Source organism: Cervus elaphus, chromosome 7 (assembly GCF_910594005.1).
Source record: "Cervus elaphus chromosome 7, mCerEla1.1, whole genome shotgun sequence".
Taxonomy (NCBI): domain Eukaryota; kingdom Metazoa; phylum Chordata; class Mammalia; order Artiodactyla; family Cervidae; genus Cervus; species Cervus elaphus.
Window position 1 is genome coordinate 30,077,410 of NC_057821.1, and position 72,089 is coordinate 30,149,498.

At 37.4% G+C, this 72,089-nt stretch overlaps 5 protein-coding genes across 5 annotated transcripts; 3 read left to right on the plus strand and 2 right to left on the minus strand.

Moving 5' to 3' along the window:
- Positions 1-230: 230 nt before the first annotated feature.
- LOC122697408 (olfactory receptor 2B11-like) lies at positions 231-1,175 on the plus strand. The gene has a single exon (XM_043908230.1). It carries the CDS (start codon positions 231-233, stop codon positions 1,173-1,175), a length of 945 nt encoding a protein of 314 aa, XP_043764165.1.
- Positions 1,176-13,604: 12,429 nt separating this feature from the next.
- On the plus strand, positions 13,605-14,543 carry LOC122697426 (olfactory receptor 2B11-like). The gene has a single exon (XM_043908250.1). It carries the CDS (start codon positions 13,605-13,607, stop codon positions 14,541-14,543), a length of 939 nt encoding a protein of 312 aa, XP_043764185.1.
- A 16,397-nt stretch (positions 14,544-30,940) lies between these two features.
- LOC122697428 (olfactory receptor 2J3-like) lies at positions 30,941-31,876 on the minus strand. Its single transcript, XM_043908251.1, has one exon. The coding sequence runs from the start codon at positions 31,874-31,876 to the stop codon at positions 30,941-30,943; it is 936 nt and encodes a 311-aa protein (XP_043764186.1).
- Positions 31,877-46,273: 14,397 nt separating this feature from the next.
- Positions 46,274-47,242, plus strand: LOC122697467 (olfactory receptor 10C1-like). Its single transcript, XM_043908296.1, has one exon. It carries the CDS (start codon positions 46,286-46,288, stop codon positions 47,240-47,242), a length of 957 nt encoding a protein of 318 aa, XP_043764231.1. The 5' UTR covers positions 46,274-46,285.
- A 16,061-nt stretch (positions 47,243-63,303) lies between these two features.
- LOC122697430 (olfactory receptor 2J3-like) lies at positions 63,304-64,233 on the minus strand. Its single transcript, XM_043908253.1, has one exon. The coding sequence runs from the start codon at positions 64,231-64,233 to the stop codon at positions 63,304-63,306; it is 930 nt and encodes a 309-aa protein (XP_043764188.1).
- Positions 64,234-72,089: the final 7,856 nt, after the last annotated feature.

Genomic DNA, 72,089 nt, shown 5'->3' on the forward strand with positions numbered 1-72,089 from the left:
CAAGATTTGTTAGTCTTCCTTTTAGGTGTACTACAAAAACATTATTTGGGGCATTTTGTCTCATAATTTTTCATCTTGCAAATATCAAATCACATCACTGGACTTTCATCACAGAGAAAAATCCCTTCATAACCCATGTTATTTAACTGAATAAATTGACCATCAAGAATATTTAATACTGAAATGCAAATCTTCCCTTTGACTTAAATTCACAAACAAGAGCAACAATCATGAATGCAGGCAATACAAGTACCCCAAAGTTTTTCATTCTCTTGGGCTTCTCTGACCATCCCTGGTTGGAAATGCCACTCTTCACAATAGTGCTTGCTGCTTACATCTGCACACTAGTGGGAAACATCTCGATTATTGTGGTATCCAGGGTAGATCCTCAACTTGACAGCCCCATGTACTTCTTCCTTTCCAACCTCTCCTTCCTGGACCTTTGTTTTACTACAACCACCACCCCTCAACTGCTGCTGAACCTCTGGGGCCCTGATAAGTCTATCACTTATGGAGGCTGTGTGACCCAGTTTTACACGTTTCACTTCCTGGGAGCCACTGAATGCATCCTCTTAGCTGTGATGTCCTTGGATCGTTATGTGGCTATCTGCAAGCCCTTGAGGTACCCAGTTATCATGCAACAGCAACTCTGTATCTTCCTAGTGGTCATGGCATGGCTAAGTGGTTTGGCTAACTCCTTGCTTCAGTCATCCCTCACCATCCAGCTGCCACTTTGTGGCAACAACAAGGTAGATGACTTCCTGTGTGAGGTCCCAGTGATGATCAAGATGTCATGTGCTGACACCACATTCAATGTAGCTATGCTCTCTGTTGTGGGCACTTTCTATTCCCTGGTTCCTTTGTCATTTATTCTTGTCTCCTACGGGTTCATTGTAGCTACAGTGCTCAGAATTCGGTCCTCAGAGGGAAAGAAGAAGGCCTTTAACACATGTAGTTCTCATGTTATTGTTGTATCTCTCTTCTATGGACCAGTAATTAGCATGTATGTGCAACCTTCTTCTACTAGCTCCCAGGATAAGAACAAACTAATGTCCCTTTTCTACAGTTTGGTAACTCCTATGCTTAATCCTTTTATTTATACTTTAAGGAACAAAGACATGAAAAGGGCAATGACGAGGCTTCTTGTCTCATTGTACCACCAAAGAAGAGAATAAACATAGCTAGTTCTGTGTATGAAGCACAAAACTCCATATAGGGCTTGGAAGAGTCCCTGTTCTAAAAGCACTTTTGATTTTACCTCCTCTCAAAATTCTCCCTAAAATGTAGCTTTTTAATATGTAGCTATCATAATAAATAAAATAAACATATGGTACAACATTTTAGATGAAATTTATAAAAATATTAAAATTTATATGTATATAAATTGTGTCTTAGAAAGTATTGAAAGACATGTTCTAAAAATATCTCTATGTGACAAATCTTCCCATGTGTAGGCACATTTGACGCACCTGGTTGTACTTGCTAGAGGGCTGTTTTTCAGCTTTGGCACACATTACAATCCTTAAACTTTTAAGGACTGACTCCTCTACAGACCTCCCATATTAGAATTTTAAGAAATGATGTCCCGAAAATTATCTTTTGAAACTGCCTCAGTTAACTTTGAAGTACATGCAGAATTTGTGAGGACCATCATCGGAAAAACAAATTGAGATATCCATTAGAGACAAAGATCAAAAAGGATCTCAAGTATGGGAAAAGGTATAAGCTGACCCTCCCCCTCCAAAATAGGTGACAATTTGCCAAAAGACTGAAGAATTTCAAATGCTCCAAGCTTTAAAAGAAAGTAGTAAATGCATAAGCAGAAAAATTAAAAACACAACCCCTAGCAAACACTAAGGCAAATGCAACAATACCAAATTGAATACCTAGACAATATGGTTTCCTTAAAATTAAATATTCCGTGAAATTCAGCTAAGTACTTCAATCAGTAGTGAAATGCTCATTTATGTGCAATAAAATTTTTCAAAATTGGTTTCCTAAAACTAAATTATACAACAAAGAATTGACAATTGAATTGTTACTGTTGATAACTAAATTATCAGTATGGGTAAGTAAATATTTAAAACTATCTCAAACAAACCAAAAACAAAAAGAAGAAACTATAAGAAATTACCCAAGAAAACATATGATTTAGAGAATAGACACATGAAACCAAATATAAACAACAGGAATGGTAGTTGGATGAAAACGATAGAGGAAAAATAACTAAGTAAATATTCAGAAAATTCCCTGGGAGTGAGAGGTTCCAGCCATATATTAGGCACTCCAGCCCTGGGATCTGACACCAGGAAAATAACCCCCCTTAGCTGGTTTGAAAACCAATGGGGCTCAGATCAGAGCTATAAGAAACCAAGACTCCACTCTTAAAGAGAGCACCCACAGTCACGCTTACTCCTGATCACAGTGCAGAAGCTACAGACTGAAAACTGCATGGGCTCTGGCCAGCTTGCCAGGACTGCACCAGCAAGACCCCAGCCCACACCAGCCTCCAGCTCCAGCCCCTCTCGCCCCGGCGTTGCTCTCCTCTGTAGCAGAGGCTGTTGCCAATGAGAACACCCACACTTAGGGGGAAAGGAGCTGGCTTGGACCCCAGTCATGCCCTGACCAGGTCCAAGGCAGCCATCGCCAGGGTATGTGTCCATACTCACACATGGGAGGAGCAAAACTAGTTCTAGGGAGGAGAACACTGCCGCTGGTGGGCATGAGGCCACCTTATTGGCATGGCACCAACCACTCTCGACCCAACCCAGCCTCCAACCAAGGCATGCATACTGGGGAAAAGTGAAACCAGCTCAAAAGTGCAACCTCATGCCCTCAGGCTCAGGCAAGGACTCAACCAAGGTAGAGACAACCATCATACCCAGGAGAAACCCAATTCTGTCCGAGCTCCTTGTCTAGCCCCTTGGCCCCGAACCCACCTCCAAAAGGATGGTGAGCACAAGAGAGGTGCTTACTCCTGCCTGACTCTGACTCAAGCCCCTCCTACACCAGCCATACCTCACACCAAGGTGGTGGCTGCCTGCACACATGGAGAGAAGGTGCAGCCCCTGCTCACTTCAGATCCAGTTCTCCTGAAGCCCCTGGGCACACACAGAATGCCTAAGGATGCCTCAAGACCAGGATAGGTAACTATTTCACCTAATTTGATAACAACAGAGAAAGTTAAACAAAATGAAGAAGACAAAGTAATATGTTTCAAACAAAGAACATACCTGAAAAAAAAAAAAAAAAAAAACCTAATGAAACAAGATAATTCACCTGATAAAGAGTTCAAAGTAGGAGATCAATCAAGTTTGAGATGGCTGCCCCAGATGGGAACTCAGAGGAAAAAAAGGAGAAAATGTGGGCAGAGATATGCCCTAGGGAGTAAGTGGTTGGAGCTGCAGATTGAGTGACCCAGTCCTGGGGTACTACACAGGGCAGATGAGTCCTCTTGACTGACCAGAGAATCACTGGGACTAACAGGAGGGCTGTGGGAAGCTTGACTCTGCTGGTGACAAGTACACATCGCTAGCTTACCCTCAAGGCAGGGCAAAGATGGTAGAGTGAAGACCACTCCAGTGGCTGCAGGGTTTCTGGAGAAAGCCTCTGCACATGCCCTGACCCAAGCCAAGAAAACACTTCAGTCTCACTTAATTCACATTGTAGTGCAGCCCTGGATCTGGGTGTGTTGTGACCAAGAAGAATGCTCAAAAACGGGACACAGAGATGACTCCGTCCCAGGCTGGCATTGTGTTGGGTGGTGGCCATTGCTGGAGCTTACTCAAGCCTCACACCGGAAACAACCCGTAACTCTGACAGTGGCCAGTTTGCCACAGTTCACACACTGGTACATGCCAAGTGTCCATGTGGGCCCTGCCTTCCCTGTGGTGTGGTTCCATAAAAGGGTAAGGTGGCAGAGGTTGGGGGGAATAATCGGCTATGAGAGACAAAGGGGACTTGGATCCAAGACTGCATCTGAGCAGAGTGAGGGAAATATTTGCTGGCCCCTGCCCAGGCAGTGCATCAGGGACAGTCCGGATCTGTCTACTGCCAACACAAGCTAAGAGCCTGCTTGGGCCCTCCCTTGTTTCAGCACTTCCCCACCACGGGGCAAAGGTCCTGGTGCGTGAGAGGAAAAAGCACACTCTTAAAGGGAAAAGAGCCAGCTCCAGCCCAGGCCTCAGGGTTTCTGCTCCAGCAACCTGGGGTCAAAACCCACTCCCAGTTAGGAGGTGACAGTCATGAGCAGAGGGGAAATCCCACTTCATACCCAGCTCCAGCTTCAGTTCCTCCATCTTCTACTAAGGTGATGGCCATTAGTACATCCTGAGGAAAGAAGTGACATGTATCCATGTCAAATCCAGTTCTCCCACCAAAGAACTCAGACACATGCAATCCATACAGGGACATTCCCACAGAGTGACACTCACGTAAGACCACAAAAGGTAACTGTTTTATCTAAATTTATAGAGGTTGAGAAAGTGAAACCAGATGAAAAGGCAGAGGAACTGGTTTCAATTAAAACAGCAAGAAAAAACCCCTGAAAAAGTAATGAAACAGAAATAAACACTTTACCAGATAAAGAATTCAAAGCACTAGTAATAAGAATGTTAACTGAATTAAGGAAAAGAATAGATGAACACAGTGAGAATTTTAGCATGGAACTAGAAACATAAAATATACTCAATCAGAAATGAAGAATTCAAAAGTTGAAATAAAAAAAAACCAGTCAAAGGAATGAATAGGTGGCTAATTGATACAGAAGAACTCATAAGTGATCTGGAAGATAGGGATAATGGAAATCACTCAATCAGAACAGCAAAAAGAAAAGCAAATTTTAAAAACTGAGAACAGTTTAAAAGCTCTCTGAGACAACATTAAATGCACCAATATTCACGTTATAGGGTTCACAGAAGGAAAAGGGGGGATCTAAAATGTATTTGATGAGATTATGGATGAAAACTGCCAAAATATGAAGAAGGAAACAAATATTCAGGTACAAAAAGGACAGAGGATTCAAAAAAGTTGAACTCAAACAGACCCATACCAAGACATATTGTAATTAAAATGGCAAAGTTTAAAGAAAAAGAGAGAATTGTATCACAAATACAGTCAGAGGGGGGAAAAAAAAGAGTAATATACAAGAGAATCCTTATGGATTCTCAGTTGGTTTTTCTGCAGAAACTTTGCAGGTCATAAGGGAGTGGTATGACATATTCAAAGTTCTGAAAGGGAAAAATCTACAACTAGGATATTCTACTGAGCAAGATTATTATTTAGAGTTGAAGGAGAGATAAAGAACTTCTCAGACAAGTAAAGAGTTTATCACAACTAAATCTACCCTAAAAAAAATGCTAAAGGGTCATCTCTAAGTGGAAAACAAATAGGAATCTATAGGAAAGAGAAAATCCCAATAGGAAAGGCAATTATATAGTAAAAGCAGAAGATTAACTACTTACACATAGAGATTAAAAGACAAAAAATTATAAAATAACTGTAACTACAATAAACAATATGTGATTAACATGAAGGTATGAAGCATAATATCCAAAACACAAAATAAGGAGAAAAGGAGTAAAAACTGTAAATCTTTCAGAATGTGTTTGAACTTAAATGACTACCAGGTTAAAACAAGTAGATATATAGATATAGATACACAAGCCATAGTAATGACAAATCAAAAACCTACAAAAGATACACAAAAACAAGGGGGAAAAGAACAGAAGAATATTAGCTAAAAAATCAATAGAAAATAATAAAAGAAGAACAGAACAGAGAATAACTACCAAAACAACCAGATAATAAGAAAAATAGCAATAAGTACATGTCAATCAATAATTATTTTAAATGTCAATGGACTAAATGCTCCAGTGATAAAACATATATATGATGGATGATTGGATAAAAAAACAAGACCCAGCTATATGCTGCCTACAAGAGACTAACTTCAGAGCTAAAGACACACACAGATTGAAAGTGAGGGAATGGAAAAAGATATTTCATGCAAATAGAAACAAGAAAGAAGGGGTAGCAATACTCATATCAGACAAAATGGACATTATAACTAAGGCTCTTCCTATTTTCTAGTTTGGTACAATTTTCACTGTGTTCATCAATTTTCCCCCAGTGCAGTTAGCATTCTATTGCAAATGCTTTGAAACTTTATCAGGTAAATTATCTGGTTCATTAGGATTTTTCAGTTGCTTCATGTTCTCTCATTTGAAACATATTCTTCTGTTTTCTCATTTTAACTTTCTCTGTCTCTTCAAAATTAAATGAATTCATTACCTATCCAGGTCTTTGAGCCACGTGCTTGTATGGGAGCATCCCTATGCAGTTTTTCTGTGCCCAGTGTCTTTGCTGGGAGAGCTGGGTCTGAAATTAGTCTGAAGGAAGCTCCATCTTCCCCCAGGGACTTGCAAGCTGGTAATGGCTGCCTCTACCCTGCTCACAGGCAGGGCCAGTGAATTGAGATGTCTCAGCTCCCATCCGGTGTGTTCACTCTCATTGCCAATAGACATCTCCTCCTCAGTGGGGAATAGCACTGGCGTAAGAAGGCCTGGTGCAGGAACCCAGTGTAGGCTTTTGCACATGCTGGGGTGGTTCTGGCAAATCAGCCAGAGCCCAGAAAGCTTTCAACACGCAGTCTCTGCTCTAGATTGGGAGTAAGCATGATTGATTCTGCACTCTTCAAGAGCAGAGTCTCTGTTTCTTACTCCAGTAAGCTCCACTGGTTTTCAAACCAGCTGAGGGGTCTTCTCTTCCTGGTGTCAGACCCCAGGGTTGAGGTGCCTAATATGGGCCTTAGCACCTTGCTCCCCAGAGAGGGTACCCAAGCCTGTGATATCCCCCTCTTCTTTCGTGTCTCCTCCTAGGGATGTGAGTCCCAACCAAACTGCTTTTCTCTTCCTACCCAATTGCATATGAATCTTTCATTATAGCCTTGGTTATAGTAGAGCTGTTCTGCTGTCCCCAGGTCAATTTGAGCAAGAGTCCCTGCATATGTCATTATAGTTTTGATGTGTTTCTGAGAAAGGTGAGCCCCGTGCCCTCCCACTCCACCATCTTGATCTCCTGAAGGTATTTTTTAAGTATCACTTGATTCCTCCTCACATGAAAGACCACTTAATGATTTTCTTTTTCTTCTCTCTTCAACTGATTTTTATGCTCCTTTATTTTATGGCCAGAAATAGTTAAATTTTATGTAAGATAGTCTACAAATGAACAAAGTAAGATATTCAAAGAACTCAGATATAAATTCTCTAGAATCACTTATTCAAGCTAGTTTTGTACTAATAGTATATTATTTAAATTTATTATCCAACAACAAACTATCAGAAAAAGAAATCAAGAAAACAATTCCACTTACAATTGCATCAAAAGAATAAAATGCCTAGAAATAAATTTAACTAAGAAGGTAAAAGACTTATACTGAAAACTATAAAATACTAATGAAAAAACTGAAAAAGACACAAACAGATGTAAAGATATTCTGTGCTTATGGATTGGGAGAATATTGTTAAAATGTCCACATTACACAAGGCAATCTGCAAATTCAATGCAATCCCTACAAAAAGCAATGGCAGAGCTAAAAAGAAATAATCCTTGATATTGCCACTGGTGATTTTTTGGGGGGTTCTGAATTCAAACGTAATGACAAGAGAAGCAAAAATAAACAAATGAGAGTACATCAAATTAAAAATCTTCTGCACAGCAAAGAAAACCATGAACAACATAAAAAGGCAACTTACAGAAAGGGAGAATATATTTTCTAATTATATATTTAATAAGGGATTAATATCCAAAATAAACAAAGAAATCATACAATTAGATTGCAAAATGGGCAGAAGTTCTAAATAGACCTTTTTCTAAAGAAGACATAGATGGTATACAGGCACATGAAAAAACGTTCAACATCACTAACAATTAAGGAAATGCCTATCAAAATTACAATGAGATATCACCTCACACTTATCAGAATGGCTATTATCAAATGGATTAAAAATAACAAGTATTGGTAAGGAGGTGGAAAAAAGAGAACCCTAGTACACTATTCATGGGAATAAAAACTGGTGTAGCCATTATTGAAAATAGTGTGAAGTTTCCTCAAAAAATTAAAGATATAACTATCTTATGATCCAGCAATTCCACTTCTTAGTATTTATCTGGAGAAAATGAAAACACTATTCAAAAAGATATGCACCTGTACATTAACTGCAGCATTATTTACAATAGCCAGGATATGGAAATTGCCTAAGTTAACCACTGATGGATGAATGGATGAAGAGGATGTGTCACATATATACAATGGAGTAGCAAAAAATGAAATCTTGCCACTTGAGAAAACATGGATGGAACTTGAGAACATTATGGTAAATGAAATAAGTTAGGCAAAGACATATGCCATATGATTTTATTTACATGTGGAATCAAGAAACAAATGAAAAAACAAAACAAAACAAAAAATGTAATGTGCCGCTATTATACCATGGTGACTATAGTTAATAATATTGCATTACAAATCTGTAAGTAAGTTGCTACAAAAGTAAATCTTAAAAATTCTGGGGTAAATATGTAACACTGTATAGTGACAAAGGGGCTTCCCAGCTGTCACTAGTGGTAAAGAACCCACCTGCCAATGCAAGAGATGTAAGAGATGCAGGTTCGATCCCTGGGTCAGGACGATCCCCTGGAAGAGGGCATGGCAATCCACTCCAGTATTTTTGCCTGAAGAAACCCACGGACAGAGGGGCCTGGCAAGCTACAGTCCATAGGATTGCAAAGAGTCAGACACGACTGAAGTGACAGCATGCACTCATAGTGACAAATGGTAATTAGACTTACTGTGATCATTTTGCCACATATACAAACATCAAATCAGTATGTTGTACAATTGAAAATACTATAATGTTGCTGTCAATTGTGCTTCAATTAAAAATCATGACAATAAAATTTTAAAAATAAAATAACATAAAAATAGTTTCCAGTGTGTCAAGAAATGAGTTTATTTTAAAACAAATCTATCGGGATGGGGAATACAAGTATCGGGACGGGGAATACATGTAAATCCGTGGCTGATTCATGTCAATGTATGACAAAAACCACTACAATATTGTAAAGTAATTAGCCTCCAACTAATAAAAAATAAATGGGGGAAAAAAAAGACAAATCTAGTAGTAGAGGACTCTTGCTACCAACCCCAATTCAGTAGATAACTAATTATACATAAGACGCATTTCCATGGAGAACTCAGTCCCCAAGGAACTTTGTCTGCTAACTCATCTGGGATAAGCATAAATGAGTTGTTTGTAAAGAATGCCCAAGAGTCTTAGGAATATAATACAAAAAGCATACCTGCAAAGCATTCTTGATATTAACTACTACTGTCTTCCTATTCTGGACTTTTTTCCTTTTTGGCAGCATTGTGTCACGTGAAAAACTCATACTTCTGAAGGTAATGCTTAGACATTCTATAGTTTAGACACACTTATGCTTAGACACACTATAGTTTCTCTGTCCTTTTCTGAAAGTTTGAAAATTCATGTGTGCCTCCATAATTCCTTTTTATTAAATTATATTTATCAAAATAAGGTGAGTAAAAAGACACTTGTTTTAAAGACTACCCATTCTTAGAGAAGGTTGGAATGTGTTTACTTCAAAGTAACTAATATATGTAGGAAAAGCAGAGAGCATTTCATTTCCAGGAGCCTTCTCTAAAACTTCCGAAGTATCTAGTTTGATACCTTTAGAAAGCAACTAGATTTATCTTTGTAATCAATCTCAGTCTTTGACTTAAACCAACCTTGCTGCTGCTGCTAAGTCGCTTCAGTCGTGTCCAACTCTGTGCGACCCCATAGACGGCAGCCCACCAGGCTCACCGTGCCTGGGATTCTCCAGACAAGAACACTGGAGTGGGTTGCCATGTCCTTTTCCAATGCATGAAAGTGAAAAGTGAAAGTGAAGTTGCTCAGTCGTGTCCGACTCTTCATGACCCCAAGGACTGCAGCCTACCAGGCTCCTCCATCCATGGGATTTTCCAGGCAAGAGTACTGGAGTGGGGTGCCATTGCCTTCTCCATAAACCAAACTTAAAATCATGTAAATTTTAATAAATACCAATCTGACAGATATTAAACACTTGAGTGAAGTGTGTAGCTTTCATTCCATCATGTGCATACTTTTTAATATGTAGTCAGAACTTGATAGATTGACATGTCCACATGTTTCATCCAGATGCTTTGATATCAGATAAAAACTTTTCTTCTACAATCTTTCCCTATATATAAACTTTAAAATCACTACAAATACAAAGAAAATAATGTGGGATACAAATGATGTACAAGTAAGACACACCAGAATGAAAATGTTAGTGGAAATATAAAGGAGAAGTCAAAAGGAATAAGTTGGTACTCTGGTAAGGTGACTTTTAACACTGGTTTAAATAGTGGAAGCTAAATAAATCCCTATTTATCTCCAAGGGAAAATAGTGATGAAAAATCACTGAAAGTATATCAAAAAGTAGGATAAAAATCCTTGGAATACAAGAACTAAAAATAATGAAATATCATGAGAATGATATGGAAAAGATTAGTTACCTAAGAAAGAATTATACAGTGTAAATATACATGAAAAGAGAATCACATTATTTAGGACAACTTTTGTAGTATCTCCTGGAAAATATATGGAGAAATGAAGGAGGCTCTGGGGTGATCACCATTAACAAACAAAACTTCACTTGCTAAGGTGAATAATATATATAAAATTCCAAATAATACAAATTTAATACAATTGCTGAGATTATACTTGGCTGAACACTGTCATTAGAGTTAGAAAAAATTATGGAAGAATTCATGGAGGATCAAGACTAAAATTACTCTTTAAAAAAATTGAAAAATGAACCATGGTTAAAAAATACAAGAAGGTAAGTATAACAATGTTAACCAAATAGACAATAGATGTCATATGGTGGAATTATTTAATAATGTGGGCAGATTGCCTCTTTTAATATTTATTTTAACAGCTAAATTAATTCATACCATGCTTTTATTCCATATACATCTACCAAAAGAACTTTCACCATAAAGAGAACTTAGGTCAAGATATATTCCTACGTTTGAAATGCTCTTTTAACACCTTAAATAGTGTCAGGGTTGAATAAGTTGTAGGAAACATACTCACTTAGAAAATATCTCTACATGTGCTTTCCTTGGAAACTTGAAACTCTAAATTTACAGTCTCATTATCTCACTATCTTATTTAAGGAATTAATTGCCTTTTGGTATTTAGAACCTCAATAAGAATGACTGGTTAACAACATCTTAAAATATGAGTACTAAAACTTACTTTGTCATAGGGTTTGGGGCTAGGTACTAAAGATTTAATGGGTGTAAAATGTTTACTGTAGTGTTTGGTGCATAGAGCTCTTTCAGGATGAGTTGGAATTATTATTTTATTACTGTATTATACATATCGAATCTAGAGTTAGTGTGTAAACAAAGGGCCATATTCACATCTTAGCCCTGAGTAGCTTTGTGTGACAGACAGCTCACAAGATGGCTTTGAGGATTCGATGAAATAAAGCGTGTGAAAACTATGCTTTGCAAGTATAATTCTGTTTCCATTGAATCAATTATTAATTGGCAGAGTAACTCGGAATTTTGTCACTGGTATACACTACTTTAATTTCCTATCTGATTATTTTTTGTCTTACAGAAGATAATAGATTTCATGAAACACAGTTTAACACTAAACAGGGAAAAAAGGATAAACAAAAATTCACTTTACTTTTTAAATTTTCTCAAAAACTGCTTTGCTCAGCTAGTTGATTTTGTTGTCACATGTGCTGCATAGCTTAAAAAAAAAAAAGAGAGAGAGAGAGAAGAAGTTCCCTGATTGTCTAGTGGTTATAGCACTTAGGATAAGGCATTTTTATTGCTGTGGTCCAGGTTCAATTCCTGGTGGGGGAACTGAGATAAGATCTCCCAAGTTGCACAGCACAGCCAAAATCTTTAAGAAATGGAGGGCATTATGTCGTGAGTATATGAAGTACTTTATGCCTATGAATAATGTCACATGCCTATGAATAATGTCTCCAATCCTGAATTGGAATTTCCTCCTGACATCAGTTTCCTGGCCTTAAAGGTTGTTTGTAGTTATATGCAATTATGTGAATCATTGATAACCATCCAAACTCTTATATAAAAACAGGATAAGTTCACTCACTGAAGGAAAATTCGTAGAAGATAGATAATTAAAATTTAACATGAAAAATCAAATGCCCAGTTTGAACTAAGTAGCTATGCAAGGAAATTTACATTCAAAAACAAATTTTTGAGTATGGAAAAACATACTACATAGCAAAATTCTCTCATTATATACTTCAGGAAATTGACGTGCTTAAATTTCTTGCTCAATTCTAAACTACTAAGATGGATTTGAATAAAATAAGCCTTCTTAGTTCCCATGAAGTGAAGTGAAAGTCACTCAGTCATATCCAACTCTTTGCAACCCCACGGACTGTACAGTCCATGGAATTCTCCAGGCCAGGATACTGGAGTGGGTAGACTTTCCCTTCTCCAGGGGATCTTACCAGCCCAGGGATCGAACCCAGGTCTCTCACATTGCAGGTGGATTCTTTTCCAGCTGAGCCACAAAGGAAGCAAGTCCTAGTTCCCATAGGAAAGATAAAATTATTCAACTATAATAGTATATCTGAATCTGAATAAGCTTTTTTTTTCTAGCTTTTTATTTTATATTAGAGTATAGATGATTTACAAGGTTGTGTTAGTTTCTACTCTACAGCAAGGTGATTCTGTTATACATATTCACATATCTATTCTTTTTCAAATGCTTTTTTTATTTAGGTTGTTACATAATATTGAGCAGAGTTCCCTGTGCTATAACAGTAGGTCCTTGTTGATTATCCATTTTAAATATAGCTGTATGTACATGTCAATCCCAAATTCCCTAACTATCCCTTCAACCAACTCTTCCCTCCCTGATAACCATAAATTCTGAACAAGGCTGTCCTGATAAGGCTTCCTAGGTTGTCTCCAGTCTGGTCGTCTCCTATAACTACGTCAATGCTTTTAATCTTCTCAATATTTCAGTAATGTCCTGCAGCAGTGTTTCTGATAATGACCCATCTGACTCCTGGACTCCATGCCACATCTACTCTATCAGACACCTGGAGATAGGAATCATGTTAACAGTCTCTTCAGCTAAAATTTTCACAAGCAAAGTATGAAAACCATTACTTTGGAGTATCAGAACAACAGTCACTTATTTAATCCTCACCATAGCCCAAAGACATAGTTACTCTCATATTTATTAAACAGAGTAGGAAATTGACCTTCAGCAAGGTTATTTGTTTAAGGTAGTTGCCTTTATTTTGTAGTTATGAAAATAAAGTCACCTGGTGACTTTAATTAAGTCACCTGGTGTCACATTAATTTAATTATCTCCCTTCCCAAGTTACTGTATCCAATCTCCTATGACTTGATACCTAATTACACACACTGCATAACTGTGTTTTGTCATTTCTCAAAATATTTCTACCTTCCCTGCCACTTCCCTGCTATAGGTGAAACAAAAATGAAGATAATGGAACTAATTAACAAAAGCCATCCTGAAGAGTTTATTCTACTAGGCTTTGCTGACCGTCCTTGGCTCGAGCTTCCTGTATTCATTATTCTGCTTATAACATACCCCATGGCCATGATGGGAAACATAGCCATATTTCTGGTGTCCAAGTTAGACCCCCATCTGCACAGCCCCATGTATTTCTTCCTCACCAACCTCTCCTTTTTGGACATGTGCTACACCACAAGCATTGTCCCTCAGATGCTCTTTAACCTGGGAACGTCTAAGAAGACTATCAGCTATATGGGGTGTGCAGTTCAGCTTTATTTCTTCCACATAATGGGGGGCACAGAATGTCTGCTTTTGGCTGTTATGTCTTTTGATCGCTACTTGGCCATCTGCAAGCCTCTACACTACACCCTCATCATGAATCAGCACGTCTGTATCTTATTAGTGGCCACCGTGTGGCTGAGTGGAATGACCTATGCTGTCTCAGAGGCCACTGTCACATTACAGTTACCACTGTGTGGTCACAATACCCTGGACCACTTGGTATGTGAGATTCCTGTTCTGATAAAGACTGCCTGCGGAGAAAAGGGTACTAATGAGCTCACACTCTCTGTGGTATGCATTTTTTTCTTAGCTGTGCCACTGTGCTTAATTCTTATTTCCTATGCTTGCATTGGACATGCTGTATTTAAGATTAAATCTTTGGAGGGAAGGAAAAAAGCCTTTGGGACATGTTCCTCCCATCTCATAGTAGTTTTCTTATTTTATGGCCCAGCCATTAGCATGTACCTTCAGCCCCCCTCCTCCATCTCAAGGGACCAGCCCAAGTTCATGGCTCTCTTCTATGGAGTGGTGACTCCTACACTCAACCCTTTCATCTACACTCTGAGGAATAAGGATGTAAAGGGGGCACTGGGCAACCTCATGAGGAGTGTATTCACTTGCAAGTGAGTTAGCAGACATCAAATGAAATTATTTAACCATTGAGGTAGGTTATATAAAGGTTTCTTTAATAACTCACTGTAGCCTCATATGTTCACAGATCATGTTAGATGTTCTTTTTGCAAAATATGTCAAGTTCCTCATATTCCTGCTGCTGCTGCTATGTCGCTTCAGTCGTTTCCGACTCTGTGCTACCCCATAGACAGCAGCCCAACAGGCTCCTCTGTCCCTGGGATTCTCCAGGCAAGAACACTGGAATGGGTTGCTATTTCCTTCTCCAATGCAGGAAAGTGAAAAGTGAAAGTGAAGTCACTCAGTCGTGTCCGACTCAGCGATTCCATGGACAGCAGCCTACCAGGCTCCTCCATCTGTGGGATTTTCCAGGCAAGAGTACTGGAGTGGGGTGCCATTGCCTTCTCCCTTCATATTCCTAGACAATGGTAATTCTTGGCTAATACTCACCAGTAAGGGCATTCTGTGGAAATGTATTAGAAAATCATTCTATTTTGGTTGATACATACTGAAATAGTAGTTGTAAACATTAAACAAATGTACTATGAATTACAATAAAAACTATTTATTTCAAGTTAATCATAAAATACCATGACAAGCATTCATCAGTGGACTTCCTATGACCATGGCACCTAAGAAATATTTCATCACTCTCTGCAAGACTGGGCACATCTAAGTGGTCAGCCTGCTGCCACTGTTCATTCAGTGTGAGGCTCTCTACACCTTAGGCCAACTATGAGTATCATAAGTTTATCAACTTCCATTTATCTAGAAAGAAAGTGAAGTCGCTCAGTCGTGTCCGACTGTTTGCAACCCCATGGACCAGACTCCTCTGTTCGTGGGATTTTCCAGGCAAGAGTACTGGAGTGGGTTGCCATTTCCTTCTCCAGGGGTTCTTCCCAACCCAGGGATCGAACCCGGGTCTCCCACACTGCAGGCAGACATTTTACCATCTGAGCCACCATGGAATCTGCTACTAATTCTTTAACAACACATTGTTACTCTAACAAACACGTTGCAAAGTTTTGTATTTTTAGCCAAATATCATTAAATGCTAAAATAAATAAAATATATGGACAAAATGTGTGGATTTCTTAATTTTCTTCATACATATCAAAAACATGAGCCTTCTGAATCAGTGAGAGAACAAGAAAGTGATATTAATAATGAACTATAACATGGAAACATTTTCATGCATAATGGGAATAGCCAGGAATGTTTTTTGAAACTGTGCAAGAATCAGGATGAAAAAGAAAAAATTTGTATTTCTAGACTAGAAAGCAACTTGATTAACAATGTGAGTATAGTTTTGATGCTTAGAATCTGTATCAGTAAAAGTTGAAACTATTAAAATTAGTTCTAGGATTCACATCCAATTTCAAACTCTGTCATAAAACCTCACATTTTTTATATTATTTTATTTATTTACTTTGAGTTTTTTATATAAATTTATTTATTTTAATTGGAGGCTAATTACTTTACAATATTGTAGTGGTTCTGCCATACATTGACATGGATCTGCCATGGGTGTACATGTGTTCCCCATCCTGAACCCCCTTCCCACCTTCCTCCCCATCCCATCCCTCTGGGTCATCCCAGTGCACCAGCCCTGAGCTCCCTGTCTCATGCATCGAACCTGGACTGGAGATTCATCTCACATATGAATATATACATGTTTCAATGCCATTCTCCAAAATCATCCCACCCTCGCCCTCTCCCACAGAGTCCGAAAGACTGTTCAATACATGTGCATCTCTTTTGCTGTCTCACATACAGGGTTATCATTACCATCTTTCTAGATTCTATATATATGTGTTAGTATACTGTATTGGTTTTTTTCTTTCTGGTTTACTTCACTCTATATAATAGGCTCCAGTTTCATCCACCTCATTAGAACTGATTCAACTGTATTCTTTTTAATGGCTGAGTAATATTCCAATGTGTATATGTACCATGGCTTTCTTATCCATTCATCTGCCCATGGACATCTAGGTTGCTTCCATGTCCTGGCTATTATAAACAGTGCTGCGAGGAATATTGGGGTACACATGTCTCTTTCAATTCTGGTTTCCTTGGTGTGTATGTCCCAGCAGTGGGATTGCTGAGTCATATGGCAGTTCTATCTCCAGTTTTTTAAGGAATCTCCACACTGTTCTCCATAGTGGCTGTACTAGTTTGCATTCTCACCAACAGTGTAAGAGAGTTCCCTTTTCTCCACACCCTCTCCAGCATTTATTGTTTGTAGACTTTTGGATAGCAGACATTCTGACTGGCATGAAACGGTACCTCATTGTGGTTTTCATTTGCATTTCTCTGAAAATGAGTGATGTTGAGCATCTTTTCATGTGTTTGTTAGCCATTTGTATGTCTTCTTTGGAGAAATGTCTGTTTGGTTCTTTGGCCCATTTTTTGATTGGGTCATTTATTGAGCTGCAGGAGTTGCTTGTGTATTTTTGAGATTAATTCTTTGTCAGTTGCTTCATTTGTTATTATTTTCTGCCATTCTGAAGGCTGTCTTTTCACCTTACTTATAGTTTCCTTTGTTGTGCAGAAGCTTTTAAGTTTAATTAGGTCCCATTTGTTTATTTTTGCTTTTACTTCCAATACTCTGGGAGGTGGGTCATAGAGGATCCTGCTGTGATTTATGTCAGAGCGTGTTTCTCCTATGTTTTCCTCTAGGTATTTTATAGTTTCTGGTCTTATGTTTAGATCCTTAATCCATTTTGAGTTTATTTCTGTGTATGGTGTTAGAAAGTGTTCTAGTTTCATTCTTTTACAAGTGGTTGACCAGTTTTCCCAGCACCACTTGTTAAAGAGATTGCCTTTTCTCCACTGTATATTCTTGCTTCCTTTGTCAAAGATAAGGTGTCCATAGGTGCGTGGACTTATCTCTGGGCTTTCTATTTTGTTCCATTGATCTATATTTCTGTCTTTGTGCCAGTACCATACTGTCTTAATGACTGTAGCTTTGTAGTGAAAGGTTGTTGCTGAATGATAAGATGCAGGGTTCTTCACCTCCGGAGGAGACGAATTCAATCTAGGGCCAGAGATGAGGCTGGATCACTCAGAGCTTTTGTGTAATAAAATTTTATTAAAGTATAAAGGAGATAGAGAAAGCTTCTGACATAGGCATCAGAAGAGGGGCAAAAGAGTACCCCCCTCCTTGTCTTTAGCTATATGTTATATAGTCACTCACAGTCTGTTAATGAAAAGAAAGGAATGTCATAAAATTTATAATGGCACCAGATAATTCATCCCTGGCCATAAAATGATTGACTTGAATCTTGTAGAAGGGCAGAATACCAGCAAATAGTTTCGTTTACATAGATTAGGGGAACAATATCTGAGTAAGTAAGTTAGGCCATTTGGCAGAACCAACTTGAAGATAGAGTCTGGGGTACATTAACATAGCTTAAGACAACATTTCCATAAGAAAAAGAAATGTATTGGTTAACTCAAGGTTTGAGAGTAGTTAGCTTCAGGTGAAACCAGGTGTCATGGCAACACAGCATTTTAAGAGAAACCTTCTTTTAAATTTGTATAGAGAAGGAAAAACATATTGCTGGTGTGTTTCTTCCTGCCATTTAAGAGAGATAAAAATGTCTGGCACTTGCAGCCTCTTTCCTCCATTTGGAGACCCCTGGCCTTCCTGCCTGTTACCCTATCAGTAGTAGAGCCTGAAGTCAGACAGGTTGATTCCCCCAGTTCCATTCTTCTTCCTCAAGATTGCTTTGGCTATTCAAGTTTTTGTATTTCCATACAAATTGTGAAATTATTTGTTCTAGTTCTGTGAAAAACCTCACATTTTTAAAGCAACTTAAAGGATTTTACATTTATTTGGTGTTTAACTAATATGGTGAGAAATCAACATAAGGTTGTATAGTGAAAAATTAACAGGTAAGAATAACAAGAGAGAATTGGACTTTTCTGGCATGTCTTCTGGTCTAGCAGATCAAGATTTAAGTAAATTATTGGATGATAAATCATATGCTTTCGTGAACAAGGTTTTACTTGAGCCCTCCAAGCATCTCTGGCAGGTATGGGGTTTTGATTCTAAATGCAATTTCACCCCTCCTACCATCATCTTGGGGCTTCTCCTTTGCCCCTGGACATGGGGTATCTTTTTTTGGTGGGATCCAACACTCTTCTGTCAATGGTTGTTCAGCAATGAGTTGCAATTTTGCAGTTCTTGCAGAAGATGAGCACTTGTCCTTCTACTCCACCATCTCGGTAATTCAGTATTCTTGCCTTGAGAACCCCATGAACAGTATGAAAGGCAAAACGATATGATATTGAAAGATAAATTCCACAGGTCGGTAGGTGCCCAATATGCTACTGCAGAAGAGTGGAGAAATAGCTCCAGAAAGAATGAAGAGATGGAGGCAAAGCAAACAACAACAAAAAACTCCCAATTGTGAATGTGATGGGTGATGGAAGTAAAGTCTGATGCTGTAATGAATAACACTGCATAGGAACCTGGAATGTTAGGTCTATGAATCAAGGTAAATTGAAAGTGGTTAACAGGAGATGGCAAGAGTGAAAATTGACATTTTAGGAATCAATGAACTAGAACCGGAATGGGTGAATTTAATCCAGATGACCACTATATCTACTACTGTGGGCAAGAATCTCTTAGAAGAAATGAAGTGGCCATTATAGACCACAGAAGAATCAAAAGTGCAGTACTTGGGTGCAATCTCAAAAAATGACAGAATAATCTCTGTTCATTTCCAAGGCAAACTATTCAATGTCACAGTAATCCAAGTCTGTGCCCAACCACCAATCTAAAGAAGCTGACATTGAACAGATCCATGAAGACCTACAAGACCTTCGAGAACTAACAGCAAAAAAAAAAAAAAAAAAAAAAAAAAAGTACTTTCATCATACGGGACTAAAATGCAAAAATAGGAAGTCAAGAGATACCCAGAGTAACAGTAACAGAGTAGTGGCCTTGGAGTATAAAATGAAGCAGGACAAAGGCTAAGAGAGTTTTGCCAAGAGAATACACTGGTCATAGCAGACACCCTCTTCCAACAACACAAGAGACTACTCTACATATAGACATCACAAGATGGCCAATATTGAAGTCAGATTGATTATATTCATTGCAGCCAAAGATGGAGAAATTCTATACCGTCAGCAAAAACAAGACCAGGAGCTGACTGTGGCTCAGACCGTGAACTCTTTATTGGAAAATTCAGACTTAAATTGAAGAAAGTAGGGAAAACCACTAGACCATTCAAGTATGACCTAAATTAAATCCATTACAATAATGCAGTAAAAGGAACAAATAGATTCAAGGGATTAGATCTGATAGAGTGCCTGAAGAACTATGGATGGAGGTTTATGACATTGTATAGGAGGAGTGATCAAAATCATCCCCAAGAAAGAGAAATGCAAAATGGTTGTCTGAGGAGGCCTTAAAAACAGCTGAGAAAAGAAGAGAAGTTAAAGAAAAAGGAGAAAATGAAAGATAGACCCATCTGAATACAGAGTTTCAAAGAATAGCAAGGAGAGATAAGAAAGCCTTCCTCAGTGATCAGTACAAAGAAATAGAGGAAAACAATAGAATGGGAAAGACTAGCAATCTCTTCAAGAAAATTTGAGATACCAAGGGAAGATTTCATGCAAAGCTGGGCACAATAAAGGAGAGAAACAGTATGGACTTAATAGAAGCAGAAGATATTAAGATGAGGTAGCAAGAATACACAGAAGAACTATACCAAAAAGATCTTTATGACCCAGATAACCACAATGGTGTGATCACTCACCGAGAGCCAGACATCCTGGAATACAAAGTCAAGTGGGTCTTAGGAAGTGCCCTACCAACAAAGATAGTAGAGGTGATAGAATTCCAGCTGAGTGATTTCAAATCATAAAAGATGATGCTGTGGAAGTGCTTCACTCAACATGCCAACAAATTTGGAAAACTCAGCAGTGGCCACAGAACTGGAAAAGGTAGTTTTCATTCCAATCCCAAAGAAAGGCAATGTCAAAAAATGTTCAAACTACTGCACAATTGCACTCATCTCATATGCTAGCAAAGTAATGCTCAAAATTCTCCAAGCCAGGCATCAACAGTAGGTGAACCAAGAACTTTCAAATGTTCAAGCTGGATTTAGAAAAGGCAAAGGAAACTACCGCACAATTGCACTCATCTCGCATGCTAGCAAAGTAATGCTCAAAATTCTCCAAGCCAGGCTTCAACAGTAGGTGAACCAAGAACTTCCAGATGTTCAAGCTAGATTTAGAATAGGCAGAGGAACCAGAGATCAAATTGCCAACATTCATTGGATCATAGAAAAAGCAAGAGAATTCCAGAAAAACATCTACTTCTGTTTTATTGACTACACCAAAGCCTTTCACTGTGTGGATCACAACAAACTGTGGAAAATTCTAAAAGACATGGGAATACCATGTGGTCACCTTACCTGCCTCCTGAGAAATCTGTATGCAGATCAAGAAGCAAGTTAGAACCAGACATGGAACAATAGACTGGTTACAAATTGGGAAAGGAGTACATCAAGGCTGCATATTGTCACCCTGCTTATTTAACTTATATGCAGAGTACATTATGAGAAATGCCAGGCTGGATAAAGCACTAACTGGGATCAAGAATGCCAGGAGAGATATCAATAACCTCAGATATGCAGATGACAACAGCCTTATGGCAGAAAGTAAAGAGAAATTAAGGAGCCTTTTGATGAAAGTGAAAGAGGAGAGTGAAAAATCTGGCCTAGAACTCAACATTTCAACATTCAAAAAACTAAAATTATGGCATTTGGTCTCACCACTTCATGGAAAATAGATAGGGAAACAATGGAAACAGTGAGAGGCTATCCTTGGGGGGCTCCAAAATCACTGCAGATGATGACTGCAGCCATGAAATTAAAAGAAGCTTGCTCCTTGGAAGAAAAGCTATGACAAATCTAGACAGCATATTAAAAAGCAGATACATTACTTTGCCAACAAAGGTCTGTCTAGTCAAAGCTATGGTTTTTCCAGTAGTCAGGTATAGATGTGAGAGTTGGACCATAAAAAAGGCTGAGCACTGAAGAACTGATGCTTTTTTACTGTGGTGTTGGAGAAGACTCTTGAGAGTACCTTGAACTGCAAGATCAAACCAGTCAATTCTAAAGGAAATCAGTCCTGAGTATTCATTGGAAGGACTGATGTTGAAGCTGAAGCTCCAATACTTTGGTCATGTGACATGAAGAACTGACTCCTCGGAAAAGACACTGATGCTGAGGACGATTGAAGGCAGGAGGAGAAGGGGACGACAGAGGATGAGATGGTTGGATGGCATCACCAACTCAATGGACATGAGTTTGAGCAAGCTTGGGAGCTGGTGATGGACAGGGAAGCCTGGCACGCTATAGTCCATGGGGTCAAAAAGAGTCAGACATGACTGAGCAACTGAACTGAACTGAACTTCCTGGACAAGAATCAGCTGTAACCCAGATCCATTTTTTTAAATAGAAATGACCATTCGTGCTTTGTCCAGTTCTTGAGAAAAATTGACTTTGGTATATTTAGAAAAATTTGATATATTTGGAAAAATTACTAGAACAACTTTAATATTTGATTGGGGGATGATTTGCCATAAAATAATTTTAAATTTGACACACACAAGGATATACACACACAAAGCAAGGAAAATAAACCTGTGATGTTACATAATATCTCTGATCATTTTTATTAGTTAAGACAACCTTAGTTTGGAGGGAAAGACCCAACAAGATTTGTTACAAACTTAGCTAAAGAGACTGTTTAGAGCTGTTCAGATTACTTCTTTATCTTTTAGGCCTATAAAGACAACTCATTGCATAATTGTGTCTTCCACACAGAAAACAATAGTGACAAAAGACACCCTCAAGGATAGGCTTCTGCCCTCTTAAATTTTAAAGTACACAAACTCATGACCAGGGCTTTTCTCAAAAATCAAACAAACAAAAAAGGCAAGAAGCACAGGAAGTCTTTTGGAGGTGACATATTATGTTGTTTGTGATGACAGTATCATATACATAGCCATATGTTCAAATTTATCAAAATGCATACATTAATTTATTCAACTTTGTATATTCATATTTTTAAAGGAATATGAATCTGAACAGAGGGAGAAAACTCATTAAATTCCCAAATAAAAGCAAGAATTAAAGTTTTTCATATTCCACATGTAAGTGAGATCATATGGTACTTGTCTTTCACTTTCTAATTCATTTCACGTAACATAATATGCTCTAGACCTATTCATGTTGAAGTAAATGGCAACATTTCATTACTTTTTATTGCTGAGTAGTATTCCACTGTATATATGTGGCACATCTTTACTCCTCTATTGATAGACACTTATATTGCTTCCATATCTTGGCTATTAGTAACACCACAATGAACGTTGGTGTACATATATCTTTTCAAATTAGTGTTTTTGTTTTCCTTAGGTAAATATCCAGAAGAGAAATTACTGAATTATATGACATTTTTGTTTTTCATTTTTTGAAGAACCTCCACATCCTGTTTTCCATAGTGGCTGTACCAATTTACAATCCCTCCAACAGTAGGCTAATCTTCCCTTTTCTGCACAAGAATAATGGAACTTTAAAAATCACCATTCCGTGAAGGAAAATAGCAATAACTGTTCCTTGGAAGAATTAATAAAGGATACTTGATAATAAGGCTAATGAGTGATAGCTGCAGGCTCTCAGATGGTGCTGTAAATCTAGATTTCCCACCCACCTGAGTGCCAGCCACCTCAAGTAGTCAGAAATAGCTCAGTGGTCCCAGAAGCCTCCCTTGGCTGGAGGAAGCTCATTGGCTCCAAGATCAGAAATGGCTCCTGTGAACCCAGGCTCCCAGCCAAACAGAGCACCAACCAACACCCATGGCATCTAGTTCCTGACCAGCTCCCACGGCCATGGCATCTCCTAAGCATCAGGCTCCCGATGAGCCAGGACAACCCAGACTTCTGGCATATTCCTGCACTGGCCAACTCCCACAGTCCAGGATGTCTTAACTGCTCTTAGACATCCAATCAATGACACCAAACCAGTGTCTAGAGGGCACTTGTTCACTCCTGATGCTGGAGGGCCCCAGTGCCAGATTGACTGCTCTCCCAGGCTTTTGATGCACCCCAGCACCAGGTCACCAAAATACTCCTATAGCAGTTTATCATGGATGCCACAAGAATGCCCATATAGATGCTCTGCACAAGTAGACTAGTGAAGGGCTTTGCCTGACAAAGCCAGTCTATAAGGACTAGAAGAGGTACCTACATTCTTAAATGAACAGATACCAAGCCAAGACCACAAATATCATGAATAATCAGGGAAGCATGAAACCACCAAAGGATAGTAATAAAACCCAATGCTTAATCTAAAGAAATGTGGATCTATGAACTGTCTAACAAAGAATTCAAATAATCCCTTTTTAAAAAGCATGGCTCAGGAAACTCAAACAGGGGCTCTGTAACAACCTAGAGTGGTGGGATGGAGAGGGAGATGGGAGGGAGTTTCAAAAAGGAGGGGATATATGTATACCTATGGTTGATTCATGTTGACATTTGACAGAAAACAGCAAAATTCTGTAAGGTAATTATCCTTCAATAAAAAATAAACTAATTAAAAAAATTTTGGTGAGGTACAAGAAAACAGAGGGACACAGCTAAATAAAATTAGGAAAATATTATAAGAACAAATTTAAGTGCAGCAAAGAAATTAAAATATAAAAAAGAAATCCTGTAACAATGACTACCTTGAAGAATTCAGTAAGCAACTTCAAAAACAGACTGAACCAAATAGATGGGAGAATTAGTGACTTATAAGACATCTTATTTGAAATTATACAAGGGCAAAAAGAAAAATAATTAAGAAGAGAGAAAAAGCAGGGACTTCCCTCGTGGTCTAGTGGTTGAGAATCCGCCTGCCAATGCAGGAGTCACGGGTTGGAACCCTGGTCCAGGAAGCTCCCACATGCCATGAATAAACTAAGCTGGTGCACCAGGACTACTAAGCCCCCCGCGCAGCAAATCTGAAGCCCACACGCCTGGAGCCTGTGCTCCACAACAAGAGAAGGCACTACAATCAGACACCCGTGCACCACAAGGAAAAGTCGCCCTCACTCACCACAACTAGAGAAAGCCCACACACAGCAAGGAAAATACAGCACTTTCAAAAATAATAATAATAGTACATCTTTAAAAAGAGAGAGAAAGCATATGTGAATTATGGAATACCATTAAGAGAAATGATGCATTATTGGAGTCCCAGGAAGAGGTAGGAAGGAGGTGGGAGGGAGAAAGCAGCAGAAAGCTTACTTAACAGTGGTAGATTTCCAACCAACATCAGAACACTTAAATATACTAAGCAAACATAAGGGAATCAAAAAAGATGAAATAGACAATGATATGCTAAGGGTAGGAAACTTTAATACCCCACTTTCGAGAATGGATCTATCATCCAAAAAGAAAATCTGTTAAGGACATAGGACTTAAATTTTACCTTAGACTAAATGGACCTACCAAAGATATAGAACATTCCATCCAACAGCAGCAGTGAACACATTCTTTTCAAGAGGACACAGACTATTCGCCAGCATACAACATATGTTAAGTCATGAAACAAGCCTCAGCAAATGAAAGAAGACTGAATTCATACTGAGAGGGTAACAGGCAGGAAGGCCAGGGGTCTCCAAATGGAGGAAAGAGGCTGTAAGTGCCAGACATTTTTATCTCTCTTAAATGGCAAGAAGAAACAAACCAGCGATCTGTTTTTCATTCTCTATACAAATTTAAAAGGAGGTTTCTCTTAACATTCTGTGTTGCCATGACACCTGGTCTCACCTAAAGCTAACCACTCTCAAACTTTGAGTTAACCAATACATGCCTTTTTCGTATGGAAATGTGGTCTTAAGCTATGTTAATGAACCCCAGACTCAATCTTCAAGTTGGTTCTGCTAAACGGCCTAACTTACTTCCTCAGGTATTGTTCTCCTAATCTATGTAAACGGAACTATTTGTTGGTATTCTGCCCTTCTAAAAGATTCAAGTCAATCGTTTTATGGCCTGGGATGAATTATCTGATGCCATTCTAAATTTTATGACATTCCTTTCATTTCATTAACAGACTGTGAGTGACTATATAACATACAGCTAAAGACTAGGAGGCGGGTACTCTTTTGCCCCCTTCTGATGCCTATGTCAGAAGCTTTCTCTATACTTTAATAAAACTTTATAACACAAAAGCTCTGAGCGATCCAGCCTCGTCTCTGGCCCCGGATTGAATTCGTCTCCTCCGGAGGCCAAGAATCCCGCGTCTTATCGTTCAGCAACAACCTTTCAATACCAAGTACCTTTTTTGATCGGAAAGGCATAAAAGCAGATATCAATAACAGGATGACAATTGGAAATTTCACAAGCAAGTGGAAACTAAACAAAAGACTTCTGAACAACCACTGATCAAAAAAAAAAAAAAATCAAATGGAAAATCAAAAAATATCTTAAGAGAAATGAAGATGGAAATACAAAATATCAAAACTTGTAGGATGCAGTTTGCATCCTAATACTAACAGGTAAAATTACAAGGATAAAAAGAAAGTAAAATTTATGAACAAGCAACCTACCTTTACCTCAAGTAACTAGAAAAAGAAACATACTAAGCCCCAAATAGAAAGATGAAAGATGCATGAGACAGGGTGCTCAGGGCTGGTGCCCTGGGATGAACCAGAGGGATGGGATGGGGAGGGAGGTGGGAGGGGGATTCAGGATGGGGAACACATGTACACCCATAGCTGATTCATGTCAATGTATGGCAAAACCACTACAATATTGTAAAGTAATTAGCCTCCAATTAAAATAAATAAACTTTTTTTAAAAAGAAAGATGAAAGAAAATAACAAAGATCAGAGCAGAAATAAATAATAGTGACACCAGAAAAGCAATAGAAGAGACCAACAAAACTCAGAGTTGGTTTTTTTGAAAAGATAAAACTGACAAACCTTTAGCAAGATTAGCACAGAAAAACAGAGAGAGCAGCTTTACTCACAAAACTAAGTCATGGAAACAACCTAAGAATCCATCAAAAGATGAAAGGATAAACAATATTTTACATACCGTGAAATATCCTTCAACCTTGAGAAAGAAGGAAATCTTGCCTTTTGCAAAAATATAGATGGACCTTGAGAGCATTATGCTAAGTAAAATAAGTCAGAAGGAACTGTATGCTCTCAATTTTATGTAAAATTTTTTTAAAAGGTAAACTCAGAGAAATAGTAAAACAATGCTTGCTAGAGGCTGGGATTGGGAGAAACAAAAAATGTTGGTCAACGAATACAACCTATCAACATTAAAATAACACTTTCTGGGTATTTAATTTACACATGGTAACTGTAATTAACAATATCACATTATATGTTTGAAATTTGCCAAAAGAGTAGATCTTAAATGGCCTTACTACAAAAAATATATGGTGAGAGAATAGATAAGTTAAACTGACTATTTTCTGGTAAATATCTGCAATATATACATGTATAAATTATCACAATATGTACTTGAACCTATACATGTTGTATGTCAATGATACCTCAATAAAGCAGGAGGAAAAATTAAAATATAAATTAAAAAATCGTGGGCCCTGTGGGATCTTACTGTAAAAATGGAATATCCTAATTCTGCATAAATACTAGGCAAATATACATTGAAAGATATTGTATAAAATAAGTGACCTATATTCTTTAGAAATATTTAATTAATTAAAGGCAAAGAAAAACTGAAAGATGGTTCTGGATTAAGGGATACTAAGGATATAACACCTAAATTTAATTTGTTATACTGGATTATATCTTTAGGAAAGACTCTCAGGTACAGTTAGAGATGGGCATACATTATAATATTTCAGAAAAATATTTAACTGCATATTAATATATTATTATAGACAGAACAAAAAAGCACCAATGGCAAATATTGTGAAATCTAGTGAAAGCTTATGGCAAATTCATATTATTTTTCTTTTCTGTAAGTTATATTGTCTTGTTCAGTCACTCAGTTGTGTTCAACTCTTTGTGACCCCATGGACTGCAGCAAGCCAGGCTTCCCTGTCCTTCACCATCTCGCAGAATTTGCTCAAACTCATGTCCATTGAGTCAATGATTCATCCAACCATCTCATCCTCTGTCACACCCTTCTCCTCCTGCCCTCAATCTTTCCCAGCATCAGGGTCCTTTCCAATGAATTGACTCTTCGCATCAGGTGACCAATGTTTTGGAGCTTCAGCTTCAGCATCAGTCCTTCCAATGAATATTCAGGGTTGATTTCCTTTAAGATTGGGTAGTTTGACCTCCTTGCTGTCCCAGGAACTCCCAAGAGTCTTCTGCAGCACCACAATTTGAAAGAATCAATTCTTCAGCATTCAGCCTTCTTTACAGATGTGAGAGTTGGACCATAAAGTTTTATTGTTGATGAGTTATAATTGGAATATGGTGAATTTGTACTTGAAACTCTATTATGCTTAAAATCAATTGATGTTGTCATAGCATATGATAATCAGTGACCTTTCAGCATCACGTTCGTAAAAAGAGATATAGTATGTGACACTGAGGCCAAAAAAAGAGTAGAGAATGAGAAAATCTGGACTGGAAGCCAGAGCTAGTTTCTGTAACTATCTGATGGCATATTTGTGCCAAGAATCCTACCCTGCTGAGATATATTAAGAGAAATAATTGAGCATGCATTTGGGGAATATGCTGCACAGGAACAAGTGGACAAAGATTGGGAGATATGGTCCCAATGGGGAGGAAAAATTTACTGAGATAAAGAAGAAGTAGGTCCTTCAGTGCATTTCACTTCCATTCTTAGCTGAGAAAAGGCTGATTTCATTGGTAGTTCTTCAATAAAATTGCCTGTGACCCAAACGCACATGTACTGTGTAAATGTCAATTTATCAAATATTGGTTTGAGGGTGGGGGTTAACAATGACAGGGGTCTCAGACATTCTAGTTGTTCCTGACCATAACAAGGGAACTCAAATAAAAATCTATTTTCATTACTTGACTTGTCACATACAAGTTGTTTAAGCTTAAGTAAGTCACATATCTTCTTCCCTTCTGTTTTCTCATGTACAAAGTGAGAAAGAACATCTTGCCTGCTATAAAATTGCATAAGGTTCATGTAAGTAGTTTAAAAATTACAAAGCAATAAAATCAATGGTATCTGTGGTAATCTTTGAGAAAATTTTTTGAAACTAATCTTTATTTTAGATTACAAATTAAATAAAATAGTAGCATGGCTAGGATTCAAAAGCTTAAATGCTAAAATTATGCATTCCAAGAAAAATATTCTACACATACAAAAGGATAAATGTATGCTTTTCACACAGAAAAGGAAAAGAAGAAATGAGAAATTTCAATTTTTTTTAAGTTACATAGTCAGAGACTTGGGTATTACATGAGGTATCCCAAACAGTAAGATTTCCACAAGATGGTTCAAAGAACTAAACTATGTCTTTCAAGTGTTTTAAAGATTTTTTGCTCTGTAATGGTTCATTCTGTGTGGCCCCAATTATTTACTAAAACTTCTTTTATAGATATGATTATTGATTTTTCATTTCTTGGAAAGGAGCTTAAGGACAAATGTATATACCCCGTATCATTCTTTATGCCTTGTTGGAGATAATGAATCACAGACACACAAAGGGGAAGACAAAGACATCAGAATCAATGTAGCTGCAAGCCACACAGGAAATTGAGGGGAAGGTTTCAGATGTGCTTTTCATTTTAATAATTTAGGAAAAAGCATTTGAATGAATCATATCTAAACTTTGTCTTGTGCTTTTGCTTAGTCGCTCAGTCATGTCTGACTCTTTGCGATCATTTGGCCTGTAGCCCACCAGGCTCTTCTGACCGTGGGATTTTTCAAGCAAGAATACTGGCGTGGGTTGCCATTTCTTCTCCGAGGGTTCTTCTCAACTCAGGGATTGAACCCGTGTTAAAGTAAAACTGACATTTAAGTTATCATACAAAACTCAGGTGTTGCCAAGATTTTACTTTATTTCTTATTCCATTTGGGCTCAATATGGGTGCAGTTTAAAGAGTTATATACCTAGGACACTCATTTTATATGGAGGTGGCATCAATAATATAAGAGAACAAAACTATTATTTAAATAAAATTGCATCTCTTTATTTGAAAAATATATGTTGATTTTTATAGTGAACTTTTTTCTTTTTTTTCCACTTATTTTTATTAGTTGGAGGCTAATTACTTTACAATATTGTAGTGGTTTTTGCCATACATTGACATGAATGAGCCATGGATTTACATGTATTCCCCATCCCGAACCCCCCTCCCACCTCCCTCTCCACCCAATCCCTCTGGGTCTTCCCAGTGCACCAGCCCCGAGCACTTGTCTCATGCATCCAACCTGGGCTGGTGATCTGTTTCACCCTTGATAATATACATGTTTCCACAAATATTCAAATCATATCAAACTTAAAAGTAAAAAATTAACATATCATACAGCTTTTATCATAACATTTTCAAATATGTTTTCAAGTAATTCTTTCAAATACCCATCAGATTCATCAACACACTTTTCAGAGCCTAGTATTTGGTCACCTCAGATATTCTTTATTGCTTCTTAGGTTATGCAGGTGTGCTATGCCCTTACTTTACCTAACAATACCTAGTCTATGATGACCATGACTTTATAGTTAGATAGCACAGCTTTACAACTTATTTCTACTTCCTTTACACTACTCACTGACTTGAAGAAAAAGATAAATATGAGATGCTTACTTCTGCTGCATTACTGAGGGCACTTCTTGCTACAACTCAAAAAAGGTTTTTTCTGACTAACTATAATGTTATGTTAAAGACTACAGACTAAGATTTCTCTTAGTATTAACTAGCATTCAAAAAAGGATAACAATGTTGGAAAAAATATTTAAAGTGTTTCAAAATGTCTTTCATTAGACCAAAGATAGAAGACAAATTTTATGACAAATTCTGCCTAAAAAGCAAGAAATTAAATGACATATTCTAGCTTTTTTAATTAAGGATAGCATTTTCCCATAGAATTATAACTGAGTTTTATCAATTTTGACAATAAATTCTATGCTTCATTTTCAATTGAGAAAATGATACTTTATTTTACTAGGTTTGTACACTAAAAAATTAATATTGACATTTGATCCATATTTTACATGGCTGTTATTGCCACTGAGGAGTGATTACTATTTAGGCAGACTATGTTTAATCATATCTGCAACCACAAACTCTGTGTCCTCGTGAGAGTACACATTCAAAAAGTGCTAACTGAGTGAATGAAAGAGTGATGAGTGGATAGGTTGAAGAACCATTGGTGAAGAGATGCTCCATTTCGTCATTAATGTCACAAGTATACCAGATCATACTCTCCCCATTAATCTCTTTACTGCCCCTCTTACATCTTTGTTTCTGAGGGTGTAGATTAGAGGGTTGAGACTAGGTGTGACAACAGTATAGAAGAGGGCAATGAACTTGCCCTGATCTTGAGAATTTCCTGTTGGTGGCTGGAGGTAAATGCACATGACTGGAATGAAAAAAAGGGATACGACCATAAGATGGGCTCCACACATCCCAAAGACTTTCTGGAGTCCAGTTGTTGACTGCATCCTCAGCACTGCCCAGGCAATGGCCCCATAGGAGCTGAGAATGAGCATGAGAGGTATGAGAACAAAAATGGAGCTCATGACCATGAGGGTCAGCTCATTAGCACGGGTATCAACACATGACAGCTGAAGCAGTGCTGGAACTTCACAGAAGAAATGGTCCACTTGGCGATGTCCACACAGGGGTACCAAAAATGTAAAGAAGGAATGAAGGGCTGAGTTGGTGAAGCCACTTACCCAACAAGCCACAGCCAACAGATGGCAGAAACGAGGGTGCATGAGGACAGTGTAACGCAGGGGTCTACACACAGCTGCATAATGGTCATAGGACATCACCATCAGTAGTACACATTCTGTGCATCCCAGTGCGAGGACAAAATAAAGTTGAATCATACAACCATTGTAAGAGATGGTTTTTTCTGGGCCCCAGAGGTTGACCAGCAGTTGAGGGATAGAACTGGTGGTGTAGCAGAGATCCAGAAAAGAGAGATTTGAGAGGAAGAAGTACATGGGAGTGTGGAGATGGGAGTCCAGGTATGACAAGATAATGATGAACAGGTTGCCTATCAATGTCATCAGGTAGAACATCAAGATAACCACAAAAAGAAGTAACTCAAGCTGAGGCCAATCAGAAAAACCCAATAGAACAAACTGGGCTTCAGAGGTTGCATTCTTTTTCCCATCATCATTCATATCTTGTTATCTGAGGAAAGAATTACATACAGCCTAAAAGTGAAGGGAAAGACTCCAAGAATCACAGAGACACAGGAAATTTAAAAAACCAGTTTCAAGGGCATACCACTGCTCAGTTGTAAGACAATTTGGGCATTAAGAGAAACTGTGGTACCAACGAATTGAAAGAAATAAGAATCCACAAGCTAATAGTGATAAACTTAAAAAAGAATAAATGTATAGTGGAGAACAGAAGTCTGTTCCTATCAGCTGGATACTAACTAGTAAATATAGAAGGAATGGTGGCGTTAGAAAAACTTAAATATATGCTAAAAACTAGTGAATGAAGAAATGTTGAGCCATTTACATTGTTTAAAATATCTCCCCAGAAGTTACTTGTTAATTATAAAATGTAAAGTAGTAGACTTTACAACAGAAAAACCTAGTAGGCCACCGTAACAAAATAATCAGTGTTAACATCATTAATGTTACAAACCAAGATCATGTGACTGTTGATACAATGCTCTGAACCAGGGCATAGTGTCACTTCAGTCATGTTCATGCCAAAAAATGCATAGCTTGATGCTAATAATGAAAAGGCATGAGATAAACTCACAAGGAGACAAGATGGGTGAAATAGCTGACCTGCACTCTTTAAAAATATCAAATTCAAGAAAGAGTTTGAAATGAAGACAGATGAGAAATACATAGATACAGATATGACAGACAGAGAAACAGAGGAGAGAGAGGATAGGTGATAAAATAAATCTTTTCAGGCAGAGTGTAGACTATTGTTGAATCTGGTTAAAAGGTTAATAGCAGTTTTCTGTACCATTTTACAACTTTTCTACAAATTTTATATTTTACCAGAATAAAAACCTCCAGAAAGTAAATTAAATGCTTTTCTTTACTTTTTTATTTCATCCAAATGTTTGTCCTATTATAGAAAAATAACTTCTTAACTATTAGGTTTTTCTCACTCATCCAAGGATGAAATCAGGGTAAATAGCAACTTGAAAATTCCTAACATAATGAAAGAAGAAAATCCCCATGAAGCAAATAATCTTTTCTTTAAACAGATTTAATTTTCTTCTCAGCATTTTCAGATAATTTCCATTTATGTGATTATAGAAAACAATAATCACAACCTCATAATCTTACATATAGAATAAAAGATATAATGAATGACATCAAATTTATTTATGATTTCAAGACATTTATAGAGTGTGAAAAACATTAAGCTTCAATTATATATTCCTATAGAAAAGCTTTTCCTTCTTATTTGTTCACTTGCTCTCACAGCTTATTTCTAAACTGAAACCTAAATAGAGATACCAAAAAAAGAGACAAGAAACATACACATCAGCTTACACACAAAACTTAAAATTAGAGTCCACATGATTTGACTCTGTGAAATAGATGGGGAGAACAGTGATAAAATGCCTCCCAAACAACATATGAATATATCTGATTTGAAAGGAGAAATTTTTAGGAAAAGGAAGATATAAAGTCATTGAAAGAATAAAGAAGTAAGGAAGGGTGTGAAAAATAAACTCAAAATGGATTAAAGATCTAAATGTAAGACCAGAAACTATAAAACTCCCAGAGGAGAACCATAGGCAAAACACTCTCCGACATGAATCACAGCAAGATCCTCTATGATCCACCTCCCAGAATATTGGAAATAAAAGCAAAACTAAACAAATGGGACCTAATGAAACTTAAAAGCTTTTGCACAACAAAGGAAACTATAAGTAAGGTGAAAAGACAGCCCTCAGATTGGGAGAAAATAATAGCAAATGAAGAAACAGACAAAGGATTAATCTCAAAAATATACAAGCAACTCCTGAAGCTCAATTCCAGAAAAACAAATGACCCAATCAAAAAATGGGCCAAAGAACTAAACAGACATTTCTCCAAAGAAGACATACAGATGGCTAACAAACACATGAAAAGATGCTCCACATCACTCATTATCAGAGAATTGCAAATCAAAACCACAATGAGGTACCATTACACGCCAGTCAGGATGGCTGCTATCCAAAAGTCTACAAGCAATAAATGCTGGAGAGGCTGTGGAGAAAAGGGAACCCTCTTACACTGTTGGTGGGAATGCAAACTAGTACAGCCACTATGGAAAACAGTGTGGAGATTTCTTAAAAAACTGAAAATAGAACTGCCATATGACCCAGCAATCCCACTCTTGGGCATACACACTGAGGAAACCAAATCTGAAAGAGACATGTGCACCCCAATGTTCATCGCAGCACTATTTATAATAGCCAGGACATGGAAGCAACCTAGATGCCCATCAGCAGATGAATGGATAAGGAAGCTGTGGTACATATACACCATGGAATATTACTCAGCTGTTAAAAAGAATTCATTTGAATCAGTTCTAATGAGATGGATGAAACTGGAGCCCACTATACAGAGTGAAGTAAGCCAGAAAGATAAAGATCATTACAGCATACTAACACATATATATGGAATTTAGAAAGATGGTAATGATAACCCTATATGCAAAACAGAAAAAGAGACACAGATGTACAGAACAGACTTTTGGACTCTGTGGGAGAAGGTGAGGGTGGGATGTTTCGAGAGAACAGCATGTATATTATCTATGGTGAAACAGACCACCAGCCCAGGTGGGATGCATGAGACAGGTGCTCGGGCCAGGTGCACCGGGAGGACCCAGGGGAATCGGGTGGGGGGGGAGGTGGGAGGGGGGATTGGGATGGGGAATACATGTAACTCCATGGCTGATTCATGTCAATGTATGACGAAACCCACTGCAATGTTGAGAAGTAATTAGCCTCCAACTAATTAAAAAATAATAAAATAAAATAAAAAAAATTAAAAAAATTAAATAAAATAAAAATAATTGAAAAAAAAAAGAAGTAAGGAAGGGTGTGAAGATGGAGGACGGTGGAGAAGAACCAGACTACAAGTGCTTAAAGTTGAAAGTGTACAGATGTGTATCACAGAGCTGAGAAACATGAACACAGGGTCAGAGGTGGTTTCTAAAGTATTTCTTTTTCATTAGGACAATAACTGAGACCATGTTTAAATTCCAATCATAATTTTTTCTAATCATAAATATTAATGTTTACATATATTTTTATTCTCCAACTTAGTGAAGAATTCTATTTACTGAAACCATTAAATGACTTTATCATTTAAGATACTGTGCCTTAGAGAAGCTTGCATTTGTTTTTGGTTTAAAAAAATGAAGTATATTTCATAGATAGTGATAAATCTTAAGTGATTCTTTTTCTCTTACGGGTTTTCAGTCCTTCATATGAAAGATTAATGCCACCTTTTTCTATACAGTTACCGTGATAAGGCATAATAACCAACGTTTAAATATCCCTCCTCCTCTCTGTGATCGCTTTGCCTAATTCCTCATTCCATTGCCATATCACTTCTGCTTCCTCTTTCCACAGCCAATTTGTTTACTCTTGCTTCCTAATAAGCTACGGCAAAAAAAAAAAAGGAAAGAAATCACAGAAGAGCCACCTGTGGTTACCTCTTTTGGGGTATTTTAACTGCTCACATTTTGATTGGTACAACTCTTGAAAAGACATTAGCAGTAGATAAATGGTGGAGTTTCAGCAGGAACATTAGAGAGAATGTAGCTTCACATTTGTAAGACTAATTCAGGCCTTAAAACTCTTATCATTATCTAATTGCTAATGATTAATCATTAACTAGACTACTTTCTGTAGCTCAGAAACCATGCAGGATTATAAACCAGTACATTGCTTAAAAGAAACTTTTTGTAATTAAATAGAAGATTAAAGTATTATTAAACTATAGAAGGAAAATAATTATAAAGATGTAACTAGAACTCTAAATGATAACTTGGACCAAGACAGAGGATTCAAGAAAGGACAAGCTTAGAAAGAGGCACTTCCTGCTCAAGGCTACATCTCAGACCTCACCAGAGAAGGTGTGGTTGAGCCCACTGGATGGTGAAGAAGTTCACCATGGCTGAATCAAAAAATAGCAATGGTTGAATAGTAAATTATGAAGATGACTTCATTTAGAGGTCACAGCCATTTTAGGAATAATAGGAAAATTTCAAGATTTTTAAGCATTTTCCTAGAATAGGAGATAGTATATCATGAGATGTATAAACCCAAATGCTCTTGTTGCTTCTTCTGATGCAGATATAATTTTCTTCCTCCTTATACAGTTGCATGAGTAACCTAGTATTGATACATTAATTAAAACAAAGCAGCAGCTCTGAGATATATTTACCTTTTGCATGACACATCTTTCAACATTCTTATAGACATTAGAAAGAGACATAAGAGACAAAAAAAAAAAAAAAAAGAAGTAGAAAAAAGGTAGACTTTAGGGTTAAATTTCTTCTTACCAGAGAAGTAAATAAAGACCTTATCAAAGGTTGCTTTCATGGACTGTTGAATGAAATATCTCTTCTCTATTTTTGAAATAAGACATTATGGAGAAAATACTGGTAGACATGAGCTTCTCTTCTCCATCACTATATCAATGGTCAGCTTTAATCCTCAATACTCTTATCTAGTGCTTAAGCAGTATTCAAATAACTCCTTTCATGTCTATCCCTTCTGTGTCTGTCCATGTGCTTTGCATTTGTCTGCTCAATCTACGCCTCTTTATGTGTAGACCAATCTGATCTCTGGTTTCCACCTGTTTGAAATCACCAACATAAATGGCTACCTACACCATATATTCTAATCTACTACATCAGTATAGGAAAACAGAGTCTGAAAATTACTATGATTGTCCTTGCTACACAAGACAGAGTCCTGAGTCTACCAAAAAGATCTGGTTTTAACTGGAAGGAGGAACTCATTAGAGCACTTAGTGTGTCCAGGGATAGACCTCTTTTCCTAGAGCAAGTAGTGCCTTTATGGAGACAAAAGAATACTGTGCTATGTTTTCCTTGACTGAAGCCACTGGGAGAGTAAATCCCAATGTGGCAATTAATGCCCTTCAAGGAGTTGTCCTAGTTAGAACAGTTTCTTTCTCTCACAGCAGGGTGGAAAGGGCCAAATGAAACTGCGCAGCTAGCTAACTGGTTTCACAATACTGCCCTGGTGCATCCCCGCTCTGAGCTGAGCAAACAGTTGCAGTTCTACACTGGAGGGAGAGCAGTGCAGACCATGAAAAAATCTCACTGTGAGATGTTAAGGCAGCTCCAACCCTGAGCAGGGAGTTGTTGTTCAGTTGCTCAGTCATGTCCGACTCTTTGTGACCCCATGGACAGCAGCATGCCAGGCTTCCCTGTCCTTCACCATCTCTCGGAGCTTGCTTAAATTCAAATCCATTGAGTCCATGATGGCACCCAACCATCTCCTCCTCTGTTGTCCCCATTTCCTCCTGCCCTCAATCATTCCCAGCATCAGGGTCTTTTCCAATGAGTCCACTCTTCACATCAGGTGGCCAAAGTATTGGAGTTTTAGTTTCAATATCAGTCCTTTCAGTGAATATTGAGGATTGATTTTCTTCAGGATTGGATGGTTCAATCCCCTTGCTGTCCAAGGGATTCTCAAGAGTCTTCTCCAGCACTCTATTTCAAAAGCATCAATTCTTCGGTGCTCAGCCTTTTTTATGATCCAACTCTCATATCCGTACATGACTACTGGAAAGACCATAGCTTTCACTATATGGACCTTTGTCGAAAAAGTGATGTCTCTGTTTAATATGCTGTCTATGTTTGTCATACTTTTCTTCCAAGGAGAAAGTGTCTTTTAATTTCATGGCTGCAGGGAAGGGCTGCCATTACTGCCACTTACACAGGCAGCACATCACAAGCAGATCAGACCTCTGAGGGCAGCCTGACCACCACACCCACTACACTGACTATTGCCAAATAAACACCTCGGCTCCTCGCTCCAGCACTGCTCCTCTCTGGGGCTGAGGGGGCCAGTGCTGGGAGAGAGACGACGAACACATACTATAAGGGAATGGAGCCAACTTAACCCAACCCTCAGGGCTTCTGCTCTAGCAACTTGGGACTCACCCATGCCCTAAATAGGACTGTGAGCAGAGGGGAAGCCCTGGCTCACACCTGGCGCTGGCCCCTCATCTCTAACCCCACCTCCTAACAAGATGATAGCTGACAGCACACCCTGAGGAAAGACATGGCTTGTGTTCAAGTCAAATCCAGCTCTGCCATCAAAGTCATTGGACCCATGCAGATGGTATAAGGATGCTCCCATATAAAGATACCTCTTCAAGCCCACTATAGGTAACTTTTCCATTGAGTTTCACAGAGATACACGAAGTGTCAAAATGAAAAGACAGAGTAACTTGTCCCAATTGAAATGGCAAGAGAAAATTTCTGAAACAGCAACTAATGAGACAAAAACAAACAATTTGCTAGACAAAAAATTAAAAGCATTAGTAGTGTGAATAGTAACTGAATTAGGGAAAAGAATAGATGCACACAGGGAGGATATTAACAAGGAACTAGAAATTATAAGAAAGAACCAGTCAGAACTGCAGCATACAATAACAAAAATGAAAAACACAATAGAAGGAATGAACAGCAGACTAGGTGATAAAGAAGAATGCATAAATTATCTGAAAGACAGATTAATGGAAATCACCAAGTGAGTCTGACATAAAGAAAAAACAAATTTTTAACCTATTTTTTTTAATAGCTTTACAGAATTTTGCTGTTTTCTGTCAAACCTCAACATGAATCAGCCACAGGTATACATATATCCCCTCCCTTTTGAAACTCCCTCCCATCTCCCTCCACATCCCACCCCTCTAGGTTGATACAGAGCCCCTGTTTGAGTTTCCTGAGCCATAGGGCAAATTCCTATTGGCTATCTATTTTACACATGGTAATGTAAGTTTCCATGTTACTCCTTCCATACAACAAATTTTTAAAAATGAGCTTCCCAGAGTTGCTTGCTGCACAATCGAGTCTGTGCCCCTGCCGCAACCTATGAAGCTGCCACCTCCTATGAGGACTACTGCTGCCCTGCCCTGACTCCACAGCCTGTGTCGTTTATCTAAGGACTGATGCTGAAGCTAAAGCTCCAATACTTTTTTCACCTGACGCAGTCGACTCATTGGAAGAGACCCTGATCCTGGGAATGATTGAGGGCAGGAGGAGAAGGGGATGACAGAGGATGAGATGGTTTGATGACATCACCAACTCAGTGGACATGAGTTTGAGCAAACTCCAGGAGGTTGGTGAAGGACAAGGGAGCCTGGCGTGCTGCGGTTCATGGGGTCAGAGAGAGTCAGATGTGACTTAGCAACTAAACAACAGCAACAACATCCTAAAATGCAGCTGCACTTCAAACACTCCAATGCTCATTGAAACGACTGTTGCATTCGATAAAACTGGGTTGCCTGGTGCCATTGCTTGGAGGTGGAACCTGAGATGGGACCAAATTTGTCGTATATAGTAGCCAATACATTGGCTTGGTGGATAAGTCTGATGAAGTTTCCATAGGTGTATTGAAAAGCAGTTTTACCAAGCCACAAGCCTGGCAGAACTGCAACCTCTATGTTGGGGTTATAATCAACCTATTCAGACACTTAGCAAAGGATTCTTACTGTTCAGCATTCCAAATGTGCTTATCATTTGTACACATTGACCTTTCATGAAATCATGCAGTATTGAGTTACATCTTTAAATTTGTTTCCATGCCAGACTCTTATCAATGTTTCTTATAAGAAATTTAGAAAGACTTGGGGCAAAGATACTCAGTACAATACTAGCGTATTAATATTTTCAGTATCATATAGAACTAAAATCTCAGAAACTATGAACACTCTGGACCATATGAGGTTTATTCCTTCCACCATTTCAAACATGGAAAGCAGGGTCCGTAAGGATATTTGCTCACAGTATATTTACAGCTCCCATATTCATACCATTATATATCAGATTTACTCCTTTTTTCTTTTACAGTGATTATTTAAAGTCTTTCTATAAAACTCATTTTTTTACTCTTATAGAAAACCTCCATTCTGAAAATCCACATTGTACAGAAGCTTGTCTTTAATGTTTCCAGACAAAAAAGGCCTTACAGTTCATTTTAATGTTTGCCCTTTTAGGTGCAGCTTTCAAGGAGGGCATGAAAAAGAATGGGAAGGGTTATTAAGTATTTTTAGTAAAATATTGCCTCTGTCTCTTGTAGAACATGTAGACTATGCACTTTAATTTAGTAAATGTTTTTAAAGGTAGAAATACTCTGTTATTATAGCTAAAACAACTCTTAATCATAAAATTTCTGAAATTCTTGCAATTTCCTCACACTTAATTGAAGTTGTTTACCAACTTATTATTATTTTTGTTTGAAGTGTGATTCCCAACCTCTCTTGCAAAAAAATAAAATAAAGAAGTGGGTTTCTGCTAACGAATTGAGCAGACAATTAATATTTTATATGCATTTTGAGCTGTGTGACTTAGTATTTCAATACCTGACAGCTTGTTTTATTATGTGATTGATAAAATAGTGAAATATATTAATGTTAACCTAATTATATATTTACATGGCCTGAGAACATGTGATTATTTTTCTGTGGGATAAATAATTTGTCAGTGCCCATCATCTTTTAAAAATCCAGTAGGAGAGCTTATAGTTGCTGCTGTTTAAACGCTAAGTCATGTCCTACTCTGTTGCAATCCTGTGGACGATAGCACACCAGGCTCCTTCTGTCCATGGGATTCTCCAGGCAAGAATCCTAGAGTGGGTTGCCATTCCCTTTTCCAGGGAACCATCCTGACCCAGATATTGAACCCACATCTCCTGCATTGACAGGCAAGTTCTTTATCATTGAACCACCAGGGAAGCTTAGACATTAAATAAATAGTGAAGCACATTTTTTAAAAAATGAAAACAGTTTAAGGAATTTCTGGGACAACATCAAGGATACCAACATTCACCTTATAGGGATCCCAGAAAGAGAAAAGAGAGAGAAGAGTGTGGAAAATGTAAATGTGGAGCTGTGTCTTGGACCAAGTAGGGCTGGGGCAATCCCTAGGCTCAGGCTGCAACGTGAACCTAGGGGCAGTCTTGGGAAACTGGCCAGCCACTCATGCAGTTTTCTGTCCTCCCTCCCCTCACTGCTTCAGGAGCAAGCAAGTGTGCACGGATCCTAAGGAGTAGAGTCCAAGCTTCCCCCAGCCCTTCTATTAGCCCGACTAGCTCTCCAACCAGTCTATGGGGTTCATCTTCCCTGTGCTGGACCCCCTGGTGTCCCCAGTATCTGGCTGGAATCATTCACTCCCTGGGGAGGATCTCTGCCCATGTAATCTCTCTTTTCTTCTGAGTCCCCTCCCAGGGCACAGGTCCTGACCTGACACTTTTCTTCCTACTGGATTTCATGTGGCTATTTCTTACAGCCTTGGTTGTCCAGGAGTCTTTCTCTCAGTCTCCAGTTACTTTCCAGTGAGAATTGTTCCACATGTAGATGTCTTTTTTCTGTGTTCATTAGGGAAGGGAGTTCCCCATCCTGCTACTCCACCATCTGTACTCTTCCTATGCATAATTCATCTAATGGGGCTTTGGTGAGGGGTGTTTTCGATTTAAACAGCTTTCTCTTCCCTAGTCTTTCTCCTTTGCCTTTACATCGTGTCAATGATATATTCAATATTAGGTAGTCGCTACCTTATCCACTTTTTAATATCACTAAACAATAAATACTGTGTCACACAGTTTTTTTCATCACCCTATATATATCTCTGATTCTCGGTTCTTTTTTATTACTTTTGATAGAAACAACTAGGTATTTTGTCAAACTCAGTTGTAATTAGAAGATTATTATGATTTATTAGAGTCTTTTATGGTAATCAGAATAAACAATAATTGCTTCAATATAGGATGATATGAAAGTTACTTATGTCATTTTCATAATATTTTGATGACTACTTGGTTTAATTCAAACAAAAATTATAAATATCTTTTGAGTATTTCATCTTAATAGTATAGTCACATAAATATTTGATTTCAGTAGTACATTTCTCTTGAGTTAATATCCCATTGTGTACAGAGTCTATGATAGCAGTTACCTAAATGATAGATTATATTATTTTACTGGTTATGATAGGTTGTTATATTTTACTGTTGATTCACTCTACTTTTGTTCTACAGTAAATTTTTTCTTGAGGGGGGGGCCACATTGCAGCATGTGGGAACTTAGTTCTCTGACCAGGTAAGGAAACAGTGCCTCAAGCCCTGGAGTGCAAGTCTTAACCACTGCGCTGCCATGGAATTCCCTATATTACCTTCTATATTTATCACTTTGCTTTCTAAATATTCATTTTTACCATAAATATAGACTTCAGAGAGAGAATTCTTGAGAGGTAGAATCAAACTGCTTCCTGACATACTCTAGTGAGAAGAATATGTCTCCTGGGGAAGGGAAGCAGGATAAAGATTCAGAACAAGGGAAAGAAATGAAGTAAAACTATTCATATACCATTTTTTTCAAGGCAAGAATGGTTCAAACACATCATCATGTAAACAGCACAGACAAGCATGCTTGGGTGTGTGTGTGTGAGCGTGGGTATGTGTGTGTAGCTGATGGCATTGCTAGGAAGAATATAACGCTATCAGAGAAGACACGCAATCTTGTCTGGATTCAGACATGGTCCTAACTACAACAAAAGCTTGTCAGTGCATGGGCTTAGAACAGAAGATTGGGGAGGTTTACAGTCTTTAAATTTTGGGAGGTTATATTGAGAATGTTCAGACAAAATTCAGGAGTGGCTCATCAGAAGAAAATACCATCTACTTTTTTCCTCAAATATTAGGATCAAAGGTATGTGGTATAACTGATGCCTTAAAAAAGAAGCCTGCATTAAATGGTAGATTAAAATGTGAAAATGAATAAACACCAAAATCACTATTCAGTTCTGGATATTATTTTAATCAGCTCTTTTTCCTTCTCTGAGTAGTATAATAATTTACTCATTTTGCCAGGATCCCTGTCTTAAAATTGCGATAAGGTGTTCCAAAATAATTACTTCTCAGGAAATAGATAATCTCTTATTTGAGGGTAATAGAAATGTCTAGATTATCCTGTACATGTTATTCCAATCAAATGATAGTTTCTGCTGGGTTATGTTGAAGCATCACCCAGCTAAATACTAGGTTCTTGATAAAATGGTTATGGGTGAATCAGCTCTACAAAATTTAATGATTAATTTATATAAATTGTATCTACTATTCAAGCATTTTAGAAATGACAATTTCAGAATAACACAAGTTAATATTTATTGAGTTTCCCTTGTATGCCAGGCACTGTACTGCTTAAGGTGAAATTTTAATAATGTCTCAAACATTTTCCTTTAACTGTTAGGAAACAAAGGAAATATTTCATTATGAGAACAGAGATTAATAAGGGACTGAGTCAGTGAAAGATCATTTCTAATTATGTGGCACTGACCTAAAATTAAACACTTATGCTGGATTATTTCCAATGCAGAACTATATAGAATGCACCTCTCTTGGATTTTGAGGCTGGGTAAGGTGGCACATGAAGTCAAGTCATTGAGGTATTAAAATTATCTTGTCTCCTTCCTCTGTTTATTTCATATACCCAACTACCACTGAAACTCCATCTCAAGATTCAAACTGTCAGAACGTTGTCAATGTCCAATGGTCACTTAATCTTTTATTATACTGAGCAGGAATAGACAAATTCAATTTACCATTGAGCATTAAACTTCTATATCTTTACATTAATATCACAGCACCCATTTGCTTGATGACTGACTCTGAATATAGGTGATTTTAATAGCTTGGTAATAATAGGGAATATTGTGGGCAACATTCCATGAGATCATTAACATGAGGCTTTTAAAAAGTAGGAGGTTTTGAGACTGATAAAGTACATTTTAGTTCTTGATTTTTCAGTCGTGGTTTGCTTCTATGTTTCCATTTTAACATCAAAACATGTATATTATCTAGTATGAAACAGATCACCAGCCCAGGCTGGATGCATGAGACAAGTGCTTGGGCCTGGTGCACTGGGAAGACCCAGAGGAATCGGGTGGAGAGGGAGGTGGGAGGAGGGATCATGATGGGGAATACATGTAAATCCATGGCTGCTTCATGTCAATGTATGACAAAAACCACTACAATATTGTAAAGTAATTAGCCTCCAACTAATAAAAATAAATGGAAAAAAAAAAGAAAGATAGGAAGGGCTTCATCACCCTTCCTTGACACAGAAATGATGGATCAGAAACTTTGTCAAGAAAATATATCAAGTGAGAGACAGAAGAATGTGCCAAATTGTTGTACTGCCCGTGATGCTCCTTTCTGCAGACTCCTGACATCCTGCTCTTGAGCAACTCACTCTCTTTCTATAGACAAGTATTAAAATTAAACTTTCTTGGTATGTACATAAGACTGACCTCTACTACATGGAACTTAGGTTCCCTGGACAAAGGTCAATAGATTAAATCCAAAAACAATAGAAAGGATAATGAAAAAAATCAGATTTTACATGATGTAGAATTATTCCTGGTGACAGGAATGGAGAAGAGAATTTGACTATTCGTCTGTATTCTCACTCCAAGTGGGTATATACATTTATTTCTATATGATTTAATTTTTATTTCTAGGCAAAGTATAATTCTTTGTCAGTTTAAATACTTACAAGCACTCACAGATCTTCACTATCTTGGACATGCAATTTTTTTGATCTTTGAATTTTGTAAGGTTTTAAAAAGTATTTACCACAGGATGAATTTTTAATTCATCTTGTGGGTCTAGGAATATTAAATGACTCACAGCATGCATTAGCCTTTGTGCAGTCAGTCTTCACCATGTACCATCCACCAGCAGGTTTCTCCCATTCCTCACATCCCCTGACTCTCACCCCCAACACAGGCGTTTGCATTTACTGTCTACAGTCTAAATGGGACAAGAATATTTATAAAATGAAATCTTTACAATGTCACTACTTAAGAGCCAGGCATTCTCCTTCTCTGGTTGGGATTTCCACCTTGCTTCCTCCACCATTGTCACTGAGGAAACTGTAGTTCCTTTCAGATACAGGAAGATAGAATTAGTTTGAAAAATATTTGGGTATTTAAGTGACAAGAAGAACGACAACATCTCCACATCCAGGGTTTTTAAGTAACTGTATAGGTTATTATTGTGAACTGATGATATTTAAGAAAATATTTTGAGTTTTTAAAAAAGATAAGTAAACTATTGTCTGTTTTCTTTGTCAAAACCTTCACTGAAATGTGTTCCTACATGAGGAATATAGATACTAAATTATTAATTAATTTAACTTCACAAAATGCAAGGTAAATGTTTATAAATGCTATAAGTGTAAATGCATTATAATAGAATATTTGATGTGTGAAAATTTTTCAACAATTATATCTATAAAGCATCCCTGTAATTGTGCTGACTTGTTAGTCCGTGTTTAACAGAATTTTGAAAGAGTCCACTTGTTTCTATCTTGTTTTACATTGTTTAATCCCAGGACCTACAACAGTAACTGAAAAATACTTGAAAATATTCTGTGTTCAATAAATACTTGTTGACTGAATGAGTGAAGAAAGCAAGTCAGTGGCAAAAGATTAGGAAATAAATAGGTATGAGAAGAACTTTATTTGAGAAAATGAAGGGATGAAACAGAATTGTACAGAAATTTCTTTTCTATTGTATGCCTGCTGACTAGATATATCTTCGACAAATCAGCTGAGATAGTGAACATAAAGTAGGATTCAGTTTCAGGATGAGTCTAACTTCCAAACTTTGTAAATTTTAAATTATACATAAGAAATTTGTCTCTTTGACTCACTAGAGCTTGTTCAGGTCAGTTCAGCTCAGTTCAGTCACTCAGTCATGTCTGACTCTTTGCGACCCCATGGACTCCCTTGCCAGGCCTCCCTGTCCATCACCAACTCACGGAGTTTAGTCAGACTTATGTCCATTGAGCCATCCAACCATCTCATCTTCTGTAGTCCCCTTCTCCTCTCACCTTTAATCTTTCCCAGCATCAGGGTCTTTTCAAATGAGTCAGCTCTTTGCATGAAGTGGCCAAAGTATTTGGAGTTTCAGCTTCAACATCAGTCCTTCCAATGAACATTCAGGACTGATTTCCTTTAGGATGGAATGGTTGGATCTCCTTGCAGTCCAAAAGACTCTCAAGAGTCTACTCCAACATCATAATTCAAAAGCATCAATTCCTCGGCACTCAGCTTTCTTTGTAGTCCAACTCTCACATACATACATGACTACTGGAAAAACCATAGCCTTAACTAGACGGACCTTTGTTGGCAATGTATCTGCTTTTTAATATGCTGTCTATGTTGGTCAAACCTTTTCTTCCAAGGTTTCTTCTTTTAAGCATATTTTAAGAGCTTGTTAAGAGTAATACAAGGATTTAAATTTCTATCTGAAAGAATCTTTCTGATGACTTCACCTTTCTTTTATTCAGGTCATGAGCATCAATTGTTCTTTGTGGCAGGACAACAGCATGTCTGTGAAACACTTTGCATTTGTCAAATTCTCTGAGGTCACCGAACAGTGCTTCCTTTTATTTACCCTCATCCTACTCATGTTTTTAGCATCACTGACAGGCAATGCTCTCATAGCTCTTGTCATCTGGACCAATCCGGCCCTCCGTACCCCCATGTACTTCTTCCTGGCCAACTTGTCTCTCTTGGAGATTGGATACACTTGCTCTACCATACCCAAGATGTTGCAGAACTTTGTGAGTGAGGCCCGAGGAATCTCTCGGGAGGGATGTGCTACACAGATGTTTTTCTTTACATTATTTGGTATCAGTGAGTGCTGTCTTTTGGCAGCCATGGCTTTTGATCGCTATATGGCCATTTGCTCCCCACTTCACTATGCAACACGAATGAGTCGTGGAGTGTGTGTCCATTTAGCAACGGTTTCTTGGGGAGTAGGTTGCATAGTAGGCTTGGGCCAAACCACCTATATTTTCTCTTTAGACTTCTGTGGCCCCTGTGAAATAGACCACTTCTTCTGTGATCTCCCGCCTATCCTGGCACTAGCCTGTGGGGATACATCCCATAATGAGGCAGCAGTCTTTATTGCAGCCATTCTTTGCATTTCCAGTCCATTTTTATTAATCATTGCTTCTTATGGCAGAATTCTAGCTGCTGTGTTGGTCATGCCCTCCCCTGAAGGCCGCCGAAAAGCTCTTTCCACCTGTTCCTCCCACCTACTAGTAGTAACGCTCTTCTATGGCTCAGGATCTGTCACCTACTTGAGACCCAAGGCTAGCCATTCACCCGGGATGGATAAACTCCTGGCCCTCTTCTATACCGTGGTGACATCCATGCTCAACCCCATCATCTACAGCTTACGAAACAAGGAAGTCAAGACAGCTCTTCGGAGAACTCTGGGCAAGAAAAGCAACCTCATTTAGAGAAGTCTATTCTACAGATTTCATGGGTAAGATACTAGGGGAACATATAAATTCCTCTTTGAAAAAGATGCACACTCAACCTAAGAGGAAAGAAGGAAAGGGGGGAAGAAAGCAGGGAGAGAGGGAGGAAGGAGAAAAGGGGAGGAAAGAAGGAAGGATGGAAGGAAGAAAACACTGTACTTGTCAGTGTGTTTTATAAGAAGCTTCTTTAATAACAGTGACCGTAACAGTGATTGTAATCTTGAAGACAGCTCTCTTCTTATAGCTAAAGTTCTGACTGCCAGTTCTGGAAGGAAGTTGGCTAGCAAAGAATTTTAAAGGTGAAGTCAACACTAGACTGGTTTTCCAAAATATTTCATTTTAGGCTAAAGTACAGGTTTGGAGTATAAATTACCAGATTTATACTCGGAAGTCTCAGAAATTCTCACTGTATACTCATGCATTTTCTATCCCCTGAAAGGTCTGTATGACATCTGCACTGGTCACTGGGGTAGTTCCCCCACATACGTTTGTCTCATATGACTCTCAGTTCTGTAATAACTATGATGTGAATTATTTCCTTCCATAAAAATGTCTTAAAATTCTTCATTCTCAGTTATTGGTACATAATATAGAATTAATGATTCTTTTTTGAGTTGTGAGTATATAAAAATGTATAAACATAAAAAAAGCAAACTCTTAAAATTCAGAGGTGTTTGTTGCAGAATAATATGAAAAATTCTTGCCAAGAGTCCTCATAATAAAAAATTTTAAAAAATAATAATACTTAAATTTAAGGATAGAAGAAGAAAGTTGAACTGAAAATAATTAACATGTTATATTAATATATGTTATCAATATGTACTTGATTGTGGCAATTATTTGACAGTGCACACATACATAGAGTCATCACATTATACACCGTAAGTCATAACTCTTGACGATTTTGTCAATTTTATCTTGATAGAGATGAAGAAGAAAAAAATGTTATGATAATGTTACAATCAGGGGATGGTAGTGATGCTCACTAATGACCAAGATGTGTTTTGCCACATATCCTGTTTTTCCCAAAACCTAATAAATTCATTGAGGACCAAAACAGCATATTGTGGTTTCTATTTGTATTTTTATTTGTGTGTAGTCAATGAAGAATGGAAATAAACTGAGCATGCAAAATTAACTACTTAAAAATCATCCTACAAAAATGGGCAGGAATTATCTGTAGGCATTAGAGATTATTGTTTATAAGTGTTTATTAATCTAAAAAAATGAATGATATTAAAAATTAAAGCAAGTTAGAAACAATTTCTGTAGCATGATAATTTTTGTTTCATTTACTAATTTTGAAAAGTTTTACAAGTTTGAAATGATCAAAAACTGGTCAGTTACATGTAAAAAATAAAATTACATTTCCTCTAACCATATACAAAAATAAAGCCAAAAAATAGATTAAAGACCTAAAAGTAATAATAAGACTAGGAGCCATAAAACTCCTAGGAGTGAACATAGAACACTTTTTGAGATAAGTCACAGCAATCTTTTTGGATATGTATGCTAATGCAAAAGATATAAAAGCAAAACCAAACAAATTGGACTTAATTAAGGTTAAACGCCTTGATGGCAAAGAAAACAATCTATAAGTAACAAAAGGACAACCTACCGAATGTGAGAAAATATTTGCAAATGATATGCTTGATAAGGGGTTAATACCCAAAATATATAAATAGCTCATTCGACTCAGTATTCAGAAAACCAAATGACTCAATCGAAAAATAGGCAGAAGGCATGAATAGACATTTTTCCAAAGAAGACATACAGATGAACAACAGTCACATTAAAAAATGATCAACATCACTAATTATTAGAGAACTGCAAATAAAAACCAGAAAGAGATATCATCCTCACACCTATCAGAATAGCTATCAAAAAAAGAAATCTTTGAGCAATAGATTTTGGCAAGTATGTGGAGAAAAGGAAAGGAAATTCTTCTTGATAGGAATGTAAACTGGTGCAGCCACTGTGGAAAACATTATGGAGGTTTCTCAAAAAAAAAAAAAATAATACAACTACCAATCCTGGATATATATCTGAAGAAAACAAAAACACTAATTTGAAAAGATACATAGAATCCAATGTTCATAGCAGCATTAATTATAATAGCCAACATATGGGAGCAATCTTAGTGGATAAAAGAGATAAAGGAGATGTTACAATATATATGTCACACATGTACTGAAATACAAAGAGTCCATGTCACCACTTCACACATGAAAAGTTGTCAACATGATTATTAGAGAAATGCAAATTAAAACCAAAAAAATCACCTCACACTTGTCACAGTGGCTTTTATCTGATGGACAAGAAATAATGTGTTGGCAAAAAATATGAAGAAAGGGAACATATGCCTGATTCATGGAACTGAACATTGGTGCAGACATTATGGAAAACAATATGGAGGTTCCTCCAAAAAATTAAAAATAGAACTATCATGTGATGCAGCAATTCATATTCTTGGCATTTATCTGGAGACACCAAAAACAGTAATTCAAAATGATATGTGTACATATATGCTCATTTGCAACATTATTTACAAGATCCAAGATATGGAAACAGATCAATTGTCCATCGATGGATGAATGAATAAAGAAGATGTGTTATTATAAACACAAAGCAATCCTACTCAGCTATAAGAAAAGAATGAAATTTTATCATTTGCAACAACACAGATGGACCTTGAGGGTATTATGCTAAGGAAATAAGTCACACAAAGGCACACACCATATGATTTTAACTATATGAGGGGTACTTTTTTAACGAAGCAAATGAACAAACAAAACAAAATTTATAGAGAAAAGATTGGTGTTTGCCAGAGGGGAGGAGGGTTGAGGTGATGGAGAGGGGGTGAAGGGAATCAAGCAGTATAATATCCAGATATAAAATAAATTGGTCATGGGGTGTAATCTACAGCATGGTGAATATAGCCATAAATATTACATTGAAAATTTTAAAATTGCTAAGAAAATAAATCTTAAAAGATCCCATCACAAAGAAAAACTGTAACTTTGCATAATAACTAATGATAATTAGATTTACTGTGATCATTTGAAAATGTATACAAGTATCAAATCATTATGTCATATAATGTAAAAGTAAAAGACACACTAAAAAGGAAAAAAAATAAAATAAAATTAGTTTCCAGTGTGTTGAAAAACCAAATGAGTCTATTTTAAAACAAATCTAGCAACAGAGGAGATGATACCAATCTCAGTTCAGTAAGTAACTAAGTATACATAAGGGACATTCCCATGGAGAACTCTGTCCCATGGAACTTTGCTAGCTCATCTGGGATAACCATAAATGGGCTGTTGAAAATAATGTCCAAGGGGCTCAGGAATATAAAAAAAAAAAAAAAAAAACTTGCACACCAAAAAGCACTCTTGATATTAATATCTATTAAGGTCTTTGAATCTGGGCTTTTTTTTTTTTCTGACAGCATTATATCAAATAGAAAACTCACATTTCTGAAGATATTTCTTAAGCACTCATCTGCAAACTAGTTTCTTTGTCCTTTTCTGAAAATTTGAAAAATTCAAGTATGTTCCTTCACACTTCCTTTTTCTTAAGTGATGTTTATCTAAAATAAGGGTAAGTAAAAAGACTTTTGTTTTAAAAGCTATCCATTCTTAGAAAAGGTTGGAATGTGTGTACATCATAGTGCCAAATATTCACAGGAAAATTGGAAAGTATTTCATTTCTGGGAGCCTTCTTTAAACATTGGAAATAACTAGTTTGGTACCTATAGAAAGAAACGAGATTTTCCTTTGTAATCAACTCAGTTTCTCAGTTGAACCTACCTTAAAAACATGTAAATTTTAGTAAACACTGTATCTGACAGATATTAAATACCTGAATGAAGTGTGTAACCGTCATACAATCATATGAACATTTTTAATATGTAGCATAATAAAAATCTGATAGATCGACTTGTCCACATGTTTCATCCAGATGTTTTTATGTCAGATAAAAATATTTTCTTTCTTAGCAATTTCTTAATTGCTTAGAAAATAAATCTTAAAAGATCCCATCACAAAGAAAAATTGTAACTTTGTATAATAACCAATGGTAATTAGATTTACTGTGATCATTTCAAAATGTATAAATAAAAATATTTTAAAATAAAAAATAATATTTTCCCTCACATAACTTTAAAATCACTTCAAATATAAATAAAATACTGTATAAAGAAAACTATATATAAAAAGATACACTAGAATGATAATTTAGTGGAGACACAAAGAACTTTAAACCGTCACAGATCAATAGATCCCTGTATGGTTAAACCATAAGCCTATGGGCTTTCTTTGTAGCTCATTTGGTAAAGAATCTGCCTACAATGCAGGAGACCTGGGTTCAGTCCCTGGGTCAGGAAGATCCCCTGGAGAAGGAAATGGCAACCCATTCCAGTATTCTTGCCTGGAGAATCCCATGGACAGAGGAGCCTGGCAGATACCGTCCATGGGGTCAAAAGAGTTGGACATGACTTAGCGACTAAATTACTATGGTTAAACAGTGATGGAAAATCACTGGAAGCAGATCAAAAATTGGATTAAAATGCCATGGTATGTAAGAGTTAGAAGTAATGAAATATCATGAGATTGATATGGAAAAACAATAGAGATCTAGGGTAGAATTATAGCACTTAAATATACATTTTTGGAATGTAGAAATCTGAATTTATACTCTCATTATCTCTCTACTTCACTGAAGAAATGTATTGATTTTTGATCCTTAAGAAATTTCCTAGTTATTAGCATACAATTGGGATGAATTATTAACAATATCTTAAGGTAGGAATACTAAAGTTTCCTTTGTCGAGGCATTTTGGGATCAGTACTAAATGATTTAATGGGTATAAAATGCTTCCTGTAGTGTTTGGCACACCAGGCTCATTCAGAATTAGTTGGAATTATTGTTTTATTTTTTATTACACACATCTGACCTAGGTGTTGTGTGGAATCAAAGGTGTTGTGTGGAATCAAAGACATCTTATCCCAGAGAAATTTTGTGTGACATTTCCCAGGATGGCTTTGAGGATTTAATAACACAGAGAAAATGAAAACTGTGCTTTGCAACCCTACAAATGTAGTCTGTTGCCCCTAAACCAACGTCTCTGATCCTAAATTGGAAAAAAGATTTTTCTCCTGGACCCAAAGGCTGTCTTTGTAGCTACATGCTGCTACTGCTACTGCTGCTAAGTCACGTCAGTCGTGTCCGACTCTGTGCGACCCCATAGATGGCAGCCCAACAGGCTCCTCTGTCCCTGGGATTCTCCAGGCAAGAATACTGGAGTGGGTTGCCATTTCCTTCTCCAATGCATTGAGTAAATCACTGATAACTGTCCAAACTCTTACTTAAAAATAAGATAATCCCACTCAATAAAGAAAAATTCCTACAACATAGATCATTAAATTTTAACAAAAAAAATCAGTTGCCCAGTTTAAATCAAGTAGTTATGCAAGACAATTTACAGCATAAAAAGAGATACTACAAACTGCTGACTGAATCCGAGTTTACTGAATGAATCTAAACAGAAAAGGCACACCAGAAAGGCCACATTAATAGGGCTATTTGCTGGCAAGGAACATCAGTATACCTCTTAGTATAGCCTTCTTGTGTTATTTATTTACATATTAATGAATATCCTAGTTCTGATTATTTTCTATCTAATACATTCCATTTGCACAAGAACAAGTATTGGTACTCATTCCCCTGGAGAAGGGAAGGGTAACCCACTCCAGTATTCTTGCCTGGAGAATTCCAGGGATGGAGGAGCCTGGTGGGCGGCAGCACAGGCTCTGTGGGGTCACACAGAGTCAGACACAACTGAAGTGACTTAGCAGCAGCGGCAGCAGCAGTGCCATTCCAGGCGTATATCCAGAGAAAAACTTGGTTTGAAAATATGCATGCACCCCAATGTTCACTGAAACTCTTTACAATAACCAGGACATGGAAGCAACCAAAATATCGAACCAACAGAAATATCCATTGACAGATGAAGGGATAAACAAGATGTAGTATACATATGTATACACATACTACAATATTCCATTGTATATATACATTCATAAGTATATATACATATACATACCATATACAATGGAATATTGTAGTATACTTATATATATAATGGAATATGTATATATATACACACATGTAGAGGGAGAGAGAGAGTGTGTGGAATATTACTCAGCCATCAAAAAGAATGAAAAATGCCATTTGCAGGGACATGGATGGATCTGGAGATTATCATACCAAGTGAGGTAAATCAGACGGACAAGACTAATAATCTATGATATCACTTATATGTAGACTCTAAAAGAATGATACAAACTAACCTATTTACAAAACAGAAAGACTTACAGATTTAGAAAATAAACTTGTGGTTACTAAGGGAGAAGGTTGGGGGGAAGGGATAGAGTCTGGGATTGACATGTACACACTGCTATATATAAAATACATAACAAATGAGGACCTACGGTATAGCATAGGGAACTGTGTTTAATACTCTGTAATAACATAAATGGGAAGAGAATTTGAAAAAGAATAGATACATGTAAATGTAAAAAAAAAAAAAGTCCTTCCTCTCCGCTCTTTTTAAGTTTATATTTTAAACCCAAAACTCCTTTAGACTTAGAGCACTTGATGCCTTTTTCTCAAGAATAGATTCCATTAAGTTAGGCCTTTATATTATCTATCTAATTTATCAGCAACCTTATATTTGCTTTAACTGGAGAAGAAAATCTTCTGATAAACTTTTTTGCTTATTTCCATAAAGTGAACCTTTAATAAAAATACATAGATTAAAGCTAGTGCTTGCCTGCTAAGTCGCTTCAGTCATTTCTGAGTCTTTGCAACCCTATGGACCATAGCCCACCATGCTTCTCACTCCTCTGTCCATGGGATTCACCAGGCAAGAACACTGGAGTGGGTTACTGTGCCTGCCTGGGTTGCCAGGCCCTCTTCCAGGGGATCTTCCCAATCCAGGGACTGAACCCACATCTGACATATTGGCAGGCAAGTTCTTTACCACTAGCGCCACCTGGGAAGCCCAAATAAACCTAGACTTAACGCCAACCCTTAGGTGAAGCCTTCTGATCCTGTGTGAGTGTCCTGCTTTCTAGCAACCCTGACATGGTGGGCCTCAGCTTCTCCAGGACTTGTATAAGTAGAAATCTGTAGCACTAAGCATGTTCTCCACAGCAACAGATCTGCCTCAAGCTTCCAGGACTTTTCTATTATACAACAAATTGCAAAGAACATCAAGAAGGTCCTGCTTGGAAGATAAACCAACACCTAGCAACTGGGAGAAACCATCAGTGGGGCAGCAGTGGGGGAGGATTAACAAACATTACCAAATATCTTCATTTTATTGGTTTCCACCAATGCCAACATAAGGTGGAAATGTACAAGTCTACTCTTGTCCAGAAGACACTGACTACAGTGACTCTGTCCTTCCTAGGCCCTAATTAGTAACTGCAAAGTCTGAGAGGATAAAGGCCTTTTCACACGTGTACAGTACAAGGATCACTGTTTAAGAAGCTTGGAGATTACAAACTTACATGTCCACATTAATAGTCAATGTTCTCTTAAACTATGCCTATCTTTCTGGGACCCACAGCACCTAATATTAAAAAATAAAAATTATTTTCCAGCCTTCAGTAACCAATCCCTGTTTCATTTTTGGTTAGATCACAAGTGTCATCATGCAGAGTTGAATTCAAATTGTTAACTTATCTGAACTTCAAATTTAAGAAGTCTTAAAGAATCAAGTTAACCTGGAAAGTCTTCAATTTCAAGGATTTACAGTCCTGCCATATTTGACTCCCCAAATCCATACCAGTGTTGTCTCATTCTCAAACACAATATAAAAACTCTATTTCTCAGAAGAAGGAAAAGAATAACTAATAAATGTTGTCAGCAGTAGTGCCATATCTTGATTTGATATTTGTTGTTGTTGTTCAGTCATTCAGTCATGTCTGGCTCTTTGCAACCCCATAGAGTGCAGCACACCAGGCTTCCCTGTCCATCAGCATCTCCTGGAGCTTGTGCAAATTCATGTCCAGTGAGTCATTGATACCATACAACCATCTTGTCCTCTGTTGTACCCTCCTCCTCCTGCCTTCAATCTTTCCCAGCATCAGGGTCTTCTCCAATGAGTTGGTTCTTCACATCAGGTGGCCAAAGTATTGGAGCTTCAGCTTTAGCATCAGTCCTTCCATTGAGTATTCAGGGTTGATTTACTTTAGGATTGACTGGTTTGATCTCCTTGCTGCCCAAGGGACTCACAAGAACCTTCTCCAACACCACAGTTCAAAAGCATCAATTCTTACAAGTTCAACCTTCTTTATGGTCCAAATATCACATCCTTACATGACTACTGGAAAAACCGTAGCTTTGACAATATGGACCTTTGTTGGCAAAGTAACGTCTACACTTTTTCATATGCCATCTTGGTTTGTCATAGCTTTTCTTCCAAGGAGCAAGCATCTTTTAATTTCATGGTTGCAGTCACCATCTGTAGTGATTTTGGAGCCCAAGAAAATTAAGTCTGTCACTGTTTCCTTTGTTTCCCCACCTATTTGTCATGAACTGATGGGACCAGATGTCATGACCTTTGTTTTCTGAATGTTGAGTTTTAAGCCAGCTTTTTCACTCTCCTCTTTCACTTTCATCAAGAGACTCTTTACTCTTGATTTGGTCCACTCCATGCATTTCTGGTGAACTGCTCATTGGGTAACTTCATCTCTTTGTTTACAGAAGTGGTCATATGACCAAAACAGGTAAATTAGTCCTATTCCAAAGGAAAATCTGAGATCAGTCAAGATCATCTTATTAAAAATGATATATGATACAGTGTATATAAATATATATGGTACAAAAAATTTTCCTTCCAGTAGAATGCCAACTGTGCCAGTTTCCCTTCATTGTTATAACATATTGCCATATACTCAGTGGCTTAAAAAAATACAAATGCTTAGTACCTTAGAGTTCTGGAGATGAGGAGACTAAAATAGGTCCACAGGGATGTGTCCTTCTGCAGACATTAGGAGAGAATCTACTTACTGGTATTTTCCAACTTCTAGAGGCCACCTATAATCCTTTTCTCCATCTTTAAAGTCAGAAGCTTAGTATCCTGTCTCCTCCCTGACCTCCTGCCTCCTCTTATAAGAATCTTTGTGATTATGTGGGCCCACTTGGGTAATTCAGGTTGATCTCCTCATCTCAATTTCCTTAATTTATTTTTATCTGTAAAAGTTCTTATACCATGAAAGACAACGCATCATCACAGGTTCCAGGGATTGGGATGTGAACAATTTGAGAAAAGAGGACAACGAGACATTATTTACATACCAAATTAAGTAATAAGTGTATAAGAAATGATGTAGCTTTTTCTTTTTTATTGAAATATAGTTGATATGGATATGAGTTTGAGCAAACTCCGGGGGATGGTGAGGGACAGGGAAGTCTGGCATGCTGCAGTCCATGGGATCACAAACAGTTGGACACAACCGAGCAACTGAACAATTATATTCATTTCAGGTGTACTATGTAGTGATTTGGCATTTGCAAGCACCATGGAATGATCACCACAAAAAGTCTAGTAACCATCTGTCCCCATGCAATATTATGGGGAACTGACAATATTCCTTATGTTGTATACTACATTCCTAAGACTTATTTATTTTCTAAATGAAAGTTTGCATGTTTTAATCCCATTTCATATTTTGCACCCACTCTGGAAACCATCTGCTTGTTCTCTGTATCTATGAGTATGTTTGTTTTGTTTTATTTGCTTGCTTGCTTTATTTTTTATATTTCATACATAAGTGAGATCATGTGGCATTTGTCTTTCTCTTTATTATTTCACTTAGGATAATACCATATAGATCTATTCATGTTGAAGTAAATGGCAGATTTCATACCTCTTTGTGGCTGACTAATATTCCATTACTGAGCATGCGTGCATGCTCAGTCACTCAGTCTTTTCTGACTCTTTGTGATCCCATGGACTGTAGCCCCCCAGGTTCCTCTGTCTATGTAATTTCCCAGGCAAGAAATACTGGAGCGGGTTGCCATGTCCTACTCCAGGGGATCTTCCCAACCCAGGGATCAAACTCACCTCTCTTCCATCTCTTGCATTGGCAGGTGGATTCTTTACCACTGAGCCACCTGGGAAGCCCAATATATATATTCTTTATTCCTCTACCGATGAACACTTAGAGTGATTCCATATCTTGGCCATTAGTAATGCCACAATGAACTTTGGTGTCCCTATATTCTTTCAAATTAGTGGTTTTGTCTTCTTCCAGTAAATACCCAGAAGAGAAATTGCTGGATCATATGGTAGTTCTTTGTCAGCAAAGGTCCGTCTAGTCAAAGGTTATGGTTTTTCCAATAGTCATGTATGGATGTGAGAGTTGGACCATAAAGCAGGCTGAGCACTGAAGAATTGATGCTTCCGAACTGTGGTATTAGAGAAGACTCTTGAGAGTCCCTTGGACTGCGAGGAGATCAAACCAGTCAAACCTAAAGGAAATCAACCCTGAATACTGAATACTCATTGGAAGGACTGAGGCTGAAGCTGAAGCTCCAATACTTTGGCCACCTGATTCAAAGAACTGACTCATTGGAAAAGACCCTGATGCTGGGAAAGATTGAAGGCAGGAGGAGAAGGGGATGACAGAGGATGAGATGGTTGGAGGGCATCATCAACTCGATGGACATGAGTTTGAGCAAGCTCCGGGGGTTGATGATGGACAAGGATGCCTGGTGTGCTGCAAACCATGGGGTCACAAAGAGTCAGACATGACTGAGTGACTGAACAGAACTGAACTGATGGTACTTCTATTTTTCATTTGTGAGGAACCTCCACATCCTGTTTTCCACAGTGACTGCATCAATTTACAATCTCTGCAACAGTCACAAATGTTCCCTTTTCTGCATAAGAATAAATGAACCTTAAAAATCACCATTTGGTACAAAATAACAATCACTGTTTCTTGTAAGAATTAATAAAGAATGCTTGATAATAAGACCAGTGGCTGAAGTCTTCAGGCTCTCAGAGGGTGCTGCAAACCTAAGCTTCCTGACCACCTGAGTGCCAGTTGCCTCCAGTAGTCACAAGTAGCTTGGTGCCCCAGAAGTTTCCCTTGGCTAGAGGAAGCTTCATTTGCTCCAAGATCCTAAAGAGATCCTGTGAACACAGGCTGTCAATCAAGCAGGGCGCCAACCCACCCATGGCATCAAGTTCCTGACCAGCTCCCATGACCATGGGCATCTCCTAAGTACCAGGCTCCCAGCACACTCAGGCTTCTTGGCATATTTCTGCCCTGGCCAACTCCCACAGTCCAGGATATCTCCTCTGGTCTTAGCTTCCGATCAGTAACCACAAACCAGGGTCTAGAGAGCACTTGTTAACTCATGATATTGGAGGGCCCCAGTACCAGGTTGACTGCTATTCCAGGCTTTTGATGCACCCCAGCACCAGGTCACCAAAACACTCCAGCAGCAGTTGACCATGGATGCCACTAGAATGCACACACAGACTCTCTAGACCAGCTGACTGGTAGAGGCCTTTGCCTGCCAAAGCAGATTTATAAAGACTAGTACAGGAACCTACATCCTCAGATGCATAGATACCAAGGCAAGACCACAAATATCGTGACTGATCAAGAAGGTATGATACCACCAAACACAATACATACTGTAAAGAAATGCCAACTTCTCAATTCTCATCCTGTTATTAATATCTAATTCCATACCATTCTTTGTTGAACTTCATTTTGTTCGTATAATATTTTCCTAATTTTATTTAGTTGTATACCTCTGTTTTCTTGTACTTGCACTGAATTTTTTAAAGGATTATTTGAATTCTTTGTTAGACAGTTGGTAGATTAAATTTTTATCCAACAGCAGCAGTGCATACATTCTTTTCAAGTGGACACAGATTAGTCTCTAGCATAGAACATATGTTAAGTCACAAAGCAGGCCTTAGCTAATGTAAGAAGACTGAATTCATATCAAGTATCTTTTCTTACCAGAAACATAAGAAATTAGATGTCAATTACAGGATGACAATTGGAAAATTACAAGCAAATGGAAACTAAACAACACGCTCTTGAACAACCATTGGTCAAAAAAAAAGAGGGGGGACATCAAAAAATATCTTAAGACAAATGAAGATGGAAATACAAAATACCAAAACTTGCAAGATGCAGCAAAAGCAATTCTAATAGGCAAGTTTATAAAGATAAAAAGAAAAAAATTACAAAAAGCAATCTATCTTTATCTCAAGTAACTAGAAAAAGAAACAAACTAAGCCCAAAGTTAGAAACAAGAAAGAAAATAACAAAGAGCAGAAATAAATGATAGAGATACAAGAAAAGCAATAGAAAAGACCAACAAAACTAAGAGTTGGTTTATTTGAAAGAGAAACCTGACAAACCTTTAGGAAGATCAGCACAGAAAAACAGAGAAAGCAGCTTTATTCACAATAGTGAAGACATGAAAAAAACCTAAGAATCCATCAAAAGATGAATGGATAAAGAATATTCTACATACAGTCAAATATTCTTCAACCTTGAGAAAGAAGAAAATCTTGCCTTGTGCAAAAATATAGATGAAACTTGAGGGCATTATGCTAAGTAAAATAAATTAGAAAGACAAAAACAAGTACTGTATGTTCTCACTTTTATGTGAAATTAAAAAAAAAAAGGCAAACAAAAATAGTTAGTAAAAGGATGGTTACTAGTAGCTGAGATTGGGAGAAACAGAAAATGTTGGTCAAAGAGTACAAATTCTCAGCACTAAAATACTTTCTGGGGATTTAATTTACACATGGTGACTACAACAATATGTGCGTGTTAAGTCGCTCAGTCTTTGCAACTCCAGGGACTGTAGCCCACCAGGCTCCTCTACCCGTGGAATTCTCCAGGCAAGAAAACTGGAGTGGGGTACCATGCCCTCCTCCAGGTGATCTTCTCCATCTAGTGATCAAACACTAGTCTCTTAAGTCTCCTGCATTGCCAGGCAGGTTCTTCACCACTAGTGCCACCTACTGTATTATATACTTGAAATTTACTAAAAGAGTAGATCTTAAATATCCTCACTACCAAAAAAAGAAAAAATGTATAATAAATGGAAGAACAGATGGGTTAACTATTTTTTTTGTAAACATCTGCAATATATACATGTATAAATCATCACAATGTACACCTTGAAGTTGAACATGTTGTATGTCAATGATACCTCAATAAAGCTGGAGGAAAAATAAAAATATAAATAAATAAAAATTATGGATGAAAATTAAAGGAAATTGGAATTCCACCTAATTACGACCTTCTCCCCACCAGGTTCTTGTGAACTACCAAATAAACATAGTAACTTTATAGTAGAGAAGCCTAAAAGACACCATGTTATCCAAGTGTTCAAAGTTCATATCATCAGTAATAGAATAAGTAAATACCAGGTTCCTTCTAATAAGATGCAGCTCAGGTGGACACAATATCAGTTTTGTGGAGTTTCATTGTCAAAAAGGAAAATTCTAATTCTGCATAAACACCGCTGCTGCTGCTGCTGCTGCTGCTAAGCCGCTTCAGTCGTGTCACTAGGCAAATATAAATTGAAAACCATTGTATAAAATAAATGGCCTATACTCTTCAGAAATATTTAGCTATTAAAGGCAAAGAAAAACTGAAAAATGGTTTCAGATTAAAGGACACTAAGAGACATAACACCTAAATCTCATTTGTTATCCTGAATTAGATCTTCACTTTAGGAAATACTCTCAGGAACAGTTAGGGATGGTTGTGCATATATACTATTTCAGAAAAATATTTAAATTCATATTAATATTATATAATTGTAGACAGAGTGGCAAAACACCCATGGTAAAACATTAACACTATGAAATCTGATGGAGGTCTAAATCTGTACTATTTTCTTTTCTGTAAATTTTATTGTTATTGAATTGTAATATTGGTTGGAGGTTTAGGGTTGGCAATGATAGAGTCTCAGATTTCCTAGTTGTTGTTGACCATAACAAGAGAACTCAGGTAAAAATCTATTGTCATTACCTGATTTGTCATATACAAGTTGCTTAAGCTTAGGTAAGTCTCATATCTTCTTCTCTTCAGTTTTCTCATCTAGAAAGTGAGAAAAAAACATACTTATATCCTGCCTGTGATAAAAAAGTTTCATGTAAAAGGTATGAAAATAAAGCAATAAAAACAACAGTATCTGTGGTGATCTTTGGGAGAATTTTTTGAAAGTAATCTTTACTTTAGATTACAAATAAATGTTACAGCAACATGGCTAGGATTCAGAACATAAACACTAAAATTATGCATTTCAAGAAAAATAGTCTACACATACAAAAAGATATTTCTGTGTTTTTCAAGCATAAAAGGAAAAGAAGAAATGGAAAAATCAAAGCTTTTTCAAGTTAGATAGTGAGATACTCTGGTACTGTATGAGGTATATCAAACAATAAGAATTTCATAAGTACAAGGTGGTTCAAAGAACTAAGCTATGTCTTTTAAGTTCTTAAAAGATTTTTGCTCTGTGATAGTTCTTTTGTGTGGCCCCAATTATTTACTAAAAGTTCTTTTACAGACATGATTCTCGGTTCTTCATTTCTTGAAAAGTAGCTTAAGGACAAATGTATATACCCCATATTATTGTTTATGGCTAGTTAGAGAAAAAAACTCACAGACACACAAAGGCAAAGACAAAGACATCAGAATCAACGTACATGAGAGCCACACAAGAAATTGAGAGGAAAATGTGGGAGGTTTTTCTTTTTAATAATTTAGGGAAAAGGACTTGAATCAATCATATCTAAACTTTAGAGGACCCCCAAACTAAAACAGACATTTAAGAACCATACAAAACTCAGGTGTTGCCAAGATTTTACTTTATTCCTTATTTCATTTTTTATTTCAATATAGTGCAGTTTAAAGTGTTACATACATAGTACACTTATTTCAAATGGAGATGGTATCAATAATATAGGAAACAACACTATTACTTTAATTAAAAGTGCATTTATTTATTTTTTGAAAAATACATGCTAATTTTCATAAGAACTTTCTAACCACAAATATTCAAACCAGATCGAGCCTAGAAAAGAAAAAACCATTTTCATATAGCTTTTATCATAAAATTTTTCCAACATATTTTTAAGTAATTCCTTCAAGTACCCATTGGATTCATCAAAACATTTTTCAGAGTCTAGCACTTGGTTGCCTTAAATATTATTTACTGCTTCTTGGGTTATCCAGGTGCTACAAGCACTTATTTCACCTAACAATACCTGGCCTATGATGACCATTACTTTATGAGCTATATAGCACAGCTTTAAACTTATTTCCACTTTCTTTACACTTCTCACTGAATTGAAAAAAAAGAGAAGTACGAGATGCTTACTTCTGCTGCATTACTGAGAGCACTTCTAGTTATGACTCATGCAAGTCACTTTGTTACTAATGATAATGGGATATTATGGAATACAGACCAAAACTCCTCTCAATATTAACTAGTATTCTAAAAAAGAATAACAATGTTGGAGAAAATATTTAAAGTGTTTCAAAATGTCTTTCATTAAACCGAAGATGGAAGACAAATTTTATGACAAATTCTGCCTACAAAGCAAGAAATTAAACAACATATTCTAGGCTTTTTTTAAGGAATTATACCTGAATTTTATCAATTTTTGTAATATTCTATGCTTCATTTTCAATTAAGAAAATTATATTTTTATTAGGTTTGTGCACTAAAAACTTAATATTCATGTTTCATCCATTTTTATATGGCTGTCATCATCACTAAAGAATGATTAGTATTTAGTAAGACCTTGTCTAATTCATATCTATTACCACGAACTTTGTGACCATGTGAGTGTACACACTCATTAAGTGCTAATTGAGTGAACGAAAGAAAGATTGATGAGTGGATGACTGGAAAAACCATTGCTGTAGAGATGTTCCACTTTACATTCATGTCACCAGTAAAACAGACCATCCTCAGCCCATTAATCTCTTTACTGCCCCTCTTACATCTTTGTTTCTGAGGGTGTAGATTAGAGGGTTGAGGCTAGGTGTGACAACAGTATAAAAGAGGGCAATGAACTTGCCTTGATCTTGAGAATTTCCTGTTGGTGGCTGGAGGTATATGCACATGACTGGAATGAAAAAAAGGGATACAACCATAAGATGGGCTCCACACTTCCCAAAGACTTTCTGGAGTCCAGTTGTTGACTGCATCCTCAGCACTGCCCGGGCAATGGCCCCATAGGAGCTGAGAATGAGCATGAGAGGTATGAGAACAAAAATGGAGCTCATGACCATGAGGGTCAGCTCATTAGCATGGGTATCAACACATGACAGCCAAAGCAGTGCTGGAACTTCACAGAAGAAATGGTCCACTTGGCGATGTCCACACAGGGGTACCAAAAATGTAAAGAAGGAATGAAGGGCTGAGTTGGTGAAGCCACTTACCCAACAAGCCACAGCCAACAGATGGCAGAAACGAGGGTGCATGAGGACAGTGTAATGCAGGGGTCTACACACAGCTGCATAACGGTCATAGGACATCACCATCAGTAGTACACATTCTGTAGATCCCAGTGCGAGGACAAAATAAAGTTGAATCATACAACCATTGTAAGAGATGGTTTTTTCTGGGCCCCAGAGGTTGACCAGCAACTGAGGGATGAAGCTGGTGGTGTAGCAGAGATCCAGAAAAGAGAGATTTGAGAGGAAGAAGTACATGGGAGTGTGGAGATGGGAGTCCAGGTATGACAAGATAATGATGAACAGGTTGCCTATCAATGTCATCAAGTAGAACATCAAGATAACCACAAAAAGAAGTAACTCAAGCTGAGGCCAATCAGAAAAACCCAATAGAACAAACTGGGCTTCAGAGGTTGCATTCTTTTTTCCATCATCATTCATATCTTGTTACCTGAGGAAAGAATTACATACAGCCTAAAAGTGTAGGGAAAGACTCCAAGAATCACAGAGACACAGGAAATTTAAAAAACCAGTTTCAAGGGCATACCACTGCTCAGTTGTAAGACAATTTGGGCATTAAGAGAAACTGTGGTACCAACGAATTGAAAGAAATAAGAATCCACAAGCTAATAGTGATAAACTTAAAAAAGAATAAATGTATAGTGGAGAACAGAAGTCTGTTCCTATCAGCTGGATACTAACTAGTAAATATAGAAGGAATGGTGGCGTTAGAAAAACTTAAATATATGCTAAAAACTAGTGAATGAAGAAATGTTGAGCCATTTACATTGTTTAAAATATCTCCCCAGAAGTTACTTGTTAATTATAAAATGTAAAGTAGTAGACTTTACAACAGAAAAACCTAGTAGGCCACCGTAACAAAATAATCAGTGTTAACATCATTAATGTTACAAACCAAGATCATGTGACTGTTGATACAATGCTCTGAACCAGGGCATAGTGTCACTTCAGTCATGTTCATGCCAAAAAATGCATAGCTTGATGCTAATAATGAAAAGGCATGAGATAAACTCACAAGGAGACAAGATGGGTGAAATAGCTGACCTGCACTCTTTAAAAATATCAAATTCAAGAAAGAGTTTGAAATGAAGACAGATGAGAAATACATAGATACAGATATGACAGACAGAGAAACAGAGGAGAGAGAGGATAGGTGATAAAATAAATCTTTTCAGGCAGAGTGTAGACTATTGTTGAATCTGGTTAAAAGGTTAATAGCAGTTTTCTGTACCATTTTACAACTTTTCTACAAATTTTATATTTTACCAGAATAAAAACCTCCAGAAAGTAAATTAAATGCTTTTCTTTACTTTTTTATTTCATCCAAATGTTTGTCCTATTATAGAAAAATAACTTCTTGACTATTAGGTTTTTCTCATTCATTCAAGGATGACATCAGGGTAAATAGCAACTTGAAAATTCCTAACATAATGAAAGAAGAAAATCCCCATGAAGCAAATAATCTTTTCTTCAAACAGATTTAATTTTCTTCTCAGCATTTTCAGATAATTTCCATTTATGTGATTATAGAAAACAATAATTACAACCTCATAATCTTACATATAGAATAAAAGGTATGATGAATGATATCAAATTTATTTATGATTTCAAGACATTTATAGAGTGTGAAAAACATTAAGCTTCAATTATATATTCCTATAGAAAAGCTTTTCCTTCTTATTTGTTTACTTGCACTCACAGCTTATTTCTAAACTGAAACCTAAATAGAGATACCAAAAACAGAGACAAGAAACATGCACATCAGCTTACACACAAAACTTAAAATTAGAGTCCACATGATTTGACTCTGTGAAATAGATGGGGAGAACAGTGATAAAATGCCTCCCAAAGAACATATAAATATATCTGATTTGAAAGGAGAAATTTTTAGGAAAAAGAAAATATAAAGTCATTGAAAGAATAAAGAAGTAAGGAAGGGTGTGAAGATGGAGGACGGTGGAAAAGAACCAGACTACAAGTGCTCAAAGTTGAAAGTGTACAGATGTGTATCACAGAGCTGAGAAACATGAACACAGGATCTGAGGTGGTTTCTAAAGTATTTCTTTTTCAATAGGACAATAACTGAGACCATATTTAAATTCTAATCATAATTTTTTTTCTAATCATAAATTTTAATGTCTACATATATTTTATTCTCCAACTTAGTGAAGAATTCTATTTACTGAAACCATTAAATGACTTCATCATTTAAGATATTGTGCTTAGAGAATCTTGCATTTGTTTTTGGTTTAAAAAAATGAAGTATATTTCATAGATAGTGATAAATCTTAAGTGATTCTTTTTCTCTTATTGGTTTTCAGTCCTTCATATGAAAGATTAATGCCACCTTTTTTTATACAGTTACCCTGATAAGGTATAATAACCAACATTGAAATATCCCTCCTCCTCTCTGTGATTGCTTTGCCTCATTCCTCATTACATTGCCATATCACTTCTGCTTCCTCTTTCCACAGCCAATTTGTTTACTCTTGCTTCCTAATAAGCTACGGCAAAAAAAGAAAGAAAGAAAGAAGTCACAGAAGAGCCACCTGTGGTTACCTCTTTTGGGGTATTTTAACTGCTCACATTTTGATGTACAACTCTTGAAAAGACATTAGCAGTAGATAAATGGTGGAGTTTCAGCAGGAACATTAGAGAGAATGTAGCCTCACATTTGTAAGACTAATTCAGGCCTTAAAACTCTTATCATTATCTAATTGCTAATGATTAATCATTACCTAGACTACTTTCTATAGCTCAGAAACCATGCAGGATTATAAGCCAACACATTGCTTAAAAGAAATTTTTTGTAATTAAATAGAAAATTAAAGTATTATTAAACTATAGAAGGAAAGTAACTATAAAGATGTAACTAGAACTCTAAATGATAACTTGGACAAAGACAGGGTATCCAAGAAAGGACAAGCTTGAAAAGAGGCACTTCCTGCTCAAGGCTGTAGCTCAGACCTCACCAGAGAAGGTGTGGTTGAGCCCACTGGATGGTGAAGAAGTTCACCATGGCTGAGTCAAAAAATAGCAATGGTTGAATAGTAAATTATGAAGATGATTTAATTTAGAGGTCACTGCCATTTTAGGGATAATAGGAAAATATCAAGATTTTTAAGCATTTTCCTAGAATAGGAGATAGTATATCATGAGATGTAAAAACCAAAATGCTCTTGTTGCTTCTTCTGATGCAGATATAATTTTCTTCCTCCTTATACAGTTGCATGAGTAACCTAGTATTGATACATTAATTAAAACAAAGCAGCAGCTCTGAGATATATTTACCTTTTGCATGACATATCTTTCAACATTCTTATAGACATTAGAAAGAGATATAAGAGACCAAAAAAAAAAAAATAGAAGTAGAAAAAAGGTAGACTTTAGGGTTAAATTTCTTCTTACCAGAGAAGTAAAGACCTTATCAAAGGTTGCTTTCATAGACTGTTGAATGAAATATCTCTTCTCTATTTTTGAAATAAGACATTACGGAGGAAATACTGGTAGACATGAGCTTCTCTTCTCCATCACTATAACACTGGTCAGCTTTAAACCTTAATACTCTTATCTAGTGCTTAAGCAGTATTCAAATAACTCCTTTCATGTCTATCCCACGTGTCTGTCCACATGCTTTGTATTTGTCTGTTCAATCTATGCCTCTTTATGTGTGGACCAATGTGATCTCTGGTTTTCACCTGTTTGAAATCACCAACATAAATGGCTACCTACACCATATATTCTAATCTACTACATCAGTATAGGAAAACAGAGTCTGAAAATTACTATGATTGTCCTTGCTACACAAGACAGAGTCCTGAGTCTACCAAAAAGATCTGGTTTTAACTGGAAGGAGGAACTCATTAGAGCACTTAGTGTGTCCAGGGATAGACCTCTTTTCCTAGAGCAAGTAGTGCCTTTATGGAGACAAAAGAATACTGTGCTATGTTTTCCTTGACTGAAGCCACTGGGAGAGTAAATCCCAATGTGGCAATTAATGCCCTTCAAGGAGTTGTCCTAGTTAGAACAGTTTCTTTCTCTCACAGCAGGGTGGAAAGGGCCAAATGAAACTGTGCAGCTAGCTAACTGGTTTCACAATACTGCCCTGGTGCATCCCCGCTCTGAGCTAAGCAAACAGTTGGAGTTCTACACTGGAGGGAGAGCAGTGCAGACCATGAAAAAATCTCACTGTGAGACGTTAAGGCAGCTCCAACCCTGAGCAGGGAGTTGTTGTTCAGTTGCTCAGTCATGTCCGACTCTTTGTGACCCCATGGACAGCAGCATGCCAGGCTTCCCTGTCCTTCACCATCTCTCGGAGCTTGCTTAAATTCAAATCCATTGAGTCCATGATGGCACCCAACCATCTCCTCCTCTGTTTGTCCCCATTTCCTCCTGCCCTCAATCATTCCCAGCATCAGGGTCTTTTCCAATGAGTCCACTCTTCACATCAGGTGGCCAAAGTATTGGAGCTTTAGTTTCAATATCAGTCCTTTCAGTGAATATTGAGGATTGATTTTCTTCAGGATTGGATGGTTCAATCCCCTTGCTGTCCAAGGGATTCTCAAGAGTCTTCTCCAGCACTCTATTTCAAAAGCATCAATTCTTCAGTGCTCAGCCTTTTTTATGGTCCAACTCTCATATCCGTACATGACTACTGGAAAGACCATAGCTTTCACTATATGGACCTTTGTCGAAAAAGTGGTGTCTCTGTTTAATATGCTGTCTATGTTTGTCATATTTTTCTTCCAAGGAGAAAGTGTCTTTTAATTTCATGGCTGCAGGGAAGGGCTGCCATTACTGCCATTTACCCAGGCAGCACATCACAAGCAGACCAGACCTCTGAGGGCAGCCTGACCACCACACCCACTACACTGACTGTTGCCAAATAAACACCTCGGCTCCTCGCTCCAGCACTGCTCCTCTCTGGGGCTGAGGGGGCCAGTGCTGGGAGAGAGAAGAACACATACTGTAAGGGAATGGAGCCAACTTAACCCAACCCTCAGGGCTTCTGCTCTAGCAACTTGGGACTCACCCATGCCCTAAATAGGACTGTGAGCAGAGGGGAAGCCCTGACTCATACCTGGCGCTGGCCCCTCATCTCTAACCCCACCTCCTAACAAGATGATAGCTGACAGCACACCCTGAGGAAAGACATGACTTGTGTTCAAGTCAAATCCAGCTCTGCTATCAAAGTCATTGGACCCATGCAGACGGTATAAGGATGCTCCCATATAAAGATAGCTCTTCAAGCCCACCATAGGTAACTTTTCCATTGAGTTTCACAGAGACACACAAAGTGTCAAAATGAAAAGACAGAGTAACTTGTCCCAATTGAAATGGCAAGAGAAAATTTCTGAAACAGCAACTAATGAGACAAAAATAAACAATTTGCTAGACAAAAATTAAAATTATTAGTAGTGTGAATAGTAACTGAATTAGGGAAAAGAATAGATGTACACAGTGAGGATCTTAACAAGGAAGTAGAAATTATAAGAAAGAACCAGTCAGAACTGTAGCATACAATAACAAAAATGAAAAACACAATAGAAGGTATGAACAGCAGACTAGGTGATAAAGAAGAATGCATAAATTATCTGAAAGACAGATTAATGGAAATCACCAAGTGAGACCAACATAAAGAAAAACCAAATTTTTTAATCAATTTATTTTTTATTGAAGGATAATTGCTTTACAGAATTTTCTGTTTTCTGTCAAGCCTCAACATGAATCAGCCACAGGTATACATATATCCCCTCCCTTTTGAAACTCCCCTCCCTTTTGAAACTCCCTCCCATCTCCCTCCACATCCCACCCCTCTAGGTTGATACAGAGCCCCTGTTTGAGTTTCCTGAGCCATAGGGTAAATTCCTATTGGCTATCTATTTTACACATGGTAATGTAAGTTTCCATGTTACTCCTTCCATACAACAAATTTTTAAAAATGAGCTTCCCAGAGTTGCTTGCTGCACAATCGAGTCTGTGCCCCTGCCGCAACCTATGAAGCTGCCACCTCCTATGAGGACTACTGCTGCCCTGCCCTGACTCCACAGCCTGTGTCGTTTATCTAAGGACTGATGCTGAAGCTAAAGCTCCAATACTTTTTTCACCTGACGCAGTCGACTCATTGGAAAAGACCCTAATCCTGGGAATGATTGAGGGCAGGAGGAGACGGGGATGACAGAGGATGAGATGGTTGGATGACATCACCAACTCAGTGGACATGAGTTTGAGCAAACTCCAGGAGGTTGGTGAAGGACAAGGGAGCCTGGCGTGCTGCGGTTCATGGGGTCACAGAGAGTCAGATGTGACTTAGCAACTAAACAACAGCAACAACATCCTAAAATGCAGCTGCACTTCAAACACTCCAATGCTCATTGAAACTACTGTTGCATTCGATAAAACTGGGTTGCCTGGTGCCATTGCTTGGAGGTGGAACCTGAGATGGGACCAAATTTGTCATATATAGTAGCCAATACATTGGCTTGGTGGATAAGTCTGATGAAGTTTCCATAGGTGCATTGAAAAGCAGTTTTACCAAGCCACAAGCCTGGCAGAACTGCAACCTCTATGTTGGGGTTATAATCAACCTATTCAGACACTTAGCAAAGGATTCTTACTGTTCAGCATTCCAAATGTGCTTATCATTTGTACACAAGAGGAGAACATAGGCAAAACACTCTCCGACATAAATCACAGCAAGATCCTCTATGACCCACCTCCCAGAATATTGGAAATAAAAGCAAAAATAAACAAATGGGACCTAATGAAACTTAAAAGCTTCTGCACTACATTGACCTTTCATGAAATCATGCAGTATTGAGTTACATCTTTAAATTTGTTTCCATGCCAGACTCTTATCAATGTTTCTTATAAGAAATTTAGAAAGACTCGGGGCAAAGATACTCAGCACAATACTAGCATATTAATATTTTCAGTATCATATAGAACTAAAATCTCAGAAACTATGAACACTCTGGACCATATGAGGTTTATTCCTTCCACCATTTCAAACATGGAAAGCAGGGTCTGTAAGGATATTTGCTCACAGTATATTTACATCTCCCATATTCATACCATTATATATCAGATTTACTCCTTTTTTCTTTTACAGTGATTATTTAAAGTCTTTCTATAAAACTCATTTTTTACTCTTATAGAAAACCTCCATTCTGAAAATCCACATTGTACAGAAGCTTGTCTTTAATGTTTCCAGACAAAAAAGGCCTTACAGTTCATTTTAATGTTTGCCCTTTTAGGTGCAACTTTCAAGGAGGGCATGAAAAAGAATGGGAAGGGTTATTAAGTATTTTTAGTAAAATATTGCCTCTGTCTCTTGTAGAACATGTAGACTATGCACTTTAATTTAGTAAATGTTTTTAAAGGTAGAAATACTCTGTTATTATAGCTAAAGCAACTCTTAATCATAAAATTTCTGAAATTCTTGCAATTTCCTCACACTTAATTGAAGTTGTTTACCAACTTATTATTATTTTTGTTTGAAGTGTGATTCCCAACCTCTCTTGCAAAAAAATAAAATAAAGAAGTGGGTTTCTGCTAACGAATTGAGCAGACAATTAATATTTTATATGCATTTTGAGCTGTGTGACTTAGTATTTCAATACCTGACAGCTTGTTTTATTATGTGATTGATAAAATAGTGAAATATATTAATGCTAGCTTAACCATATATTTACATGGCCTGAGAACATGTGATTATTTTTCTGTGGGATAAATAATTTGTCAGTGCCCATCATCTTTTAAAAATCCAGTAGGAGAGCTTATAGTTGCTGCTGTTTAAATGCTAAGTCATGTCCTACTCTTTTGCAATCCTGTGGACTATAGCCCACCAGGCTCCTTCTGTCCATGGGATTCTCCAGACAAAAATCCTGGAGTGGTTGCCATTCCCTTTTCCAGGGATCCATCCTGACCCAGGGATTGAACCCACAACTCCTGCATTGACAGGCAAGTTCTTTATCATTGAACCACCAGGGAAGCTTAAACATTAAATAAATAATGAAGCGCTTTTTTTTTTAAATAAAAACAATTTAAGGAATTTCTGGGACAGCATCAAGGGTACCAACATTCACCTTATAGAGATCCCAGAAAGAGAAAAGAGAGAGAAGAGTGTGGAAAATGTAAACGTGGAGCTGCATCTTGAACCAAGTAGGGCTGGAGCAAACCCTAGGCTCAGGCTGGAACATGAACCTAGGGGCAGCCTTGGGAAACTGGCCAGCCACTCATGCAGTTTTCTGTCCTCCCTCCCCTCACTGCTTCAG

Coding starts and splice junctions, on each gene's coding strand:
- LOC122697408 (XM_043908230.1), top strand. CDS start 231: ATGAATGCAGGCAATACAAGTACCCCAAAGTTTTTCATTCTCTTGGGC.
- LOC122697428 (XM_043908251.1), bottom strand. CDS start 31,876: ATGAATGATGATGGGAAAAAGAATGCAACCTCTGAAGCCCAGTTTGTT.
- LOC122697430 (XM_043908253.1), bottom strand. CDS start 64,233: ATGAATGATGATGGAAAAAAGAATGCAACCTCTGAAGCCCAGTTTGTT.
- LOC122697467 (XM_043908296.1), top strand. CDS start 46,286: ATGAGCATCAATTGTTCTTTGTGGCAGGACAACAGCATGTCTGTGAAA.
- LOC122697426 (XM_043908250.1), top strand. CDS start 13,605: ATGGAACTAATTAACAAAAGCCATCCTGAAGAGTTTATTCTACTAGGC.